General features: G+C 41.0%; 4 protein-coding genes across 4 annotated transcripts; 3 read left to right on the top strand and 1 right to left on the bottom strand.

The window, feature by feature from the left end:
- Positions 1-25350: 25350 nt before the first annotated feature.
- LOC128740889 (uncharacterized) lies at positions 25351-26029 on the bottom strand. The gene is made up of 2 exons (XM_053836464.1): positions 25638-26029; positions 25351-25576 (listed from the first exon to the last, which is right to left on the bottom strand). The coding sequence occupies exons 1-2, from the start codon at positions 26027-26029 to the stop codon at positions 25351-25353; spliced, it is 618 nt and encodes a 205-aa protein (XP_053692439.1).
- Positions 26030-27661: 1632 nt separating this feature from the next.
- LOC128740888 (probable cytochrome P450 12a5, mitochondrial) lies at positions 27662-33236 on the top strand. The gene is made up of 9 exons (XM_053836463.1): positions 27662-27723; positions 31295-31437; positions 31506-31752; positions 31817-31933; positions 31989-32145; positions 32204-32319; positions 32380-32536; positions 32595-32843; positions 32904-33236. Exons 1-9 carry the CDS (start codon positions 27662-27664, stop codon positions 33234-33236), a joined length of 1581 nt encoding a protein of 526 aa, XP_053692438.1.
- An 8166-nt stretch (positions 33237-41402) lies between these two features.
- Positions 41403-43997, top strand: LOC128740887 (cytochrome P450 12b1, mitochondrial-like). Its single transcript, XM_053836461.1, has 8 exons — positions 41403-41638; positions 41746-41957; positions 42251-42497; positions 42553-42669; positions 42729-43001; positions 43053-43209; positions 43267-43515; positions 43584-43997. The coding sequence occupies exons 1-8, from the start codon at positions 41403-41405 to the stop codon at positions 43914-43916; spliced, it is 1824 nt and encodes a 607-aa protein (XP_053692436.1). The 3' UTR covers positions 43917-43997.
- A 786-nt stretch (positions 43998-44783) lies between these two features.
- Positions 44784-51977, top strand: LOC128741218 (cytochrome P450 CYP12A2-like). Its single transcript, XM_053836861.1, has 8 exons — positions 44784-45108; positions 49821-50067; positions 50144-50260; positions 50320-50476; positions 50542-50657; positions 50713-50869; positions 50929-51177; positions 51239-51977. The coding sequence occupies exons 1-8, from the start codon at positions 44889-44891 to the stop codon at positions 51569-51571; spliced, it is 1596 nt and encodes a 531-aa protein (XP_053692836.1). The 5' UTR covers positions 44784-44888; the 3' UTR covers positions 51572-51977.
- Positions 51978-71941: the final 19964 nt, after the last annotated feature.

Below are 71941 nucleotides of genomic sequence, written 5' to 3'. Positions count from 1 at the left end.
GATGAACATCTAATCTGGAATTTTAGTGAGAAAAAATCACAACGAATAAATCAACGCATAAATGACTCCGTCAGAAGTCATCATTTTTTGCTGCATAGTTGTAGATATAATAATAAGCGGTTCCAGCTGAAATTGGAAGGTATGATTTATGATGGCCACACTTCAATCATTTCGGTCTCCATTCGGAGTATATTAACATAACTGCGTCGCAGCTTGCCAGCCATCATAATGTCCTCATTAGTCATATATTTATTGACATCAATTTGTTCTCCGGCCGGGTGCAAACAAATAACAACTCAACTCCCGTGCCAGTACCGTGGAGCCAGTGCAGTGGAAAAATCGAAACATAATTATGCTCGACCGAATGGACAGTTCGGGTTTGTGTTTACCTCTCCGAATAAACACGCTTTCTAGTGGTTGCTTGCTTTGCTGGTGCTACTTGCCAGCACCTAATAAATGCTGCCTGTCAATTTCGATATCAGACCATTTGCTCTGTAACGAGCGAAGGTTTATGATTGATTGGAAGCACCATTGTACCGTAGCAATTCGTGACTTTAGGCTTCGTGGTTAATGGTTGTAGAACTTCGAACGCTCTTCGCTCTACGTCTTATATCAACGCATAACGAGATTCCTACATCTAACTCTGTCCATGGTCGCTAGGGTCCAGATCCGAGGGCACCCAGTCTCCACCAGATATTGCTCCACCTGGTTTTGTCACCACACCACTCGTTGTGTCCTGTTCAACAATTAGATCTTTCAAGTTTCAATTCATAATTGAAACGATCAGGTGCGGTTAAATTTCCAGCATAATCAATCTAACTTTGCCTTCAAGCAGCTTGAAGTTTTTATGGGACTTGTACAGAAATACTTTACATTTGTATCTGGCTCTCAGAGTCTCGGAAGTCATTCTCTGAGTTTATGTGCAATTTTAAATTATTTTTATTACCTAAAGACGAAACTCTTTTTAATATACGTAATTACTACGTTGTATACGATTAGGATACTAAATTTTACGGTTTTCAGATTCGTCATTTGTCCACTTTTTGACAATAGGTGCTTTATCTGTATTACTAAACAGTTTGACCTTATTTAAGAATATTTATGCTTGAATAGATGCAAAAATTACTTTGTGGCAGCTATAGACAGCTTCATTGAAGTATGGTCGGCGATGCACCTAGTCCTTATGCTGCCCCTGCCACAGTTGCTCCAAAATTGTCGTTCATACAAAATCCCCGTGCGTCTTCTGTTCGTCAAATTTCAAGCTGCATATGATACTATCTAGTGCTAAGACCGATCTTCGGCGGCCCATAAGAAAACACAGTATAGAAGCAAAGAATGAAGCATGAACTCACACAGCTCTACGGCGAACCCAGAATTTACTACACGTCCGTTAGGAACAAGACGACCAGGAGTACAGCGAGCGAAATGGGTAGGCCAGGTGAAGCGATATCTGACGGACAGTATATGGTGGCCAGGAAATTGGAGGGAATTAATTACTAAATTAATCAATAACGTTAATTAATAATTAATAACACAATACCTAATTAAAATCAAATCAGCTACTAGATAGAGTCAGTAGATTTTTGCACTAGCCCCGTAACTATCCTGTACACTAACAGCAGGCAGCGAAATCTGTCGAGAAAGAAGGGTGAAATCTTAGAAAGATGTTTTAGCCCAAAACTTTGCTTTTAACTAATTAAGGTGAAGGTCGTCAGAGTCCAGCTGCAATTTTAACTGATTTCAGTACTTTCACGACGAGAACAGAGTTGCTAGTAGTAGGTAATAATCTGTTATGAACAATTATGAAACGTAGAATCGCGTATCTATTTTTGCTGTTGAACGAGGCCCAACAGTAATTCTATCACATAAAATGCTGTTTACGGTGAATTTTATTATCAGTGAATTTTATAAGTATATTTTCGACACTCAATGACCGTTAATTTAATAGCGAAAATTATTGATCAATTTCATGCTCAACGTAAATATGGCATCACTCCACATATACATATAACAGTTTGGGCAAAATCATTATAAAATCTTACCAAATAACTGTTCGGGTGGTAAATTAAAGTTTTCTGTGTCTCAAGTTAAGTTTCGCGAGTGATGTGATGACTATAACGCCCGAAAAAAATTAATGAAAAATCGATGGTGAAAAAGTGAAAATATAGTGGTGAATTTTAATTGGGCAGAAATCTCAGTATTTAGTGTAATTTTTGCCCCAAAAAGTAATAGAACCTATAGAATGCAATTTTAGTACTTCGAGTTTCGAGATCTCATTACGGTTAGCAGGTTACTTGAACTAATTTTATTTTTTTGTGATGGTTTCCCGAGTCTATGGGAGCATGTTGTTACGCTGAAGAAGGGAAGGGAAGGGAAGGGAAGGGAAGAGTGATATTCGGTGCCATACTGACTGCCATAAATGGACTCTGACGACCTTGTCGTTAAAATAAATAGAATAACTAAATACTTACCCTATGGAAATGACCAAATTCTTTTATATATGAGGGGGTTAGAAGGAAAGGGGTGTAAGTGACAAAATTGAAAAAATCGAGATAATGATAGGAAACGATACTTTGAGCATGGTTTTATGCATGCTAGAAAATTCATGTCAAAATTTTACCGTTTAATGACTTTTTTAGAAACATGAAAAAAAAGAGCAAAATAAAAGTTGGGTTTCGCTTGGAAGGAAAGGGGTGTGTAAGTGCAAATAACATTTTCAAAAATGTCTTATATCTCCCAAAAATATAAAATGCTTTTCCAAGATTTCAATAGAAATTAATAAAGTGAAGTTAACAGAACCATACTGCGCCATTAGTTTTGTATTTTAACCTGACGAATTTTCTAGCTGACTTCTAGCTTAACTTTGGATCCGATTTTCTCGAAATATACTTTTTGTCACTTACACCCCTTTCCTTCTGAGCGACTCATATCACCATGAAAATTAAACACTTCATCATCTCAACAGTAACCAGCTCAAGTAACATTTTCAGCTTTAATTTACTTTTATCGTGGTTTAAACGACCGAACTTTGGTCGCGCTCGCGAGAACCATAATAAGCAAGAAAACACTAATACTCAAATGGGGTGAGGGCGCCATTATTAGTCATAGTGCCTATATTGGCCCTATCTTTACTACAATTATCTTTATCTGTAACGATAAACAATTCTTTCGGTGTTTTTCTAAGTGTAAGTTCCATCAATGCTTCAATCAAAATGCGCTAAAGATATGGTTGATACAGTTATTCATTGCAGATATGGATGATTGTAGTGAAAATAGAACCAATATCGGCAATGGGGCTAATAATGACGCCTCCACCCTAAATAACTTACAACTTTCTTTCTCAATTTGTTTTCAACCGGTTTTCAGACAATTCTCAGTCGAATTTCAAACGACCCTCAGATGACTTTTACATTACTTTTATATGCCTTTCAAACAACATACAGATGAATTTTAAACGGTTTTTAGACGAGTTTCGAAGCGCTTTTTCGACAACATTCGAACGATTTCGGGTCCGGGCTTTTTAACGAATTTTCTAAACATTCTACAGAATTTCAAATAGCATTTAAAAGGCTTTTAGACGGCCTTAAAACGACTTTTTGAATCATTCTAAATGACTTTCAGTCGCTTTTCGGATGCCTTTAAATGATATTTGCGTGACACTTAAATGTTTTAGATGGCTTTCATATTATTCTCAGTTGATTTTGTACAGTTTTTAAACAACTTTTGGACGTGCTTCACATTATTTTTGGGTGACTTTTAGACGGCCTTTGAACGGCTCTTAAATAATTTTCAGTCGACTATCAGACGACTTTCTGATGACTTTAAAACGGTTTTCTGAAGATCATCAAATAAGTTCTAATATCCTTTGGATGACTTTTATATGATCTTCAGATTATTTTCAGACGACTTTTAAATGATCTTTCAAAGACCTATCAAACGACTTTTCGGCAACCTTCAGGAGACATTAAGACGAGTTTAGAAGAGCCTGGTTATTTCTCGTCACTATTTCTGCGTGTCGGGATTGGATAATTTACGCGCCTAACTCCTTCAGGGATGTGGTAGCCATTTCTCAGGCTCCTTCTTCGGAATTAACTTTCAGTTAACTTTAGGAAGATTTTCGAAACGTCATCGGACGACATACAGTTGACTTTTAAAAGACTTTCATGCGTCTCGAAAATTACCGCCAGATGATCATGAATTTAATTTAAATGATTTTTCGCTGAGATTTATACCACTTTCAGTACGCTATAAGATGACTTTCAGGCGGCTTTTAGATGACTTTTAAATTAGTTTCATAAAAATTTCTGAATACTTTCGCACGGTTTGTAAATATGTCTCACACGACTTTTAGTTTACTTTCAGATGGTTTTCAGGTGACTTTAGGAGAACTCTCAGAAGATGTTCTAATTGACATTCAGATGATTTTGAAATGATGTTCAAATAAATTTCAGATTACTCTTGAAAGACTTTCAGTCGACTTTCACAGTATTTTTGGCTAACTTTTATTTACTAGATTAGTTGAGTGCCCGGGCTCCTTTGTGTCTAGGCCACTTGCGCATCTGGTATTATGACGGAAATTCTCATAATGCAATCTCGCTCCATGTTGTCCTCCAGCCACTTTCCACCTTTTGGTTCATAGTCATTTATGCATTTCTTTGCTCTTCGAAAATCCTTATAATGTAAGAAAAACAAAGTCTTTTTTCCTTATATCCCGTCTTAGTGCCCTCCCTCTTCTAGATTTTACTTCCTTATTGTCTCCCAGCCGCCTGCGCAACCGCTATCGGTCCCAATGCAAGAGGATCGTAATCCCTTTTACCTTCTTTTGTCAACCTGCTAGGGCTGATTCCCTAATAGCAAGGAACATGTATACCAAGTTTGGTGGAAAACGGTTCAGACATTTCAGAGTTATGGTGGAACACACATACAAACAAATATAGTCAAGTTCACTTTTATATCTTTAGATATTCAGCTTACTCAGTGTTGTGGCAGTCTTAATCAATGTTTACCTAACTATGACCAAGAAATCAGAAACAACACAAATGCAAGTTCCTTAGGTCGATGGTTTAATTTTAGGCCAGACGGTTTCTCGAACTTAGCCGTTGCGCAACTAAAGCGCAATAATGTGAAAAGAAACAGAGTCCAAGTAACAATTTTAAGTTTCATTACGTTTCATTAGTGGTTTTCATGACTAATTCCATAAAACAGCTAATATAACTATGAGCTCCACCAGGACTTTCTGATGACTGCAATAAAACTACCTTCCGCCCAAGTGGCTCACTCTTCAGAAGGTTTTCATAACCTCTAATAAGTATCTGGTCATAAGCTGAAGTAGTCTTATAAAACAGATTATAGTTTTCGCTGCTGGACAGCTACCGCCATAATTTATTAAAGCTTTTCACTTTATTGCTTTAAAGCATACAGCGTGCTGAGAAGCTAAATCCGTCTGCCAATTTGTTAACTTGAAAATATATCCTTGAGCAGAAAAGTTAAAGCTTTACTGCCAGATCATCCTGATCGATTTGGTTTGCAGAGACCATAATAAAATATCCCATAGAATAATTGATAAATTTTAGCAGTTTACATTGGTTGGTAGGACATGCGCATAAAATTTTATCGTGCATATTGACATGATAGGTGGATAAAATCAACGCGCCATCGAAATTATGCAATTTTCGAAAATTGGTCGTTTTAACAAAATAAATATATTCAGTTAGGTAGTCAATCTCAATTTCTACCAAAATCAATTTAGTTGCTTCCTGTGACAGGGAAACCGAGTGATAATAAATTTCTTTCTGCAAAACACTTTGTTTTGATTAATTTTTCTTTGCGAGGTTAAACAGAATACTAGAATATGGCAATATGGCCTCTCATAAAAAATGATTTCGGTGTTGAACTCTAATATTCTTCATAATAGCAGCAATAAATCTGTTTGGTCAGGGTGTTACCGTTTCATTAGCTCTATATAACTAACAGATTTATTGCGGTTTGATAAGCAGCAACCGTAATAAGATCAGTTTCGTTTGGTGCGCCATATTGTATTCATACGCCACACTTATGGTAAGTGTATTAGAGACGTGGTGCAGCTAATTAGTTTTATCGTGGCAATAGAACATGACTTCTTTTCCACTGGTGATTCTCTTCAGCAGCTGAAAAAAGGCAAGTTTTTATAGAACAGCTTTTAATTCATCTTATTTCTTGTCGAAAACACAGTAAATAATGTGAAAGCCGAAAATACTGCATTCGAAACTCATTTATGTTCAACTGGTTAAAATAGGTGACCCCTGATTAATCCGTTCCTTACCCTATTTGATGGATATCTAATGTGAAGTGACGTTCTAACTGTAGTTATAGACGATGTTTTACAACAATATGCATATGTTCCAACAATACCCAGAACACGCCGGTATGTTCTTTTAAATGCCAAAATAGGTAAAAAATGATTCCAAATTTAGTTCAAAATAATCGAGAACGCTTTTTAAAGTCCAGAAAAGCTAAAAATGATCCCAAATTAGACATAAAATCATCGAAAACGAACCACTGGCACTAGCGACGGCACTACACTGGATAATTTCAAGAATTCAGGGGAGAAGAAATCACCGCGGCAACACCGTCTCCAAGATTTTGTCATATCATCTATTCTGAATTACAAGGGATTTCGTAGGGCAGCATCAGTTGGGCTTTATGGAGGTTCGTGCTACTACGGATTAAATTTTCAATCTCTGACAAATACTCCAGAAATGTCGGGGATACACCGTGCCAACGCATTATATTTTCGTGGATTTCACGGCAGTATATGATACAGTCGAGCGCGAACAGCTGTGACAGATAATGGTCAGGAACGGTTTTCCGGACGCAGAGGGTTGCGGCAAGGGGATGGACTGTCCTGTCTGTATGTTATTCAATATCGTTATTGAAGGAGTGAGCAGGCATCGAAACGAGAGGAACGATCTTTGGCAAAAGCAGCCAACTGCTAACCTTCGCAGACGACCTTAACATTATTAGAATCCTTGAGACAATGAAAGCTATCTACGCTAGACCTCCCACGGACAGTGACAGTTGATGGTGATTAACTGGAAGTGGTTGAAAAGTTCAGATATTTGAGCTGTAACCAGAGCTGGCGACAACAATTCGATTTAACGACGCATTTAAGGTAGAAGGCGCGCCTACTTTGTCCTTCGCAAGTCGCTTCAATCAAGGAGAATACGTCGCCGCCCAAGACTGAGGATGTCCAAACCGCTAATCAGACCGGTAGTCCTCTTCGGACTTGACTCTTCGGCCATATTTGAAGGAAAGGTGTTCTGGACTATTTTTAGCGGAGTACGAACGGCTAGCGGAAAGTGGCTGAGGCGTATGAACCACGAGCTGCCGACACTACCTGGAGAAATTCACATCACACACCTGGGAAAACTGGGAGACTATGATGGGCCGACCACGTTGCAAGGATGCCGAACGACTGTGCAGTGAAATCCGTTCTCTTCAAGAACCCCACCGGATTCAGGAATTTTTGTCAACCCGACTCTATGCTGTTAGAAGTAAGAAGTAATCATCAAAACCGGTTTCTCAGAGCAAAAGAGGGTAAAGAAATTACCAAAAATGTTTTCTTAAGGCTAGAAAAAGCAATAATTCTGAGCTCAGAATCACCAAAATTCTAAAAATCACAAACCAGGCAAAGCAAATGATTCCAAGCTTAATATTATCAAACGAGTTGCAATGGTTAGTAAGAGAAAAAATCAATATTCAATAGCAAAAAAGAGAGCACCAATATCTAAAGTTATGAAAAATTAGTTTGATCGTTGATTTTGAAATCACTAACAAATTTAATAACAGGGATAGGCGAGGTGCTATTCAGTAAGGTGCTGATAATAGAAAATAATTGGAAGTCTGTTAACAAACAATAATATATGAGGCAACCAATAATTGAAGGGTAGCCCAGAGAACATTCCCATAAGTGACCTGCTCATTCAGGGAGTAAATCCTAATTGGACGCTCAAAGCAGCTCATGCTGCTGATCAGCCGATGATACTGATAATGCATTCCCATTACCGCAATCACTCTGCCAAATCGGAATCAAACACTCCCCGTTTTACGGTTTCTGCTCGATGCGATGGGCTCCTCCATTCCGATTCCGAATAGGTACCATGAACTCGCGCTGGGCATTGTAGCCGCCATCACCACCACTGAGAGAGCGAGAAGCAATGATAATTATCATTAGTGTAATTACCACTCGAGCAAATAGCGTTACAATGCGAAGGAATGAAACGCGTGACTGACTCGGGGTCTGATAAATGATACTATTTATCACGGCCGCGCCGGCCATCACCAACGCACCCACCAGCCCACCCCACGCAGGCTCATCGCCGCGGAATGGAATCGTCTATGGACGGGCGAATCACTGCTTCTAACACATTGTTGAACATTGTACCTATTTTATGTTTTGTGCAGGAAAACCAATCTTTTTCAAAGACGTACGGAAGCTACATAATTGAATACGCGTATGTAAATAAGTCTCGAGCAGTAATTAATTATTTTTCCAGATGCTAACCAGTAAACAAAACTGCAAGTGGGTGGGATTCCGGTGGTTTATTTGTCTAGTTTAGAATTTCGTTAGTCCGTTAATGTTAACATTTATTTCGAGAACATCGTATTTGGGGTCACGGTTGCTCCCTACTTACTAGAAAGCAGTGAAACAGCGGCGGGCGAAATCACGACTGACGGCTAAATTCATCAAGTGAATGGCACAATTCGTAATGGGTGGTGATTACAACCCGCAGTGGGATGGATGGAAATTGTTGATTAGTTATTCATGAGTGAGTGAGTGGTTTGGTTTGGTGCTTGAGAGTGGACCTTCTAGCAGATTTGAAAAACATCACGTGACCGTGACAAATGGGAACACAGAGATCAGATTCGCTTGATTATGATAATATATTGTTCTGTGGGTAGCGCAGTTAAGCTTGCTAGAAGGGTTATTCGTAGAAAGTAAACATCTGAAAGTTGGTTGAAAGGTGAATAATCAGTTAAACTAGCTCGTCAACTAGTAAGGTTACGACAGCCAAATTCCGAACTCTCTCGGACCACTCACGTTTTTCACCGACTATTCACAAAAGCAATTGTCACAAAAAACTACAAACGAAATCCTTCGACGTCAATATATTGCGTTCAAAAAAGAACCATCAAGTTCGGAACATAACTGAGTGAAATCATTAGTCCGATCATAAATTAACTGACGATTTCTATTCCATTCTTGCGATTTTCCGTTCATTTTATTTTTCATGATCACTACACAAATGTTTACCGGACTAATCTGCTGTCGTGCTTTGTACCGTTCCATTCTGATTTTGCATCTAACCGAAAAGGGCAATGCCTATATTTTAAAGCAAAATATATAGAAGAAGATACAATCAAGACCACGTAATAATTTTGTTGATTGTCCTTTTCGAAGTTATCCTTTTAAAGGTACCCTCCTCGGGACTTGTCCTCACCGCAACGAAACCAAAACGGATATATTACCTACAAATGTTTGATCTCTATGCGGTGAGGCACGGAACGTCTGTGGATGGACAATAACAGCAGCAGCCACAAACGGCAGGACGATCCAAACAGGACAACAAAACACCCATTCGCCCATTCGAAGTGCAGTCAAAATATTGCACTGTTTACGGTGCCGTCTGGTGCTGCTGCTGGCCGGGATGATGGGACAAACAACAGCCGTCGGCGTTTGATTTCTGCTCTTTTTTTGTTGGTTCGAATTTGTTGTGGAACAATACCGGAGGGTTTTTCGGACAATAAATTAAGGTCACCTGAAGAAAATCTCTTTTCTTCGGTTCGGTCGGTGGTGCGCGCTCGTTGGTCGGCATTGCAGAGAAGGATTTTTTCGTCATGGGTGGCAATTTTATGCTCCAGTGATAAATTGTGTCTGCCGACAGTAGAATGGCGAAACGATATGCACCGTTTGAGGGTAGTTAATTTATCTTAATGGATTCGGAGGACATCGTTGGGTTTGGTTCCAAAGGTGGTAAAGTTAATCCCGGTATGGGAGTTTTGGCTGTCAACATTTTGATTGCTTTCGAAAGTTGCAGATATACAGCTAAGGATTACGTAGACTTGTACGTGTAAGATGTACCAATTACACTTAACAAATAGCATGCAATATTCTTCATTTTGAAGTTAAAAAAATGGGTGTACATTTGAAATTGTACAAGGACTTCGAAACCGAAAATCCAGCTGTGCACTCCTTCTGACAACAACCTCTTACATCGGTTGCAATTGTTGCTACTTTGTGCTGAACATATTTCGTAAACAGCTTACCGCAGAGATTCTTTCCTTTAATCTCCTACCTGGTCGAGAAAGTCACTTCAAATTTAATTAGTTTTCTTTTCAGTTTGCTAAATTGTGCAAGCCGGGTGTGGTTCTGCTGTGCAGTGTCTTGTTGCGATGGTCCAGATGCGAGCAACAATGTAGCAAGACAGAGGGACGAGCAGGCTTAAATGGGAACCAGATTGTGTCGGTGTCCTCTGCTATCACTGCCCTGACTGGAGGACCCAACAACCAACCAACAAACGGTAAAAAATAGCAACAGCATAGCCGGAACCTCTACCTGCCGTTGCGTTGGATGGTGTAGGGATCTTATTAAACTCTTTTATGCACGTTCATGGTTTCGATCGAGAAGGACAATAGCGGGAAGGCGGCCCTGCTGCAGCAGGCAGCAGCAGCTGCTGTGAAGGGATTTAATTTGTTGTGCAGTTGTTTGTTCATGATTTTTTTCTACTGATTTAGAGTTTTGTAACTTCACTTTCGAGCAAGATGGTGATAAAAGTGCAGGTGAGTGGAGGGTAAATATTATTAATCTCCACTGCTTTTGCATGGTTATCGAGAAAAAATTAACATATTTTGTTTATTTCAGAATGCAGGCTGCTTTTAAAATAAAATTTGCTTTACATTAGTTAGTGGTTAATTAGCAAAACTAGCTACTGTAGCACAGTTTTTGCCTGCGAAAATTTTTTTTAGCTATTGCATTTTCTTAAAACATTTTTATTTGTCGAGTTTGATGATGATTTGATATTTTATTATAAAAATCTATAATTTATCCGTGCAAAACTTTGGGAAATTGAATGTGGGGTCGGAATGAGTAATTAAACCAAATTTGGTTGAAATCGGAGGTGGTCGATTACAACGGATACGATCACTTGAGAGGGAATGACCCCTATATAAACTTGAAAATTTAATTTTGTAAAAAGCCCAAGATAGAATATTTTAAGACCTTCTCTAAATTAATTGGTTCGACCAATACCAACATTCTGTGAAGAAAAATCTGAGGTGCATGAAAGTTAAATAATAATTGCCTTCGGACATAGCGTGTGGAACACCAAACCAATTTCCGTTCATTTGATCAAAACATCAAGAAATAACCATGTGCCGCAAACAAACACCATGTCGTCAGATTCCTTATCAAAGTAGCTTATTTATCGTGAAAAAAAATCAACTTTATCCCAACGGAATCCGGATGTATAATCTTTTACATTTCTTCATATCGGGAAAACTAGAGTAAAATGGCTTTCTAAACCAGTACTAATGCAAAATATTTGGAAACATACGGTGCGACAGCTAAATGGAAACCATTTTAAAGATTCAACCGCTTTTCTATTACATTACTTACTTTACTCATTCAGCCGGGGTGGCTATTGCTGTATCAAGAATTCCTCTCCATTGTACTCGGTCCTGGGCTACTCGTATCCAATTCGTTGCGCATCTCGACACACGCAAGTTGGCTTCAACCTGGTCGAGCCATCGTGAACGTTGAGCCCCTCTATTCCTGGTGCCGGTGGGGTTCTTGAAGAGAACGGATTTCACTACACAGTCGTCCGGCATCCTTGTGACGTGGCCGGCCCACCGTAATCTCCCAACATTCCCCAGGTGTACGATGGGAATCTCTCCAAGCAATGCTTGTAGCTCGTGATTCATACGTCACCGCCACTCTCCGCATTCCCTTTGTACCCCGCCAAAAATAGTCCGCAACACCTTTCGTTTAAAAACGGCAAGTGCACGTATGTCTTCCGCAAGTAAAGTTGCTGTCTCAAGTCCGCAGAGGACTACCGGTCTGATTAACATTTTGTGCATCGTCAGCTTTGTGCGGCGGCGCATGCTCCTTGATCGAAACGTCTTGCGGAGGGAAAAGTAGGCTTGATTTCCAGCTTGAATGCGTTGGATCTCCTTACTCGTATTATTATCGGCGGTGACCAGAGATCCCACCAGTGGCGACTCGTCCGCATGTTCAACCTGTTCATAGGACAGGCAACAAAATTCAACCCGACAAAAATTTTTTTCATCACTAGTTCATGATTTCGTTTGAACCGACGCACATGCAATACGAATAATTCGGTAAATTATTAGTTTAGTTTACGAAGCTGCTGAGCAAACCGTTCAACACGACGTTTGAACGTTGCTTTGATCTCAATGCACAAGCATATACCAACACATTATTCCTGGTGTTGATTCTGGGTACGAAGGAGATAAAAAGAGAATGTGAAACAGCTTTTACTCGAAAGCGCGGGCGCATTATTGTCTCATTACTCGTTCATCTTCAGCATTGAACAACTTACTACCACATATCCCTATGGCCTGCGCTTTGATTCCATTTTATCTAGTCACGCAGCTAATGAGCAAAACGTTCAATACGACGCTTGAACGTTACTTTAGAGATTAGCACCAGGAACAATGTATTGGTACGAAGGGGATGGCATGCATTATTCGCAAAATTTTCTCATTAACTCGTTCATCTTTAGCATTGAACAACTTACGCATATTGCTTGTGGTGGTTATTCTTGAATTTGGTTCAATAGGTAAATTGAACGGAAAGTCTTAGGTTCGTAGTTAAAATTCAGAGACGGGTTTGCTGGTAAAGTAAACTGCCGTATTCCGTTGTTATTTAAATAATAGGGGTATTCCCGTAGCGCTTGTTATGTTGCGTATACGGAGTATTGCGTATTTATACTGCCGCTACTCTGCCGCTTCCATAGAAACCGGAACTGCTATGCGAATTGCGGCAGCATATACACGAAATACACCGTTTACGCAACATAGCAAGCGCTACGTGCATACACCTAATGTTTGTTTTATGAATAAAATATAGAATTTCGATAATAAAAAAAGCTGCGTATTAATTTGTATTTTTCGCTGGTTGAACAGGTAAGCTAAACCACCACGAGTCGCCACTGGATCCCACATATACGAACTCATCAACCACTTCCAGTTCATCGCCGTCAATAATCACTGTCCGTGGGAGGCAAACGTTACTTTCTCGGGAGCCTCTTCCTACCATATATTTGGTTTTCGACGCATTAATTTGTAACCCTATCCTCCTAGCCACCGTTTTTAGTCTGGCGTAGATTGACTCCGCCGTCCCACGGTTTCTAGTAATGATGTCGAGGTAGTCTGCAAAGGCTAGGAGTTGGCTACTCTTGCTGTAGACTCTTCTTCTCGTTTCGATGCCCGCTCACCGGATCACACCTTCAATAGCGATATTGAATAACATACAAGACAGTCAATCTCCTTGCCTGAACCCTCTGCGCGATTCGAAAGTACTTGAGAGTGTCCCCGAAACGCGCACGTAGCACATCACTCGTTCCAGAGTAGCTTTGATCAGCCGCGTCAGTTTGTCCGGAAAACCGTACTCGTGCATTATCTGCCTTAGCTGTTCGCGTTCAACGGTATCGTATGCTGCTCTGAAATCTACGAAAATATGATGCGTGGGCACGTTGTACTCTCGACATTTCTGAAGGATTTGTCGGAGGGTAAAAATTTGATCCGTAGTAGCACGGGCCCCCATAAACCCCGCCTGGCACTGCCCTACGAATTTTATTGCTATTGGGCGAACCAGCCGCAGGCTGAAAACCTCTCTAATATAGAATTAAAAAAAAAAAAAAAAAAAAAAAATTGCTATTGGGGATAGACGACGCAACAAAATCTGGGAGAACACCTTGTAGGCGGCGTTGACCAGCGTAATGCCGCGGTAGTTACAGCAGTCTAGCCGGTCGCCCTTTTTGTAGATGGGACAGACCAAGCCTTCCATCCACTCCTCCGGTAGTTTCTTTTCTTCCCCAATCCTTGAAATCAGCCAGTGAAGTGCCGTTGTTAGCGGTTTTTCAGCATTATTCTTCAGCAGAACGATTTCTCGCCGGATCTCTTCGAGATCGGGAGCCGGTACGTTGTTGTCGTTTGTAGGTACTTCGAGGTTAACTTCCATTGCGTCTCCTGCTGCTATATCGCCGTTGAGATGCTCATCGAAGAACTGCTTCCACCTGTCGACCACCTCGCGCTCGTTTGTGATTAGATCCCCTCCCTCGTCCCTACACATGTCAGGTTTTGGTGTGTGGGCCTTGAGAGTTTGGTTCACCTTCTCGTAAAACTTGCGGGTGTCATTAGCTACAACAACAGCTCCTCAAGATCTCTGTCCTCCTCAGGATCGTAGTCAACTCATTCCTCGCTCGTCGATACTTGGCCAAATTCTCTCTCGTGGATATGCTCAGATAGTTTTCTCAAGCTCTTTTTTCCTCTGTATCGCTTCTTGGTATTCCCCGTCAAACCAATCATTTCGTGCACTCGAGTTTTCCACACCTAGCACTCTAGCAGCGCACCTAGCACCGTTCACGGCCGAGCGTATCCTACTCCATTCGTTTTCGAGGGTCGAAGCATCTAGCTCCACAGAGGAAGGCAGAGCTTCATCCAGTACGCGCGCATAGTTTCCGGCAGTTCGCGGTTGTCTAGTTGCCGAATGTTTAGCCGAGGAGTGCGACTTTGTCGCGAGGTATAAACCGTCGATAGTTTTGAGCGCACATGTACTGCTACTAAGTAGTGGTCCGAGTCAATGTTCGAGAAAAACCGGCCCTCGATGAGAATATGGTCGATTTGCTTCGAGGTTCGTTGCTTAAGTGATCTCCAGGTGGCCTTTTGGATATCTTTGTAGGGAAAGAAGGTGCTTTTGATCACCAAGTCTGTGAAAGCCGCAAAGTTGATGCAGCGCTGGCCGTTATCGTTCGTGTCGGTGTGTAGGCTATGGGGCCCGATCACCGGTCTATACATTGCTTCCCTGCCGATTTGGGCGTTCATATTCCCGATGACAATCTTGATGTCCCGTCGTAAGCAGCTGTCGTACGTTGCCTCCAGCTGCACATAGAACGCTTCCTTCTCGTCGTCGGGTCTGCCTTCGTGTGGACAATGCAGGATTATGATGGTTAGTTGAAGTAACGGCATTTTATCTTCAACACGCACATCCTCTCGTTGACCGTTTTCCAGTCCATTACGCGATCCTGCATTTTGCCCAACACTACGAAGCCCGTTCCCAGCTCGTTGGTCGCTCCACCACTCTGGAAAAATCGGGCTTTGCCGCCACGAATTCTCCACACCTTCTCGCCTTTGCGACAGATCTCCTGCAGTGCCACGATGCCAAACTTTCGGGGTTCTAGCTGATCGAGCAGCACCCTGTCGCCACCAACGAAATTTAGTGATCTGCAGTTCCAGGTACTAAGTCTACATTCTATGTCCTTATTTCGTCGACTTGGTCCATGCCGAATGTACCGAGAAGATATTTCTTGGCTCTTGTTAGTTTTTGTTAGGTTTAGATAGGTAGCCGTACTGGGGCTTACGCTACCGAGTCTCGTGACGGGGCTGCCATCTTCCAGTGTCGAAACTCACTGTGCCTCCTTTTCTGTTGGTATACGACCTTAGTTTCCACCGGGGTTGGTTACCCGATCTCCGCTAAGGTTGCTCGTATTCCGGCTGGTACCACGCGGAGGTAGGGGTAGGAGTTGCTAGATAAAAGGCTAGGGACCACAATGGGGTCTGCTATACGCACTATCCAACCTAATTCTATTACATAACTTTGGAATTATCTCCAATTCGCTTGTTTCTTGTTAAACAGTAAATTGAATTTTCGACCAGGTATTTTTTTCTGTTTCGTTGTAACTTTAGAAACATTTACTGCGAAAGAGTTGTTGTAAACAGATGCACAGTTTTTGTTTCGTACATTATAAATGACATTATTTAATCATATACTAAGAAAAATGAAACAGCAACTTTTAAATTTTTGTGACAGCTCGATGAATACTCGCAGCGCAACCAACAATTACGACGACCGCAAAGTAGATAATTACAACCGTCATTTGCCGCTTGAGATGAGAATTGCCTCAGCCTATCACCATTCAATTATGACCGCAAACAATACGCTTTCTCCGACTGCGGAACGTAATTTGCGCGGTAGCATTACTGTCAGTACATGATCCTGCATAATATCCACCCAAACATGCGAACCTATGCCATGCCCATTGAGTCTTCTTCAGCTTGTTTACCACTTTTCGCCACTAATTAACACAATCACAGTAGCGGAACTAATCGGCTCCATCCGTTTGCCGTTTTGTGCGGACCCGGGCAACTCGCATTGTATCACTGAAATCAGCACTCCTCCTGCTCTTCCTTCCATACGATAGTAGGTACCTACTGACGGTTCGCTCATTTGTAGATCTAAAATAAAAATCGTGTAAAATTAACTCCGACAAGTGCCTCCGTCCGTCGCACTGGGCAGGGTACCTCCGGTGGAAATCACGTGGTCATGTTCTGATGTTGCGGTCCGTTCGCCAGCCCAAAACAAGCAGCAAACCGACGAAGAAAACGAGGTGTGAAAGAGATAAGACTCGTTAATGTGTTGTCTTGGCTCAAAGCCCCCCAGTGGCCAGCCCTTTGCTCATCCTCCCGTATTCTGGCCGCTTGCCTGCCAAATGCGCATCCTGGCGAGAAGTTCCATTTCATGCTATTTTGCACATCAACTGCAACTGAAACAATTCCGTGTTGAAGCGCACCCAAAGCGTGAAGGCTTCGGATCGGGTAAACAATAGCGAAATTATGCTGTGTCAGTGCGAATAAATTTTGCTGCTAATTGAGTGGGAAACCGAACGAACGAGCGAGCGAGAGGGTGGTCAATTATACAGAAGTCAAACCCATTCGAGAGTTTAATCGACAAAAATGGAAAAGTGCCTAATCGTTAATTCGAATCTGTAAGTTCAACATTCATACAGTGGTCGTCATGTTTTCTTTTATCATATTGCAAACTTCGCATCGCATTTCAGATGATGGAATCAAAACCATCTAATAACTTTTACACAAAATGCTCTCTTACGTGCAAAATAGTTGAAAAAATGTTATTAGTAGAAATGTGCACCACATACGTTGCTAGCTGTGCCAAACAAACACTAAATTTTGCCATTTTTATCACAGCATGACCGAACAATACCACAATCGCACAAAAAGGGCACTTCCCACCATCTGTCGTTCTCACACAGATTTTTCTAATAATGTAATAATGTTATTGGATTAAATTGAATTATGGTTCAAGCGGCTGAGGAAGATGCTGCTGATGGTGCGCTATCTGCTCCTGTTTGTTCGTTCAGCCAACCTAACTTCCAGCTGACGACGACGACAGTTGAGGGGACCTTTGCCTGCCAGGGATTACCCATTTGGACACAAACAGGGCGAACCATTTTATCTTGTCTTTCCTGTTTTTTTTTCGTTTCCCAGCTCGGCAATGGGTTCCGAATAGGGAGGAGAGATGCCTAAATGGGCAAAAACCGAATAACAACATTTCGACAGCGATGATGTTCGTTTGCGTGTTTTTCGTTCTGTTCAAGGCTTATAATGTAGTTTCCTGACGTGCGCGCGTGATGGTTGCGAAAAAACGATATATCAATATTTGATCTGTAATTGATAGCACCGCAGTTTTGTTCCAAGTTGCAAACCGAAGTTGGAAATAGGGGAAGTAGAAGGAAGATTCCCGCAGAATCATCATTATGTTTGAGGTTGAGTTTTTTCTTCCCGATTATTGGAAGCAATTTCGTCACCGCTGTCGATAATGAGGTTGTGTGGATGCTGGTTTGACAGGGACCCCGGATCGAAGCCGGAGGGATGATTTACTATCTTGTTCGGGAAGAAGCAAAGCAACCGTCATCCCGCCCAAATGGTGGTTTTCGGGGATTCAATAACGCAACCGAACTGGATTATATTGGATGACTGTTTTACAACCAATAAAATTGCTGATGGTTGGGATTTATCGTTCTCATGTGGTCCCATAGAAAGTGCTTCCTTTTGCGAAGGGAAACCTTCTGCTATGACATTACGTAACTGATTTGGTTGTAATTTGCTATTTGGCAGACTCATAAACTAGTAAAAGTTCTTCAGTGGGTTATGAGGCAACCAACCCGATTTTTATACGAACGATAATTGAGTTTCGGCACACATTTTACCGACGGTATCGATATAATTAGGAAAAGAAATTACATTTTAACCAAAGCATAACATCTAACCAAAGACAAAATTTTATTTTTTCGATCATCTTTTTTATCATTTTTTTTTGAGGCTATGTTTTGTTTTTCAAAGTCCAAAGTTGTAAAAGCCTTCTTCAAACGTCTACCAGCAAAACCAAAAATAAAATTCAATATGTTGTTTAGTTTTCGAGAAAATGGTACATTCAAGAGGAAATTTTAAAAATGCGATTTTACAGGAATGGCTCCAAATTGCGATTAGTTTGCTTTGCAGTCACTGGAATACAGTGGGATTTTGAATTTGGCATGTTTCGATTTTGGCATGCCTCGATTTTGGCAACAAAAGTATCCGTTTTTGGCAACACAAAATATTTTACCTCCAAAAATATGCTTAAATATCATTTAGTTTCCGCATACATACTTTAGATGACGAAAAAATATTACCCTAAGTGTGTTCATCAAAAAAAAAAAATTTGCGGTTATACAATGTTTCGAACAATGATATTTTTATTGCCGTAGGACTACGTCTTACCACTGGTCGTCAAAAACTTCCTTGCACCGCACGGATAGCTCTTGGTGGATTTTGTGAACATAAAAGGGTTGAAATGGTTGATTAATAACATTCAGCCAATTTCTAACGCATTTACATTCAATTTTTTCATATCAAAAAAGGGTCTTTATTTTGGCAACATAGGCGACACGCATTCGAACAAAAATCATTTTATGCTAGCCGCGGCATATACAATTAAACAACCAAACTAAGACCACGTGTGTGCGTGTCATCATGACTTAAGTCTTACTTGACGTAGTTTCATTTTCGTATTGTGTTTCGCTCGGTATGCACGTATCAGAGTTTGAGTTACGGTCGTTGATAATAAACATCACGGCATAAAAAGAGGATTTGTGTACTATAAATTAAAACGATTTGCCGAGACGGGATCTGTTGAAAACCGTAAAAAACCGGAAGAAAACGAAGCGCTAAAACTGCAGAGGTCAAAAAGGTTATTCGAGAGCAAATTCGTCGCAGTTGCGATCGGTCCGCACGGAGAATGGCAGTTCAACTGAATATCAAGAGGAAAATTCTTCGAAGAATTTTGAAAATGGATCTGGACATGAAAACATTCAAAAAACGTACAATCCATGGATTAATGGAAGCAACAAAACAATAACGGCAGGAAAGATGCAAACTACTGCTCCGTCTGCACGGTGATTCCGAAGTGATCTTTACTTATGAGAAGTTGTTTGTTCGTCAATCCCCGCATCATGCTTAAAATGATCGATTGTGGTCGGTTTCGATCATCGACGTCCCAAAGCACAAACGGTTTAATTTAAGTTAGTCATCAACAATATATGGGACATATTTATTAGTTTATAACTATTTAGCGTAAAATTTGATGAAATTTTGACTGAAATTAGCTAGGAATGGAATATTTACGTTGGAAGAATTGCATCACAATGTGTCAAGTGCTTATTGAGTGGCATCGAAGCAAGCGCAGATCCACCAACAAATCATGTGCGCCGTCGTGGAAAATCCGCAGACACTTGGGAATCCGCCATTCGGCTGTGTCCCGGACGGTGAAGTCATTCAAGGAGATACAGCTGACCTAGAAGATAACAAAAGTGGTCTAGTTGTGTTTAAAAGGCTTCTTAGGCATTGACATTGAGCATTGAGGCAATGACAGGCATTCGGCGAGAGATATTCATTGTCATCGAACGGCTATGGCATACAAGAACGTAAAAAAAGCATGACCACTTTTGCAGTTCAGTACAGCCCGAAAGGTGTGGAGTCTGTTTAAGTGTTGAGCAAAACTTTCGATTTGCGATGCGACGATGAACGTGGATGCTTCCTTCCGGTTTGTCTACAAAACGATGAAATGTGCCGGTATTCACGTATTCAAGGTCTGGAAGGCACCGAACCGGAACGACAAACAAAACTCGGTAACTAAAATCTGCGCTAGAAAGCTGTATCGAGAACAAAACCGAGGTGCGCCGTGTTGAATGATGCGACTTACATCAAAGTGGACAAAAACAGAAGTTTCACCTTCCACATCACGGTTGGCCGTACTTGAGGAGCTAGAGGAAAATAAGGAGGACAAATTCGCCAAAAAGTTCTTGGTTTGGCAGGCCATCTGTGGGTGCGGCAAGCTGAGCCAGACACACATCACGACGGGTACCATCAATGGGCAAATCTATCGGGACGACTGCCTCTAGAAGCACCTGCTGCCCTTCTTGTGGGTTGACGGATTTGGCATCCTGCGGCATCAGTACGCGCGGCCGGTGTTAGACTGATACCTACAGATCAGAGATAACAATGTTGACCAAAAGACGTTAACCTACCGAACTCGCCGGAGCTTCGCCCGATTGATAAGTATAAGATTGAAGAAACAGTAGGTAAAGTATCCACATAAGTCGGTTCCACCATTGCTCAAAAGCTATCGGGTGGTGTAAAGTGCGGAGGAGCGGGCATCCAATAAAACAATGAAGAAGACAACTAGCCGTAGTGTTGTAGCTTATTCCTTAAAAATTTGAAGACAATTCGACTTAAAATGAATGTTGGTGATCAATTTTGGGTCTCATTTTTTTCGAATACAACCTTTATATGTAAGCAAAACCATGGGTATAAACGTCCTTCAGAACTTGACCCTTCTTTATCGACAGACTTCGTAGTCAGTTATTAGAGTACTGAAAAATTACGGGGCTAGTGCAAAGATCCTGTTAACTCTGTAGCGGCACCGCCTAGTCGAGATTCAAACATACGACGACTGGCTTGTTAGGGCGGGTAACCTTAGTATGTGTATCTTTTATTTCTTTGCTTATATATGCTGACAAAAGTGCTCGTCGAAAGGTAAAAGGGGACTTCTCATTGGTGTTCCTTAGGTTTGCTTTAAGAAGTCGTTTTTAAATTGGAAGTGTAAAATAATTTTCCTTTATGCTTATGTTTAGTTAGTAAAAGCTACTTACTGACAGGGTTTTTCGAATATTATTTGAATTATTTTGTTGTCGTCTTCGTCAGCGTAGAGCCGCGGCGGCTTCCTTAAGACATGTACGGCCCTCCGTAGCCTACCCACTTTCGCCTAATGGGAAAGCTCGTGATTCATACGCCTCCGCCGCTCTTCGCTAGTAGTTTGTACTCCATCAAATATTGCCCGCAGCAACTTTTGCTTGAACACGGCAAGGGCAATTATGTCCTCCATAAGCAGCGTCACAGCTTCAAAACCATAAAGAACCGCCGAAGGGCCAACAACGGTTTTGTACATTGTCAGGTAGTGTTCGACATCGGAACGAAAATTGAAGTCCGGGTTCCGGTCCGGCGGTCCGGTTAAAAGGCGGCACGAACTTTGTTATTCCGACTATAAAGAAAAATAATCCGGTCCGATTTGGCTCTGTCCTGGTTCCGGAACCGGAACAGAGCCAATCTGGCATAGATTGCCTTCGCCGTCGCAAAGTTCCTGGCTATGATATTAAAGTCTACGATATCAGCAAAGCCTAAGAGTTAGCTACCTTTGGTGAAAGTAGTACATTTCGTTTCGATGACGACGATGAACGATGTTGAATAGCATGCAAGATAAGCCGTCACGTTGTCTCAACTCTGACCGCGTCTCGAAGGGGCTCGAGAGTGTCCCCAAGCTGAACACGAAACACAGTCCTCGATCCAGTGTAGCTCTAATAAGTCGTGTCAGTTCAGTGTCAGACAAACCACTCCTTCCATCCATTATTTCTCCGGTAGCTTCTCCTCCTCCCAAATCTTGGCCACCGTAGAGCCCACTGAAGAGCTATTGCTAGCATTTCTCGGCCACATTAAAGCAGCTCTGCCGATAGGCAGTCCTTACCAGCGGCTTTGCTTGTCTTCGGAAACCTGATTTCTCGTTTGAATACTAGGAGATCAGGTGCTGGAACATTACTGTCTTGCATGGGCACTCCTTGGCTAACTTCCGCTCCGTGACTTTCTGCAACTTCGTCATTGAGGTGTTTATGGGACAACCTGTATTGGCATTGGCGTGACTTTCTCTAAACTCCAAACTGCGACTTGCTCTAAACCAAGGGAACCAACTTACGACGCAGATGTTTTTAACGCCTATCAACACGTCGCCGCCCCGCAGCAGTTGAGAGGTAGGATTACGGTCCAACCGGTAGATTTTGTAATCGGACGAATGCTCAGAGTTTAACACGTTGATCACAATGCTAAGCTATGTTACAATCAGCTCAATGACGTCATAGTCGCTGGAGGAAAGAATCAAGCGAAGATCTTTGGTTTCCGTTCTTTATCCACGAACATTCTGGTAGAATATTGTTAGCGAACGAACAACTTTATGGATCGGATGAGAGAGTGCTTGAAAACGTTCGGATGAAACGGAACCAGGTAGTTTGGTCGAAAGGCTAAAAGCGGAACAAGGATCAACGCTTTGAAGGTTTGAGGAATAAACATATTTGCTACTCATGGCGGTTTGGAGAACTCCTTCACAGTCACCACAAATATAGGGCTGGGACGACTGATGAACGCAGGTTCGAGTTACGTAACTATGGTGGTGAGTTCCAGGGGCTCTATGGTGCCAACGGCAGTGTTTATACTCATCCATGTGTCCTGAATTTTCCAATATCTGGTTTGTATTTCTGTCAAAACTACTTTCCAGCTCAGTAATCGAATATGAAAAATGTACTGAAAGCAATAATGACCGGTTAACATTGACCAACACTTAAAAAAGGTAAATCATACAAATCGCATCATCTGTATTACAGCACCCTTCAATGCAGACCTCCGTGCATTAATCACAACCTAAAGCACGCGTTGGCTGTGGGTTGATCCTTGTGTTTAGCATATTCCATGCATCCGTGATTTTTCAATTTATCATCAACCCGAAAAAGTTTTGTTGGCATACCTGGCTCGCCTGCATCGCCCGAAACCGAGGTCCCGCCAAATCCGTCTCATTTTCTCCTCTGCTGATTCCCGCTTCTAATGATATGATCTCTCACGTTTTCCATCTACATGTTTATTCATTTCGACGCTCATGACGCTTCGCTGCTTTCCCTATCCTTGGCCGCAAAACACAATACACTCCGTCCGCAGCATCCTTGCCAGCATTATCGCAACAACATCCTACACACGGTAAGCTGCCTGCATCGGGGATCGGGTGGATTGTGGTGGGTATTATTATTTTTTGTGTGTGTACTAAATCACACCAATCTCCTCTGGCTGCCGAAAACAAAAAAAAACAGGAAAAATTAAACATTCAACCTCCGCCGTGTTGGATGTTTGGTTGTTTAAGGGTGCTGGCAGTAAATGGTGATCACGAATGTGCTTCTGCCACAATCCTATTTAAATTATTAGGGTAACGGTTTCGTGATTCACCCAAAAGTTTTCAAGTACCATGCAACCCCATTACGTGTTCAGGTATGGAGTTTGAAAACTAATAGATTGTTCGAAACATGATTTCGAGTGAGTCCCAAAATAGGTGGGCTTATCCAAAACTTCCAAGAAGGGGTGCAAAAAGCTTACCAACTTTAGGCTTTATTATGTTATTATTATAACAGCTCGATCTGGCTATCTCAACTCGTTGTTGTTGTTCATTTTTTTCGGGTTTGTTTCGCTTCCTCGTTCAGGAACATGCGAGCGATAGTTTGTCCCGGCTGGAATCCCGACTTTGGATCATTTTTCCATCCCGTTGCAACACAGTGCACAGTGCAGAACAGAACAAAGGTACACGAACACAAAACGAGAACAATTTAACGAATCGAATCACCGACCAAGGAGGAATTATACAATAAAACAGACAGCCCGCGAATAGCGAAGGGATTGGAAAGTGAAGAAACAATTCCACTGAAAAGCATATCATGCTTTACAATTGTGAAACATAAATTCGAACAAATAAATGTCGAGTGGTTGCGCTTCTCGCTGGGGCTCGCTCGCTCGATCCCGCCGCACCGCCCCGGGGGGACTTGTTCGTCCCAACTCACCGTCACACTACCGTCCGCCGGGCAGTAACCGGGCACAGTCGTGCTTTGCTTACCATTTTCGTCCCGTCTTCCCGGCTGTTGGCTGTGCTTTGAGCAAAAATGGTGGAAACGAATTTCGTGCAGGGGACATTTTAATTTTTTTGCCAAAATGTTTCGAGTTTCATTGTTTACGCTGGAAGTGACAAGGGAGTAGAGTTTTGCTGTATATTTATGAATTGTTTAAAATGAATTTTTTATGTGGAATTGTCCTTCAATTTGAGATTATTTCTATTGCATTTTTTTGACTCCGAGTACTAACGTTTCATTTCCTAACATTCAACACATATTAAACCGTGGACGAGGAAAGCTGTTACCGAACCGTTTCTGTAGCACAGGAAAAGTATGGCACATTAAAACTTTTATCTCATATTTCCTTATACCAATTACATCGCAGCAAAAACAATCCTGTACACATGTTTTCGCACCGCAGAACCATGTTGGCCTATCGCTAACAAGCCGCCATTTTTTGCGCCACGCCAGTTGTTTCACATCAAATATCTAATTTATTTCCCACTTACCGAGCCTAGGAATTTACAAGCTGTTGTTGAAACAATAAACGTCAATTGGCCATGGGCTGTCATAAAGGAAAAACCGCATATAAGAACCATGTGATGGCCGTATTTCGCCACGAAAAACACACTCCATTCACACACAAGACAGTACGGATACCTACAGACGGATAGTCTGCCCGTCGTCCAATAATGTGGATGTTGTTTGCAAACGTCCCTTCGGGGTGACGAGATCGGAGAAAAAACACCGAACAACGCAACTAAAGTTTATGCCATTTTGCACCCCTTCCACACAATCTGCAGACGATATCTTGTCTGCACATATGTCTAAGAACTTACTTTATTGGTTTCGCCGGCATACCGGAGGGGAACGCGGTGCGTTGAAGACGATGAACGGCCAGAAAGCTGGTTCGCCGCGCTAGTCCCGATTAGAAGGAAACAACAAAATCGTTGCTTAACAGCGGTTGTTAAAAACAATGCTGTCCAGTGGTGTTTCAACTACACAGTAGTAAATAAAATTGAATTTTTAGTTCTTTTCACTCTCACATTTATTGTCTTGATATACAACTACAGCACAAACTGCCAATTACTCGATTTTTCTCGGAAGCGCTTCTCGAGCTTAGGTAGCGCTGTCTAACGGATTCGTCGCTGCTGATAGGAATAGGATCCTGTTTGACCTCTTGTTGATCCTTCAAGAAACGGTTCATTAATTCAAATTTTGCCGATATTTCTTCCTGGTAGATCAACCGAGCTGGCACGGGGACAGTAGGAGGCCTTGAAAAAACAATAATCAACATCTTTTTGTATTTGTTATTTTGAGTAAATTAAACATTACCTAATATCGGTACTTCTTCGGCTTACCGGTCGCTGAACAGTCCGAGCTGCGGTAGTGATTTGTTTAATTTTTTCCAATCTTGCCATCAGTTCTTCCTCACTAGATTTCGAGCGTTTAGCTCTGGAAATCGACAGAGCTGAATCCTCGGTAAGTTCCTCGATGGTGTAAATATTATGCCGCACAAAGGTTAGGCCACTCTCGGACGACGAAACTGGTACGTTTGCTACTTTCGTGGTCAATTTTGCACTGAACTCGTCCTGATCTCGAAACGGAATGTGGCACCTGGAGGCGTTCCGTAGTGCCTTTCGGTGCATAGCGATTAACTTCGTGATCGATTCGAAGGATGATGATGGTTCGGATATTTCGATGTTTGTATTAATAATGGTTTCCATATTTGACGTTTGTCAAACAAGCTTCATTTTACCTAAATCATGGCTTACTTGTACTAAGACCTAGTGTATTTATAATTTTAGTTTACCGTTTCTTTTGGTAATACCGAACTAGGACAGGACGTGACACGTTGTATCGTAAAAGAGCCAATTTCCTGTCAAAAAAGAGTCAGCTTCCTGAATGGCTGATTTCTTGCGTGCATCTGAAGACACAAAAATTCACCAGGGAAGCGCAAAAGTGTTGCTTGAAACCACAGCAAACACCGAAACCATAAAGTTTTTCTCGTTACTAGGTTTTTTAAAATTTGTAGCGTGCAATTGTTTTCATCGAAAAACGTCATTTTGTAGAAGTTAAGGCCGTTTGAATTTCGTCAAAATTTTGCCTGTCCCGATTATTTTGTCTAACTCCTGTATCTAGTGGAGAATGAAATTTCCGCGCATTTTTGTTACGCTCTCCCGATCGGGAAAGGATGAGTTATTTACGAGTTTCCCCCCGGGAGGATAATAGACAGGAGTTTGTCTGTAGCACACGTACGGACACACACCCTGTGCGTCCAGTGGCTTGTAATTTTGCTGTGTTTCTGCTTGTTAGCAAAAACATTTTGCCGTACAAACGAGCGAGGATCGTGCTTATATTCCACACACACGTGGTGCAACCGAGCGCTTCAGGGTTCGCTCTTTCTGCCAATAGATTTTGCCGATTTGTTTTGAAGCTGTTATGATACTTGCTCAAATCTGGACTTTGAAAAATCAATTTGTCTCTAGCTATTTGTTATGAGTTTTATATACTTTACAACAATGATTATTGACTTTATTCTGAAGAAACTTAGCATCTTCAAAGACCTTTATGTAACTAAGAATGTTCAGTTGAAATTTTGAAAAATTTAATCAAAATGCTTACTGAAACCTCTGAACTCTATTAGAAAAACTATAATTTGTGCGGGTATCTTACAAAATACTAGTATAAAGTGGTAAGAGATGAAAGAAATTTAATTTTAAAATCTATAATAAAAAAAAATTAGTGTAAAGTCTGGCATCGCTGTCTGAGTTTGACACACTCTAGCCCTAGCCCTAGCCCTAGCCCTAGCCCTAGCCCTAGCCCTAGCCCTAGCCCTAGCCCTAGCCCTAGCCCTAGCCCTAGCCCTAGCCCTAGCCCTAGCCCTAGCCCTAGCCCTAGCATGATGGAAGGGTAAATGAGGGGCCTGAGACTAAACCCATGCTAAAGTCACTTGACATCGAATGGCTTGATTCTACTAAGATTCGAACCCACGACCACTCGCTTGTCACTACTTACTCCACTTACGAAACTATTTAACAGATTATTGCAAGAGAGCAAATTTCCTGAACTGTGGAAAGCCAGTTTATCAGAAAGTGATAAGAGAGACGTTCGGAATTACAGATGCATCACCTACTTATGCTGCTGTTCAAAATTTTTTGAGATCATTATCAATGATGCGCTTTTCGGCTCAAAATAAAAATGACATTTCAACTGCAAAGTATGGATTCTGGGTATGAAATGGGGAAGGCAAACGAGAAAGCGGCTAACATAGCTTTTGCCAGCCCAAGCTCCTACCTAGCACCTCCACGTGGCCATACTCGGTAATGCTATATTGAGTAACTAAGCTAGGAGGTGCGATGCCGCGTGATTCCCAGATGCAGACGACTGGTGTAGCTCAGCAGTGTAGCATTGGTAGCAGGTAAGTATAATATGTTATTTTAATTATTTGTTTCGTTTTAGCTCATCAAGCACCTCCGACTGTACAATTAAGACTCTAGCCGTAACAAGCTTAAATAATGCACGTGGATATCGCAAGGAAAAATTAAATTAATTATTGGATATTAGATACACTATTATTAGATGCAATATTATATTCATATTGTATATTGCTGGGTTCAAGAATACCTATGAAGATTGCGTGAGTTTTTGCGCATCCTCTTAAAGTAGGCGTTCAACTAACGTACCCATTTCTACAATCGTGAGGACATGGCCAGGTGTATGGTGTACTTACGAGTATATCATATCAGCCACCCATGATGTGTACGGTTGTCTATGCTATGCTATGCTATTTCAACTGCAAAGTATGGATTCTATCCCAAGCGGTCGATTGCGACAAATTTGACCGAATTTACGAGCGCGCAATGGACAACGGTGGACAAGTTGATGCTGCCTGCACTGATCTCAATCACTCAAATCCACTGATCAGCGTTTGATCGAGTGGATCACGAAATTCTAGAGAAACTTGGGGTCTACACATTCCTAATTGCCTGGTTCAGATCCTATTTGAAAAACCGATCGGTTAGCGTTAAGATCGGAGCTTCTTTCTTTTAAGTGTTTACGGATGTTTCGAGCATCCCTCAGGGTAGTAATCTTAGGCCCCTTTTGTTTTCGCTACTTATCAACGAACTTTATGTCATACCGCCATTTGGCGTCGCTTGTTTTACGCCGATGACGTCAAAACATATAACATCATCAATAGTACTATTGATTGCGGCTACTTGCAATTAAAAGGGCCCGAATAGATGCGGATATCGAAGCGCGTGGGATAGAGCTTAAAGCGGCCAGGTTGGTGTTCAAAAAAAGGTTAGGCGTAGCAGGAAAACCTGTTTCCACGAGCGATGCTGCGACGCGGGCTTAATCCCCTGGAGTAATGCCTCAATAAACTAATGAAAAAGATGAAGGGCGCATCGACTCCGCAGGAAACCTGCCCACAGAAGCTTGGACATCGTGAGAGCTTTGTTTCTGTAGAACAATCCAGTGACGTGGTCTCCGACCTTGTATGGTTAAACACATAATAACCTCATTCGTGTCATGAAAGCGCCTATTAGGCGGGTTGTGGAATTCCCTTTTTATTCAGACCGCTGTGGTTCAAAAGTTCATCAATATCTGAGATCAACATGGCCTGTAAGGAGAAGTTGAGTTCGGCTACAGTTATAATTGTCTCCCTTTATAGCTTGGTTCGTTCAGAGGATCGATTGTAGTATTCGTACTGCAAGCTTAATAACCGAATGCTTCCATACCGTTTGGGAACTCTAATAGCAATGGTCACACAACCAATCTCGCTGGATCAGATTTCAGACTTTCTAGCAATCAGCGGTTTTCGTTTGATAAAGCCTGGCTAAAAGTAATTTTGAACGGTCCTTTTGCGTCACCGCACGCCCCTTGTGGTAGAATCTGGAACCATTTGACTTCACATAAATTTGTTTACATGTTTATGAAGAACAACTGGTGCAGGTTTCGATAAAATGTTCCTCTACGTTGCGGAGCAATACGGAATGGAACTCGAACGACGTAAAGAAATCTTGCACAAGCACCTGGAAAATCCAGAGTGGTCTGGATCAAAGTTGGCGAAAGTGCTAAAAATGCCAAAATCAACAGTGTGTAATGTTCTAAAAGGTTATAAGGAGAACCTAGGTGTGGAAAGGCGGCAAAGAACTTTGAAGAAAACCGGAACTAGGAACCGAAAGCTGAGCTGGAAGTTATTGAGGTGCGTTAAGGCCAATTCTGGCATCTCCACCCGGGGTATGGTTAGAAGATACGATGCCAACTGTCAAACCACATTGAATATCCTCGCTTGAGAAGACTATAGGTCTTACAGCGCCAGTAAAGATCCGAATCAGCACTTGAGGTAGAATTTGCCAGCTAAGAAGCGTAGTAGCGTTGACGAAATTTAATCGATGTATTTTAATGGACGACGAAACCTACGTGCAACTGGATTTCAAGAAACTTCCCGGTCAAAAAATTTACATTCCGACAGGGCGTGGCGATATGCCTAGGTAGTATAAGTTCGTTCTTGGTGATAAATTCGCAAAGAAGACCATGAGGAATATGTAGCTGTGGACTGAATACTGAGCCATTCATCATTTCCTCAATAACCACATCAAGTTTATACATGGAAGAATGCTTGAAAAAACGCGTTTATAAGGTAACGTTATATTCTGGTCTGATTTAGCTAGCTGTCACTACTCTAAAGTGGTGTTAGAGTGGTATGCAGCTAATGATGTATCCTCCAAATTATCCGGAGTTTAGACTCATTGACAAATTTTGGGTAATTGTCAAACAATTGGTCGTATGAATAAAACAGTTAGAGCAAACTCTCCTATAAGATTTACACGGGAAAAGCAAAGCAAACTGTTTTATTCATACGCCCTAATGACTTCGGTAAATCGGGGCGACAGTCAACAGTGCTAAAAATGCATCTAAAGAAGAAGAAACATGCTGATTCAGTCGCACCTTGAACTGTGCAGGGTATGATTAGTGCTATTAAGAAAAAAGTTCGAGATTTTATTAGAACCAGAGAAATGCAATAAAGTAACATTATGAAACTTAAAGCTGAATAAAAATACTGCAATCCAGACATTTGTGGATTTTTTTGCGACACTCCTGTCCGGAGTTATAGATTGTTCTCTGCATCCAGATTAACTTTTAGTCAGGCTTTAATGCGTAACCGATTTTCCGATTTTAAAAAAGTTGCGAGGAAGAGATATTTTCCAGTTTTAGATTGTGTTTGAAATTATAATGATTCTTCAAATTGCAACCGTTTATTTTTTCAAAGGTGCCTCAATTGAATTAATCTTACAAACATTTTTTCCAAATTTAAGTTGGAGGCAGCTGCAATATATCCCTACGTGCAATGCGAAGATCAGAAAAATATTTTCAATTGTATATTCACTGTTTCAGTGCAATTAAATTGCGCCGACGGTCGGATGGCTTAAATCCGAAAATTCAATTTAGAAGAACGATGCAGCGAACGTATGACAAACACACTTGCAAATGCACTGATATGTAAATGTAGATTTCATTGTGCCTATCGACGTCGCGACGCGCATCGGTTCGATCCGGGTAACGGTGAGTGTTAGAAATTTTCGTATTATCTACGTAACGTACGATTGGTACAATAGAAGCAAAATGATCAGCCTTAGCAAACACACAAAGCTGCCTTTGTATAGATAATGTCATACATTGAAAATATTATTAGTGATCGTAGACGCGAAAATTTAGAGGATCGAAGCGGGCGAATAATTTTGGTGTCCGTTGATCCGAGTGATATTTTGTTATTAATAAGTGAAAGTTTGTTACGGAACTGTTGATTTAATATAATTTATAAAATTGTGTTTCAAACATATGTAACTTATTTGAATTAAATAAAAAGAATAAAAATCTAATTTAGTGACTCGGTTAGTCGAAATTTATCGTCAGAAAGCAACTGCCGTCAGAATGCTGAAAAGTTTAACTAAATTAAACAACTTGTGCTCAATTGTGAACGGTAGGATATCTACAGTTCGTCCATGGAGTGCTCAACCACCGCCGACGTCGGAAACCAGAGAAGGAAAGGAATGGGCTAATGCGCTTCCATTCGAGCGAATTCCCGGGCCAAATATATTTAAAATGGTGGTAAATTTCGCCCCTGGAGGTTAGTTGAGATTCTAGATTGAGTATTTTAAGCACTCAACCATAGTTGTTGTATTCCGATAACAAAAGGTCGCTATTACAAAGCAAATCTTCCCGACCTGCATCGGCTGCTTCGCAAGGACTACGGCGATTTACTGCGCATGCCAGGCCTGTTTGGAAGGAAGGACATACTGCTGAGCTTCAGTCCGGACGATTTCGAAAAAATTTTCCGATCTGAAGGGCAGTGGCCGTTTCGACCGACACTGGACAGCTTTCTGTACTATCGGAAGGAAGTCCGGCCGGTAGTATTCATGGGAATGGGAGGCTTGACAATGGAGTAAATGCTGCTGTACCTACTGCTGTCACTAATAATTGATTCTAATTGTAAAATTTTGCTCTAGTCAAGGTGAGTCCTGGCAAAGGTTTCGCACCATGGTAAATCCTGTGATGATGCAACCCAAGACGGTTAAGCTTTATATTGATAAGGTTGATGGAATCGCAAGAGAGTTCATGGAAATGTGAGTTCTAAGTTTTTGTGCATATTTCATAATTTAACTGTTTGACCGTTTGTAGTATGAAGAATATTCGTGACGAAAAGAACGAGCTTCCGGCAGATTTTGACCAATGGCTGAACCGTTGGGCTTTAGAGACAATTGGAATCCTAGCCATGGACACCAGATTGGGCGTTCTACAGAGGACACCATCCGATGAGGCGGAACATATTGTCAAGGTTACTTGATGCAATCTTGATTCACTTTCAGGCTTCTATTAACTTTCGATTACGATAGAATGTTCGACGGTTTTTCGAGCTAACCTATCAACTGGACTTTCTGCCATCAACGTGGAGATACATTAAGACTCGCAAGTTTAAAGAACTGATGAACATACTGGACGAGCTTAATGAGTAAAGTTAATTGCACGGATTTCCAACAGCCCTTCATACTGTTCCTATCATTTATTTTAGATTGGTCAAGAGTAAGGTCGACGAAGCTGTCTTCAGATTCCATCAGAATCCATCACTTGAGTCCCATCATAAAAGTGTGCTTGAAAAACTTTTAAGCCATAATCGTTTCGTTGCAGTGTTGATGGCATTTGATATGTTGCTAGCAGGTGTCGATACGGTATTGTTTTCAACATACTTTACATGTCTTCTACATTACAAATCCTCATTACATTCAGACTACGTCTGGAACAACCGGGATCCTATACTGCTTAGCTAGAAATCCTGAAAAACAGGAAAAACTTCGCCAAGAGCTGCGCACGATTCTTCCCAAAAAGGATTCCCCACTGACACCGGAAAACATGCGAAACATGCCATATCTGCGAGCCTGCATCAAAGAGGGTCTTCGGCTTTGTCCTCCTATAACCGGTACAGCACGGGGAGTTGGAAGAAACATCGTCCTTCAAGGTTATCAAATTCCAAAAGGGGTAACATTCGAATGTCCGGCTCCTGCACCGAAATTGATATGAACTTGCCTGCAATTTCAGACCAACGTAGCAATGGCGGCAATGACACTACTACAGGAGGATAAATATTACGAACGGGCTAAAGAGTTTCTGCCCGAGCGATGGCTGAATCAGGAAAGCGTTGTTTCTTCGACTCGCAAGAACTCCCACCCGTTTGTGTATATTCCGTTCGGTTTCGGTCCACGAGCGTGCGTTGGCAAACGGATGGCCATGATGGAGATGGAGATTATACTCGCCCGAATTACACGGCTATTTGAGTACCGTTGGAATTACGGCGAGTTGAGAATCCGCGGAGCGGTTGTTAACATTCCGGAGAATGAGCTTAAATTCGAAATGCGAGAGGTTGATGATTGAAGTGTTTGTAGAAATAGTTTTTTTTTGTTTTTATGTATGCATGCCGTGTATTTGTTTGTTTGTTGAGTAATAAAATTGAACAAATATTGCATCACCATCGTGCTGTATAGATTTGTGCTTTTTAGTTTCCTAAAATGGTTATAGCTTGCACTAATCTTTACTTAAATTAACGATTAGATAAGAAATGATATCTGTTCGCTATTGGCGACAAAAATTCAAGTTCAAATGTTCGAAGCCACGAGCCATAAGATTTTCATAACAATAACGTAAAAAGTAGGTGGCTGTCCCAGTAATACTCGTGCAAACAATCCAATGTGGGATGAAATCATAAGTAAGATGACGTCGAAGATCGTCCATCCAGCAAATGATGTCTCGACTTCAATTCCTCGAAGGATCATGTCCGTTTTGTTTGGGCACACCGCACACGAACAAAAACTAATCAAAACAAACATTCAAAAAAAAGAGAAGCTTAAAGAACACGTGTCTCACGGAGGGGATTCTGCCTCTTCGGCCTATTGAAAGGATTTGTTTACCTTTGTCGAACAAATGGAGCGCAGTTCGATGACAATGTCACTGCGGTTACCGAAGAAGCTGCATATCTGCTTGGTCGTGTTGCTCTATTATGCGGTAGGTGATGGACGATCGTTTACGTGAATGCGAACGGGCGAAAGGTGTTGCGTTGCTGCCACCTTTTGTCGATAATGGCTCTCTAGACAGCCGGAATGTCTGTTAGGAGGATGCTTGCGTCCGTCGCTCGCTCGGTGGTGGCAGAGGGCAGATGTTTGCGCCACTTTGTAGTCAATTTGGGCGGAAATTGACTTTAAACAGGGGCTGTTGCTGTTCGGTTTTTATTTAAGCCGAAATGACCGTCACAAATTTTCGGGAACCCACCAGATGTTCGGTCGTGGCAGACACATGAAAACCGGCGGCTGGTTCAAAATTTTATGGTGCAAAGAACTTCACAATTAACGCTTCATATTATGTAAATCATCACTTTTAGTTTTATTCAACCAATCCTTTTCATATGCGACTCTTTTAATAGCGGGTTTTTATAGTAATTTAAATATTCGCTTTTTCCTATTTATATTTTAGGAGTATCTAAAAGAGTATATCATCTAACTTGTTCTAGATTACTTTACTTTGTATTATCTATTTACTATTTACTATTTTGCATTGAAAATAAAAAAAAATGTCGATCTGGATTTTCACAAAATTCGGATTGGATTAAATTGCTGTGAAATCATGACTGAACTGCCATATCGAGCTACGCAAAATCATGAAAAAATCTGAGGCGTTGTGCACAAGACACGATCGCATAGGTGACGTAGGACTACGTAAGTCTCTTTGTAGCGATAGTAGGATGTTTCCATGTATGTTCTTCATTTATATAACCTACATACGCAATGTTTATCAATGTAGTAACATTGTATAAGTTTAATTCTCAACCGATTTTGGAGTTAAATCCATGAATTGATTGAATCTATTTTATTAAAACGAATCGAAGTCACACTAAACCAAACAGTAAATAAATTTTCATGATCTGTTTTTACGTTAAATAGTGCTTTTCCTCTGGTAATCGGTAGACGGTACGCGCGAGTTTTCAAAAAGTTGAAAAATTTGCGCAAAACTTTTCTGCAGTTTACAAAAGAAGAACACTGATTATAAAGCATTTACAAGTTGCAGACGTTTTGGAAGTAGCAGAAAATGTCGCTCATGAGTCATGACCAGTAAACTTAATCCCGCCATTTGTTAGTCGTCCGCAACGGCGAAAAATTCAACTTTTCCCTCGTTGCCTGTGTTATTCTGGTATTAACTAGACAAGAAAATATAATAAACTCTTCAATCGTTGGGTAATCCTTAAAAGGACCGATTGTTTCATTATCATAGCTCTACCTTGCAGTAAACTCGCACTAACGCACCTAACGTAACTCTCTTTTCGGTAAATTGAAGTACCGATAACCGCTAACCAGGAACGGCTTGTTGCAACGGACAAGCCAGAAAGCTTCAGCAGCTATGCGATCGACGAAGCCGTTCGATGAAATAGCAGTTCAGGCCAGGTGGCCAACTGCAAGTGGTATGGCATAATTCTGGTCGTTTTGTTGTCATAAGCAGCATATTTCCTGCCAATTCCAGAACTTCAGCAGCCAGATATTCCATTACGGCAGCGAGACGAGTGCTCCAACTCCAACACGCTCAGCATACTTTCCTTTCCTCAGCAGCCGATGAACACGACCAACTCACGACGATGTGCACCGTAAGGCAATGTTTCAAATACAACCTTTAAAATTATGCCACGGATGTGACTCGACAGCTGCCTGTCCGATGTGTCACAAGCTAGCTGCTTGCCGATGTGTCGCCAACGAAAGCCGCTGACCGACTGACGATGCGCAGTAAAAGGCATAGCAGCCAAAACCATATCGTTCACTGGCGGATGAGTCGTTGGATTCTTCGGTTTGTTGGCGTCTCGCTTGGTGAATTTGTATGTCTTCGTTGCCTTATCCGGGGAAGCAGCAACAGCTGAAGCTCAACAATTTTCGATCGGATTCTATAGAGCGTAAATTAAATACAATCATAAGGAAGGTTAACCCATAGCTCATATCGTATATATTTCTGTCATCCGTGCTAGCGAAGCACTGACGAGGGAAGGCAAAAATATGAAAATAATTCAATTTTTCAACGACGCGTATTGAAAATCAATAGTTTTCTATATTTTCAATATTTTTCAAATCGATTTTCCGATCAATTTTCCAATCGATTGGTGTAAGAATATTGAAAATCGATTGGGAAACCACTAAGCTATTAGCGTTCAAAACCTGACCACTTTTCGAGAAAGATTTTTTGGAATGACACCCTATCCATCCAAACCTTGCCATAAGACGTAGTCCTACGTCAAAATAATTAATTATCTTGTGTTGTATTGTAGTGCAGGAAGTTCATGGTACCATGATTAATATTCATGGTGTATTCTGCCGCTACTCATATAACATTCCCATTTTCTATGCAGTTTTCTATATAAATGGGACTGTTATGCAAGTAGCGGCAGTATTAGTATTATTACTTTATGCATTATGAGCTAGAATCTTAAAACCATAAGTTAGTTTGCTCATTTTGTATCTACTTATTTTTGAAATTAAATTTTATCAAACTTCAACTGGCATAAGGAGTCAGTTTGTGTTAGATGGTGAACCGCAAGATGTCACATTGGCGATCTTTTGACGAAATTGAATCTTCGGTGTGATTTTAGAGGTAAGATATATTGAATATATTTTGTATTTTCTCACGCATATTACTAAAATTGAAAGCATTCAACGTGCGCTCATCCGGTTTGCACTGCGCCGTTTGCCATGGCAGAACCCGATACGGCTCCCAGCTTATGAAAATCGCTGTCAGTTAATAAGGCTTAGTACGCTAGCTGGAAGAAGAGTGGTGACGTGCAGGCTGTTTATTTTCGACTTACTAAAAGGGACTGTGGATTGCAGTTACCTCCTGAAGCAGCTAAACATTCATGCACCTCGTGGGAAATTGTGAAATTATACGTTGCTTTGGACTCCAACGCACCGAACATTGAATGGTCAAAATAACCCGTTGCATGCTCGTTGGAGGCTTTTTGACGAAGTAAATCATGCACTTGACTTCAATATTAGTAAAAGTAGGTTTAGGAAGGCAATTGTTAACTTAAGTTGATAGTAATACTAGCCTGTACAGAACTGAAGACTGTGAACAACAATATATAAATATGTGAAAGTTAAGTCAGCGAGAGTGCCAAGGTCAACCGAGAGGAGGCGGCGAGAGGGCCATGGCCAATCATTGACTTTTCGTCGGAGAGCCCAATTTCGGAAGCAGTTTTTGGGCCCAAAAGCGGTGTTCTGTTTGTAAAAATGTAAAAACTGCATTCTTCTTGCCAATCTGAACACAGCGAATGTATTTTTATAAACAGAATTTTTGTTTCAAACAAAAAAACTGCTTTTGAAATTGGCAGAATCGATGATGGCTAATTTCCCCTTAAAGACGAGTTGGCTATGGCCAACGTATATTCCCGAGCAGGAGCGAAGAGCAAAATAATATAAAAACAATATCAAACTGTGTTATAATGCTATATTTTGTTATTGAATAGATATGGAGATGCATTGATAACACATTTTGTTATTGCGTAGATATTTAAAACAGTGGTTGTAAGATAAGTTTAATAACTGATTTTGTTATCATATCTTATTTTGGCCTTAAAATGATATTCGATATATTTCATACAATTTTTTTTATTGATTAAAGAGATACTAGATTATAAATATTCTATAAAATGATTTATTTATGATTTATAATATCTCATATACTGCTGTATTTGTTATTCAATACCTTAATAATACTAAAATATGTTATTCTAAACTTTGAATACAGTCATTCAAATAGATGTTATTTTGCTCTTCGCTCCTGCTCGGGAAGATCGAGCTTGGAAAAGCCCATAGCAAACATTGGTTAGGGTTGGAAAAAGCACAACGCCAGCACCTATGAAGATAGGGTCCAGATGAGTCTAAGGCCAATGTTATGAAAACACAAAATTCATACGCTTACAATATCAATGACAAGATATGGTAGTTAGAGGGTGTGTATGTCCTATCAAAGATTTTATGACAAGTAGTATTTACTGTTTCAGGTCATCACATTACAAAAGTAAGTGATTTGTCTACAGGCAATGTACAAGGGTTAACAAATTTCAATTTAACAATCAAGAATAATTTGAAGACTGTACCAACAATCTAAATAATCTGTAATGGACCTGGAATAATATCATATATTGGATTGTTCATTTTATGCAGGGGGAGGATGTGGCATCCTGGTATATATAACATATTAGAGGTTGGATGTGTAATGAGTGGTAATCACACATTATTTGGGTAGCCGTCGATAGCGTGTAACTGGCACAGAGAGAAAGTGTGGGGAGTCGGTTGACAGCTTCCCGCGTAAATGGGATGAGGAATCAGTTTGTGTTAGATGGTGGACCGTAAGATATTACAAACAACGCAGCGGAAGCTGCCAGTGGGTTCACTGAAAGTAGTCGAGGGAACGACTGGTTCGACCAAGAAACCCAGTTTTTTTGCGGGAAAAGCAGCGCCACCTGGAAGAAATGCAATGCGATGACATGGAACAGCATAAGCGCTGTCAGGAAACGCGTAAATTCTAAAAGAAACTGATCGTATTCCGCAAAGGCTTTGCGCCGCGGGACTGAGGGATCCTATCGAATGAATGTAGGATGGTCAAAAGGCGTGAATACAGAATACCAAGGCATGACTACCTCAGTATAATAGGTAAAGTGAGCAAAGCCATCAAACGGCAACAACAACAAGGTAGCTGGGGAATATGGCGTCGCAGAGGAGCTTATCAAGATGGACCCGGATAGGTTGGCTTGCTGTCTGCAAACCGGCTGATAGTCAGGATCTGGAAATCACAAGTGGAGTGGAAGCAGGGGGTAATGTGCCCAGCCCAATATACAAGAAGAGCAATAATTTGGAATGTGTGATCTATCGAGTGATCATTATTCTCAATGCCGCCTATAACGTGCTTTCTCCCATCACCTTTCGTCGTCTGTCGCCGCTAGCAAGTGGATTCGTGGAAATTTATCATGCCGGTTTTGTGGACGATCGATTGACAATGGACTAATCCTTTGTGTCGCGGGAGATCCTGCCAAAGTGTCGAGAACACCAAATCTCTTCCTAATTACATTACCAGCCGAGAGCCTGGCTGGCTTTGGCGTGTAAGAGTTCCTCTCCATTGTCCTTGCGCCTGGGCTACTCGTCGCCAATTCGCCGCGCGTCTCTACACACGCAAGTCGGCTTTAACCAGGTCGAGCCATTTAGTACGGTGGGCCCCTCTATTCCTAGTGCCGGTGGTGTTCTTGAATTGAAGAGAACGGATGTCACTGTACCGTCGCCCGGCATTCTTGTGATGTGTTCGACCTACTGTAGTTTCCCAACTTTCACCAGATGTACGATGGGAATCTCTTCAAGTAGTGCCTGTAGCTCGTGGTTCATACGCCTACGCCACTCACCGCTATCCGTTTGTACTCCGCCAAAAATAGTCCACAACACCTTTCGGTCAAATACGCCTAGTGCACGTATGTCTTCCGAAAGCAAAGTTACTATCTCAAGTCCGTAGAGGACTGCCGGTCAAATTAGCGTTTTGTACATCGTCAGCTTTGTGCGGCGTCGTAGGCTCCTTGATCGTAGCGTCTTGCGGAGGGAAAAGTAGGCTCGATTTCCAGCTTGAATACGTCGTTGTATCTCCTTACTCTTGTATTTGTCGGCGGTAACTAGAGATCCCAAATCAGCAACCACTTGCAGTTCTTTGCCCATGTCGTCAATAATCACTGTCCGTGGGAGGCATACGTTGCTTTCTTTGGAGCCTTTTCCTACTATTTATTTGGTTTTCGGCGCATTGATTTGTAACTCAATGCTCCTAGCCTCCGTTTTTAGTCTGGTATAGATTACCTCTGCCGTCGCAAGGTTTCTAGTAATAATGTCGAGCTCGGCTGTGAAGGATATGAGTTGGCTACTCTTGCTGAAGATCGTTCCTCTCGTTACGATGCCCGCTCGCCGGATCACACCTTCAATAGTGATATTCAATAGCATACAGGACAGTTCATCTCTTTTGCCGCAACTCTCTACGCGTTTCGAAAGGACTCGAGAGTGTTCTCGAAACGCGCACGTAGTACATCACTCACTCCAGGGTAGCTCTGATCAGCCGCGTCAGTTTATACGGAAAACCGTGCTTCATTATCTGCCATAGCTGTTCGCGTTAAACTGTATCGTATGCTGCTCTGAAATCCACGAAAATATGATGCGTGGGCACGTTGTACTCCCGACGTTCCTGAAGGGTTTGCTGGAGAGTAAAAGTTTGATCCGTAATTGCACGGGTTGCCATAAAGCAGCCTGATACCACATTACCTTGGGGATAGACGAAGCAACAAAATCTAGGAGAGCACCTTGTAGGCGGTGTTGACCAGCGTAATGCCGCGGTAGCTATTATCTAGCCTACTATCTAGTTACTATCTAGTAATCTAGCCGATCGCCCTTTTTGTAGATGGGACAGACTACACCTTTCATCCACTCCTCCGGTAGTTTCTTTTCCTCCCAAATCCTTGAAATTATCCAGTGAAGTACCATTGCTAGCAGTTCTTGGTCATTTTTGGGGGAGTCGGTCCTTTCCGGTGGTTCTTTTATTCTTCTGCGGACGGATTTCTTGCCGGATTTCTTCGACATCGGAAGCCGGCACTCTGTTGACGTTTGTAGGCACTCCTAGGTTAACATGTCAGGTCAGTTTTAGGTGTGTAGCCCTCTGTTCTCCTTCTGGCACTTTCTCCTCCTCAGGATCATGGTCAACTTATTCCGGGCTCGTCGTTACCTGGCCAAATTCAATCTCGTGGACATGTTTGGACAGTTTTTCCAAACTTTTTTCCTCTCTATCGCTTGTTGACATTCTCCGTCAAACCAAACATTTTGTGTGCTCGAGCGTTCCTCATCTAGTAGCGCGGTTGCGGCCTTATGTTATTATTCTTATATTAATCTTTACGTTGCCAATTTAATCCTGTTAGTCCACCATAATAACCATAATAACCACCATAATTGATCTGATGAATCTTGTAGAGACGCCAGTACTGAAAACATTATCAAACGAGAATGAAAACTGCAGTTTCAAGTGGCAATCGTTTAAAATTGACCTTCACCGTTTCAGCACCAAAAATTAAGTTGTTTATAGTCGCAGTCGCAGGCGCAGACTTAAAACGAGTTGTGATATCAGTCGTTTCATTGTATGCGAGTGTTGCCGGAATGTCAGATACTCAAATTCAACCTACAACAGTAAATATCAACAACAACAAAACATCGGAGTCATAAACTCGCGTTCAACAGTATACTAGTTCATCGGTGTGGAACTAGTAGAGCTGAAACATCGGTGACATTGAGCCGTTTTGCTGGTTTCGCTTGTACGCGTGCATCTTCCACATCCAAAGCGAAGCAACATGTGTGGAGTTTACCAGTATGAGCGCCGCGACGCAATTGTAATGATTCGCCGCGGCGCGGTGTGAACGGTGGCATGTAAACAAAAATAATAACACCGCGCGCACACTTGTTCGCGTGGTCTGCTTACTACTAAACCGTAGTATTGGAATGAAAAATGCCAAAAATCGCCTGCAATGAACGGGTCGACGTCTATATTAGTATACAGTCGCGGTCCATTCAGGCAGATAAGCCGACGAAGTGTGTTTTGTTTGCGCAGTTCATTTGCAAGACACCGACGACGATTCGCTTGAAGACTCCGTTATCAGGTGGAACATTTGGAAAAACTGCGAGTGTACCTAATAATCATATCACGACCTGGGCTTTCTCGGACAGTCGGTTGGTGACCGATAAGTGAGTAGCAGCAGCAGTGCTCAGGTGTCGAATTTTTCGGATCAATAATATACCCAATTAGTGGTGGTTAACCTTCGGTTCGGGGCAACTTCGAACATGCTGCGTAGCATTGTGAAACTGAGCGGCGATGGCTGTTTTTCGATGGCGAATGCGTCGCCGCGGACGGTTTTCGTTCGCCTCCGAAGTGCGCAGGCCGTTCCTGATGCGGTGACCGGCAGCGCAGAACCGACCGTGGATCCCGATTGGGCCGACGCTCTGCCGTACGAAAAGATTCCCGGGCCGGGCAATTTTACCATGATCAGGTATTTTGCTCCTGGAGGTGAGTTTTGCTTTCTCGTTATTGTTTTCTTGGTTGACGGTTTGTTATGAATCGGTTTGTTGCCATGTGAAGAGTAATTAAATTCTTCTTATCTTGGTTATTTTGGTTACAGTGCTCAAACCAAAAATAATTCGAAAAAGGGGTGTATCTTGTTTTGGAGAAAAACTTTACGAAGCTTCACTATCATATTTATGAAGCTTCATTGAATAAATGAAAGAGCAAAAATAAAGAAAAAAGAACAAGGACATAACCATGCATTTAATGAGCAAACTATACAACTTTTACATCCCTAGGCCCCCTTCATAACGTTTCGCTGGTGAACATTCATGAATTTTTCCGTGAAAAATATGGCGATCTGCTGCGTATGCCGGCAGCGTTCGGCCGTAAAGAAATATTGCTTAGCTTCAACCCGGATGATTATCAGAAGCTGTTCCGAGCGGATGGGCAGTGGCCAATCCGCCCGGCCCTGGCCAGCTTCGTGTACTACCGGAAGAAGCTACGGCCGGAAGTTTTTCATGGCTTGGGTGGTCTGGTATCCGAGTAAGTGAAGTCAAAACATTGATTGAACCACACTGAAGTTGATTCCCTTTAACAGACAAGGAGAACCCTGGCAAACGTTCCGTACAGCGGTCAATCCCGTGATGATGCAGCCAAAAGTGATCAAATTGTATGTGAACAAGGTGGATGCGGTTGCTAGAGAGTTTATGGAAATGTTAGTATTCATTAGATTGTATGATTATAAATTTTATTAGGTTTGCTCTGTTGGTTTAGTATGAAGATCATAAGGGACGATAAAAATGAACTTCCTGCCGATTTCAATCAGTGGCTAAATCGTTGGGCTTTGGAATCGATGGGGGTTTTGGCTTTGGATACCAGACTTGGAGTTCTGGGCGAGCAACTTAGCGATGAAGCTGAACATATAGTTACGAGCATCCGTAAATTTTTCGAACTTACGTATCACTTAGACATATTGCCATCAATATGGAAGGTTGTAAAAACACCGAAATTCTATCAGCTGATGAACACTCTCGATGATCTTACGAGGTAAAATCTCACAGTATAAACGGATTCGCTAACTTAAGAGATTAATTTTAGACTGGTTAAGAGTAAAGTTGATGACGCAGTTGTGCGATTAGATCAAAACCCATCAGTTGGTAGTGATAATCAGAGTGTACTGGAGAAACTACTGAAAGTCGATCGAGATATCGCGGTTTTGATGGCGTTTGACATGCTTCTAGCTGGAGTTGACACAGTATGCAACATACACTGGATTTAATCATGCATGATAGATACAATGATCTAATTTCAGACTTCATCTGGAACCGTTGGAATCCTTTATTGCTTAGCCCTGAATCCAGACAAACAAGAAAAACTACGCGAGGAACTTCGCACGATTCTCCCAAACAAGGATTCTCCGCTAACACCGGAAAACATGCGAAACCTCCCATATCTTCGAGCATGTATCAAGGAAGGTATCCGTGTGTGTCCACCAACGGCTGGAAATCTTCGTGCCGCTGGAAAGGATCTGGTTTTGCAAGGTTACAAAGTTCCAAAGGGGGTAAGATTAGTTTTAAAAACGACAACCCATAAATTTAAAACCTTTCACTATTTTCTCCGACGACACAGACTGAAGTTGCGATGGCGGCGATGTTGCTGCAGAAGGACGAAAAATATTATTCACGGGCAAAGGAGTTCATACCGGAGCGCTGGCTGAAGGAAGAAACGGACGGTTGTCCTGCCGGAAAGAACACCCACCCGTTCGTGTATTTGCCGTTTGGTTTCGGCTCTCGGACCTGTATCGGCAAGCGAATGGCCAATCTGGAGATGGAAATTATCGTTGCCCGAATTACGCGCATGTTCGACTACCGTTGGAATTACGGTGAGCTGAAGATTCGCGCAGCCGTGGTGAATATTCCGGATAGCGAGCTGAAGTTCGAAGTGAGGGAAGTCGAAAAGTAATACTTTATAGGTATCGTTTATCATTTGAAAATTAACGATAAATGTTGTTGTATTTATTAACCGGTAACAGATATTTCAAAAACCAACTTTTCATCGAAATATTATTGACGTTCATTTTGAGAAATGCGAGACGTAAAAAATATTTTTTGCAAACAAAAGTCGAAGTCAAACAGATGTAATAAGAAAATTTTTAGGAAAAAAAATTTTCTTTGTTAGAAACAACAAGCGATTTTAAATAATAAGCCGCGATTTTTAAAATATCCTAAATTAAGGTATTATCATAAAAAAAATTATAAAACGAGTTTTTCGGTACCTAAATTATAAATGTTTATAAAGTTTTAAAACAATATTGCAAACACCCGCGAATATTTATCGAAAAAAATTGGTTTTCATGGGTAATTATCAGTGAGGTGCAATAAAGCTTGATAAGCTAAGATTGTTTGCGCTGATTACAAAAAAGCATGCTTGCACTTCTTCCTGTCGTATGTATACCTACGAATGTGCATTTGTTGTTTTTATCAAACAATGACAGTGCAGAGCATTTGCAACGCCACCCGGCTTAGTAATCATTCCGTGAGTTGCACAATTGTCAGCTAGCAGAAGCTAAGTACATCGAATACATCTGACATTGAGGCAAGGCAGTACACGGTTACCACATTTTACTCACATGCTGGTAATCAAATTTGGACTCAGCTTTTTGATGCATTAAAAATTTATTAGGTTTTTTTTATTACTCGAATCCATAACTTAGTATTAGTTCAAAGACATCATTGCACTAACAACGTAATTAGAGTGTAACCGAACTCGTTCACTCAACCACTTTATTAGTTGAACAGCAATTGACGGGTCAGCTATCAGCGACGCGTCCAGTTCTAGTTTGGCTTTGATAACCAACAAGTGAATAACGTGATTACCAAGTTATTAGCATTGGTCAATGTGAATTTGACAACAATTTTTCACAGTTCCATAATCATGTTGCTCGGAGGTATAAAACTGAAAGCCAGATGTCGTCCGTCGTCCGGTAAGCAGGTATTGGCTGCGTTAATTCGTTGCAGCAGCACGCAGACGCAACCCGCCGGGGCAGCTACGTCATCGGAAACGAGGGATGATTTGGAGTGGCGTAATGCAAAGCCGTATGAGGAAATTCCCACCCCAAAATCGTTTGAGGCTATGAGGAACTTTCTTCCTGGAGGTGGGTGTGTATTTTCTTCTTAATATCTAAGAAATAATTGTGAAGAAAAAAAACTATTTTTGCTCTCAAATCAGTACAGTCATCCCTTGAGGAAGACGGTTGTTTGTTGCGTGTTGAAAATCACATAGATATACTTATGGTTAATTGGAAGAAGTCGATAACTAACAACATGGGGAAAATACAAGCTTCCTCTTTATACGGGGGATTACTGTACATTTGATTCAGTGCACATCATTTTTGCTTGTGCTCATCCAACCGTGCGGTTAAATTAAACTTAGAAATCTTGTGGTGTGAGTCACGGTGACTTGAACTAGATGGATGCGCTGTGGAAGAAGACACCTACTACAAATATGATACGTCTAAGTTTTCGCTGATATCGTATGTTGTGATTAAGATTTGTGTTTGGTAATATTGTAAACAAACTATTGGTGATTCATTATAGTAAAGGAATGGAACAAAGGAATGCATGGATAGTGACCGCTTAACCCTTAGGTATCCAACGCCGCCTCTTGGCGAATTAAGTGAGGTATTTGTGAGTGAGTTATAAAGATATATTTAGATGCGATTAGCTGCATTAGACGGAGAAAATTTTCCAGGTTTTCTGAATTATTCGGAAATTTTTGGTAACTTTTTGGTTTGTAGTAGAAACCATTGGCCTACTACAGTTTTTATTGTAGACATCAAAATTTATGGTTAATTTATTGTAAAAGTGTCACGAATTCAATTTTATCCGCATTTTTGTTTCTTATTTTATCCCACCCCACAGGTATCGAAACACGCGTTTTTTTAATTGCACCGAATCGGTTGATTATACTAGTTAAGTACCTTCGGAGAAATTTCTTAGCATTCAAAGCTCTTTCATATGGCATGAACGATTCTTTGATTAATCTCCCTAAAAGTAAGATAAAAAATTTATGTTTTGAACAGTAAGAGATACAGCAAAACAATGTTCTACAAAATTTTTGAGAAGCTTATTATAAAGAACTTTGCGAAAGAAAGTAACCTTCTAGGTATTATAGAGATAAGGAAAAATTTTGTGGAGACTTTTTGAAAATCAATTTTTTGACCACATTTTTTTCTACAGTATTTATACACATTTGACATGTTCGGCAAATATTTTTAAACAGTCAAATTACTTACTTTTTTAGTATATACAAACTTGCTACCGTCAATATTTGAGGAGAAAATTAAAGTTTTCTTTTAAAAATCATACAATTTTCAATAGCAATAACTCCTAAACATTCAAATACATGCAAGAAGTTTATTACCCATGTAACAGCATAATAAAAATACTACAAAATGCAAAACAAATTAGCTTGACCCTGGCTATCCCTCTACCAAAACACTCGCATTGAAAATTGTTACTCGGTTGAAATCAATATGGCGTAGTGTAAAAACCGTGTTACTCCGATCAAATAAGAGCGCAAATAATTAATGAAAATGACTAATCCAAACACCAAGGATTGATTGTAGAGATTTGGAAAAATATTTTCAAAATTCGTTTTTGCATGACATTTAAGTACTGCAGTTCGAGGTGTACAAATTTCGAAATGTATTTGAAGATTCTTCATCCTCACTATCGCTGTTTTACAGTGCATATCATCTGTATTGATCAACAGTTGCAGTGCATCTTCGGAGCATATGACATTTTTGTTTTTTGGTAGTTCTCTCATACCAGAAGTTGGCGGATCAGAAGATTCTAAGACACCGTGCAGAAGATCTGTATTTGTAGCCATTCTGTAGATCTTTCTTGATAAATGAGTTCGGAGCAGCTTCATGCCCTTGTCCATACCTGACCGAAGACGATGAAATTAGAATAAATTACGCTAATTGTTTTGACTATAATGTGACAAGAACTGCTTTTAAACTTAGAATTAGTATATATTAGAACTGTCTGTACGATACCTTCGAAGACTAGTATTAATAAATTTAAATTTAAAATAATTTAAAAAAACATAGGGTACGGGAGGGTATTTCCAGCACATTAAGCGGTAGCCTGAACAACATTCAGGAATTACGTTGAAACTATATTTATTCGAGACAAGATTTTTATACCATTTATACATACCAAATAATATTTACTGAATATCGGCGTGTATTTTGGTCTTAATAAAACGCTGCTGAATTTGAGTTATAGTCGCGAGAAATGATGAAGTTGCTGCGGCTAAATTGAGCCCATTTTATATGGTGGTGTCTGTGTTTTTAAATCCGACCGGCCGAAATAGCCAGCACATGGATTAAATGCTTTTCAAAAACAGAGCAAAAGAGAGACCGATTGATAACGTGTCGGTATAGCCTATATACCGGCTCTTTGAAGATAACTAGTTTTGCAGACCAACCTCGAGTTTTTAATCTTGACTTTGAAATGCGGTCAAACATATTTTATTAAAATTTTTTGAAACGATGGTTCTACAATTGATGAAGGGACGGTAGGGGAAAGTATTGAATTTTTTTTGGAAAATGGAGTCCTACCTGGAGTGGTAGGAGTAGTCACAAGGACGACTTGTTAAGCATAGCTACGTATTCCGCCCCCCTTACCTTTCCACTCTTTCCAATCCATTTTCCAAAACATTAAAAAATTCATTACTTTCCCCCGTTCCCCGTCCCTTCATCAATTGTAGAACCATCGTTTCGAAAATTTTTAATAGTTTTGCAGTGACAACAGCTTGCTGCTGGCGCTAGTGTATCATTGAATCGTCCATATACATTAGCACCAGAAGCAAGTGGTTGTCACTCAAATACTAACTCTGTCAACACGATAGAATAGTTTCAGGAGTAACTGCCTTACACATTGGTAGTAGTGTAAATAGAGCTCCATATGCTGAAATTAAAAACAAAATGCTACAAGTGCTAGTGAATGAAAATTGATTTATATTTTCATATCAGAAGGGAATTTTTGTGTTCTTCCGTGATAAAAAGAAGTAGAATTGTTCTGTGATATCATATTTACAGCAGTTTAGTTTCTAGAATAAGTAAACGTGATCATGATTGTGTGTTTTCCAAACCATCATCAAGAGCGGATACGCGTAAGCGATTGCTGCTGGTTTTTTCAGTCTGATTACGTGCCAGTGGAAAAACAGTGGTTTTGATGTTTATTGAACAAAATTTAGCAAATTACTTACATTTTTATGAAAATAGTTATACCACATTAAAGCTTATGAGTGCTACATTCGTTTTAGTATTGTTATATAGCGGCAAAGTTTTTATTTGGGAAAGCGAAGCAAAAAAAGGTAATGTATGCCGAATTTAGTAGCGTGCTGGGAATACCCTCCCGTACCCTACCTGGTTGAATATGAATGTGGATTTATAAATAAATTCTTTCCATTTGTTACTGCTTTGATGGGAACAATTGATGTGACAAAAAGGCTTGAATCGGACTTCGTGTCATCAATGAATGTTTGCTTACACTTATGCTTATACATGGTACACAAGTAGTGTTACCTATTTAGACATTGCGTCTATGGACGGTTCAAGTAGAACTGTCACATACTGATGAGTCGAAAACGAAACGCACGGACTTCTGTGTTTATACTCGTTAAGATCTGCGGTTCCATCGCAGCCGTACTTTACGAAAAGAGTTACAGTCTTCAGCTCTTCATCAGAGAACGAGTTTAGTGATGCAGCTTTCGAACTGACGATCCTTGACGAGGTTTAATCTTATAAAGCTTGGAATCTAACTGTAATAGTAACACAGCCAAAATAACCAATACAGAGCTGAGGATGTACAAAACCCTTATTAGACCACTAGTTCTTTATGGGTTTGGAGTCGTAATACTGCTCACGCGCCCTTGCCGTGTTCGAGTGAAAGGTACTGCGGATGATAATTGGTGGAGTACAAACTGCAAGCGGAGAGTGGTGGACACGGATGAATCACGAGCTACATGCACTGCTTGGAGAGATTCTCATCATACATCTGGCGAAAGTCGGTAGACCACGATTGACCGGATACGTCATAAGGATGCCGGACGATAGTTCTCTTCATCAACCCCCCCTAGCACCAGGAACAGCGGGGCCCAACGTGCAAGGTGGAATTCACTAAGTTACAAATAAGCTAGTAGCATTGCACCACCGTAAATACAAAAGATACATCAACACTTTATTCATCAAAATTGCAGTATCGCTATAGATACTGTATAGTGAATTGCTTGTTGCTAAATTTTGCTGATATATTGGATGCGTCGTAAAGATTCATTTTCAACTAAATATATTTTTTTGTCAAGAGTTACATTTTAAGAGGACGTATTTATAATATACTTGTTTTTCCAAAAAATTACATATTGAGAACTATTTATTTGATCAAAAATGACGTCAAGAAAAAGTTACAGGAAATTTCGTGTATTTTTGGAAAAAATTATTCTGGAAAAAACTTTGCAAAAACATGATAAAAATCATAAAATATGAATATCTCCTCCGATTTGCCTCATTGTTTAAAGATAGCTTAAATTATGCCTCAAAATCTGGTGAAGGGCTATTTATGAAATAATGAAAAGCTGACAACACTTAACAAAAGCTTTATTATATGACGACCATCATTTCAATAGGGCCTAAGTCCAACTTGTGAACAAACTTAGTGAGGATTCTTTTTTGCTGGGTCAGCATACAAATGTTTTTATTGAAACTTAGCTATCGTGAACCATGTAAAATACAATCAAATAGTGTGAAAAATAATTGTGATTTAAAACATTTTTTTTTTTTTCATTTCTCTACCACAGGACGCTACTACAACGTATCTATACCGGATCTACATCGACGCATACGGGAGGATTACGGTGATTTGATTCGCTTGAAGGGATCGCTCGGACGCAAAGAAGTCCTGCTGACCTTCAACCCGAACGATTTCGAGAAGCTGTTCCGCGCGGAAGGCCCATGGCCAATTCGTAAAGCCCTCGACAGCTTTATCTACTATCGGAAGAAGGTCCGACCGGATGTGTTCCACGACATGGGCGGGTTAGTTTCCGAGTAAGTTTTGATACGACTGTTCTCATCTCGTAGAAGAGAGGAAATTTCTAAATGTTTTGTGCGCTGATATCTCTAGGCAAGGTGAAGCTTGGCATAAGTTTCGTACCATCGTGAATCCAGTTATGATGCAGCCCAAAATTGTAAAGCAGTACGTTGATAAAGTGGACGATGTTGCTCGGGAATTTATGCTAGTGTAGGTCTTAGTGGTTTTTTATTAGGATTTATCATCTACTAGTTGTCTGTGCCTTTTAGTGTGAAAAATATTCGAGATGATAAAAACGAACTTCCAGCTGATTTTGATCAATGGCTTAATCGGTGGGCCTTAGAAACGATGGGGGTTCTAGCTTTGGATACTAGGCTTGGAGTTTTGGCTAAGCAACAATCAGATGAAGCGGAACATATTGTAAAGGTTAGTAGAGTGGATTGTAATCCCATAAGCAAGTTATTTCTATTAGATTCCATGGTTTTTCACAGAGTATTCGTCAGTTCTTCGAATTGACCTACCAGGTGGACGTTATGCCCTCGATATGGATGTACATCAAAACTCCAACATTTCGGAAATTGATGAATACACTTGATGATTTGACCCGGTATAAACTTACAAACCGGAACCGGAAAATTATGAAACTATGTTTGCTTTTGCAGAATTATTATGACCAGAGTAGACGAAGCAGTAATCAGATTGGAGAAGAACCCTTCATCGGACAATGACAATCAGAGTGTTCTCGAGAAGCTGTTGAAAATCGATCGCAATGTGGCCATTCTAATGGCATTTGATATGATGATGGCTGGCGTTGATACGGTATTCTGATTAAAAATTTTCCTCAGGCCATGTTAGTACTGAATAAAATTAATTTTCAGACATCATCGGGATCGATCGGTGTGTTGTACTGTTTGGCAAAGAACCCCGAAAAGCAAAGAAAATTACGGGAAGAACTTCGGACCATTTTGCCGCGCAAGGATTCTCCACTGACACCGGAAAATATGCGAAACCTTCCATATCTGCGGGCGTGCATCAAGGAGGGCATTCGACTTTACCCACCAACCGTTGGTAACATTCGCGCCGCAGGGAGGGATCTAGTGCTACAGGGCTATCAAGTTCCGAAAGGGGTAGGTAACTTCTTAGAAAACAAATGCCTTGTTATGATATTTATTTTTTTTTCGTCCTCAGACGGATGTGGCAATGTCAGCCATGGTGCTGCATACTGACGAACGTCATTTTTCCTGCGCTGAAAGCTTCCTGCCAGAGCGATGGCTAAAGGAACCGATTGATGGTTGTCCCTCGGCAAAAAGCGCTCATCCGTTCGTCTATCTTCCGTTCGGTTTTGGCGCTCGAACCTGTATCGGTAAACGGATGGCTAACCTAGAGATGGAAATATTGGTTGCACGGATTACTCGCCTGTTTGACTATCGGTGGAACTATGACGAGCTGAAGATTCGCGGAGCGATAGTCAATATTCCGGAAAACGAGTTGAGATTCCAAATGACCGAAGTGGAGGACTAATCGTGTGTTTTTTTTTATTTTAAGCAAGAGTGACTAATTTCAAACACGCGACTCGTTCGGAATTGGATCGAAATTTGCATCGGAACGATTGATTATAATTCTTTTGTTGGACTGCAAAATCCACTGTGGCATGATTTACAACTGACAGATTTACGATTTCGATTGATTTTGAAAAAAATAAATGCCCTCCTTCTTGGGATGATTCTACATCAGACGTTGCCGACGACGTTTCGTGTACTGCTTTGAGTAGAGAGTCAATTTATTAAATTACACCATGACATTTTAACGACAGTCGTGTTGGGTTGTTAGTTTATCGGTTTGGTGGCCGGAGGAATACTGGATTGCTAACCCAGCACTTGATTGATTTCGCTTCGCGACCGGACTGCGACTTTGCACAGGAAGCGTTATTTGAAATAGATGGCATATAAAAATCTAAACGACTCGGTTTCTTTTCGGAAGGGTAATAAAGTTTCAACATATCTATCACGCGATTTTTTTTGCTTTTTCCAAACGCTTTCTATTCTGTCGGTTAATGGTTGAAACTTTATTAGCTTCGTGATTGCCGACAGGCCGAGACTTTCGTTTGTCATGGCTTGATTTACGTTCCCCGAATAATGCCGTATGAATTTATGCCGATATGTTTCTAGCTTCAAAGCTATTTGTTTGTTCTATTGAAATAAGCTTATGTTCACGTACCTATTTGAAATACGTTCAGTTTAATTCAATAAGTAACCTTGCTCTGTAGAACCAGTTCCTAGCTAAAACAGAGATTATAATATGTAACATAAAATATTATCTAATATCGCTTGGGCTGGGCACACGACCGCGCAACAAATAGTGTTATAAATTGTAGCATATAATTAATAGTTTAGGTTTCATAATTATTTAATCACATAGCGCATGATGCTTATTGCATCAACACTAGTAGGTAGGTACAGCAGGCGCCACCGCCGGTGTGCTGCGAGGTGTGTAATTATCGTCGCCATCGCCATCACATCACAACCCTACAACTACATATACGACGACAGTCTGGTCCTCCCGGGGAACGGTGACGAACCCTCCGAGTGGAGGGCCATCCTGTTGGCTCTGGTGTGTAGATCAGCGGCATAATAATGAAGTCCGAGGTATCTCCTGCAGACAGTAGGTATAACCTATCGGCATCGAAGGTTCGCCGCTGCCCGGTATCAGGCGTAAGCGATCTTTTGCAATTTATACACGCTTTACTGCGCGCTAACTGGCTGGCTACAAATTTATTTAATTTAATTAAAACGGGAAAAACGCAAACGATCTTGTTAGCAGGTGACCGTCAATCAATTAGACACTTGGAAAGCGCTTTTTTTGTGATTGTTTTCCTGTTCAACTTTATACCTAGTTCAATCTAGCTGACAGTGAGAAAAGGGTAGGTAAAACTTGTCATCGAATTTTGGCCAAAGGGTTTTCGATAGTGCGATAAGTTGCCAATTTTGTTTACATGGTAAGCTGTTTATTATTCATGTGAACATGGTAATACGCATTCACTGTTACATCATCCACTTTCACGCTTATTTTTTTCACCACTTACTTTTTTGTTACATACTTATTTCCAGGTATTTTTACATCGATAATTTCATTCTTCGGAAATGCAGAAATATTTTCTGCTTTCGTTAGGCAGACTTCACGGATAGCTGACTTTAACAATCAACTGTAAAAAAATTTTCACGATATAAAACATAGTTTTTTTTCTTGTTGGGGTAAATATTTTATTACATAAGGTACTTAAGAGTACTTAAGTACTTAACATAAAGTACTATATCATATTGAGTGTTCAATCACAACTTTTGGTGACTTTTCTGCACTATTAATATTGCATTACTTTCTATTATTACGATTTGTTACGACAATTAAGCCTATTTAAGTATTTACTAGTAGGGATTAAACCCTACGTGTCAGGTAAAAAATAAAAAATAAAAAATCTTAACCTAACATCTAACCTACCTTAATCTAAATTATGATCTATAAAGAGACCTAATCATTGCAATAGAGGATTGCAGCAATTTTTGAGGGAAATACCTTGCTGACTTACTTATTTAGCCGAGAGCCGGGGTGGCTCTTGCCGTATCAAGAATTTCTCTCCATTGTACTCGGTCCTGGGCAACTCGTCGCCAATTGGTTGCGCGTCTCGACATACGCAAGTCGGCTTCAACCTGGTCGAGCCATCGTGCACGTTGAGCCCCTTTACTCCTGGTGGGATTCTTGAAGAGAACGTATTTCACTACACAGTCGTCCGGCATCTTTGCGAAGTGGCCGGCCCAGCGTCGTCTTCCAACTTTCGCCAGGTGTACGATGGGAATCTCTCCAAGCAGTGCCTGTAGCTCGTGATTCATACGTCTCTGCCACTCTTCGCTTTCCGTTTGTACTCCGCCAAAAATAGTCCGCAACACCTTTCGTTCAAAAACGGCAAGTGCACGTATGTCTTCCGTAAGCAAAGTTGCCGTAGAGGACTACTGGTCTTATAAGCGTTTTGTACATCGTCAGCTTTGTGCGGTAGCGAATGCTAGATCGAAACGTCTTGCGGAGGGAAAGCAGGCTCGATTTCCAGCTTGAATGCGTCATTGGATCTCCTTACTCGTATTATTGTCGGTGGTGACCAGGGATCCCAAATATACGAACTCATCAACCACTTCCAGTTCATCGCCGTCAATAGTCACTGTCCGTGGGAGGCAAACGTTACTTTCTCGGGAGCCTCTTCCTACCATATATTTGGTTTTCGACGCATTAATTTGTAACCCTATCCTCCTAGCCTCCGTTTTTAGTCTGGCATAGATTGCCTCCGCCGCCTCACGGTTTCTAGTAATGATGTCGCGGTCGTCTGCAAAGGCTAGGAGTTGGATACTCTTGCTGAAGATCGTTCCTCTCGAGCACATCACTCGTTCCAGAGTAGCTTTGATCAGCCACGTCAGTTTGTCCGGAAAACTGTACTCGTGCATTATCTGCCATAGCTGTTAGCATTCAACGGTATCGTATGCTGCTCTGAAATCCACGAAAATATGATGCGTGGGCACGTTGTACTCTCGACATTTCTGGAGGATTTGTCGGAGAGTAAAAATTTGATCCATAGTAGCACGGGTCACCATAAGGCCCGCCTGATACTGCCCTACGAATTCTCTTGCTATTGGGGATAGACGACGCAACAAAATCTAAGGGAGTACCTTGTAGGCGGCGTTGACCAGCGTAATGCTGCGGTAGTTACAGCAGTCCAGTCGGTCGCCCTTTTTGTAGATGGGACAGACTACGCCCTCCATCCACTCCTCCGGTAGATTCCCTTCTTCCCAATTCTTGAAATCAGCCAGTGAAGTGCCGTTGCTAGCGGTTCTTGGCCATTTTTGTAGAGTTCTGCCGGGAGTCGGTCCATTCCGGCGGCACTATTATTCTTCAGCAGACCGGTTTCTCGCCGGATCTCTTCATCGTTGTCATTTGTAGGTACGCCGAGGTTCACTTCCATTGAGTATCCTGCTGCTATTACGCCGTTGAGGTGCTCATCGAAGAAGGGCTTCCACCTGTCGACCACCTTGCGCTCGTTTGTGATAAGATCCCCTCCTTCGTCTCTACACATGTCAGGTTTTGGTGTGTGGGCCTTGCGAGTTTGGTTCACCTTCTCGTAAAACTTGCGGGTGTTATTAGCCCGGAATAGTTGAATCGTTTGTTTGAGAAACCCCACAAACGCCATTTTTATGAAAATTGACTTTTTAACAGTTTTCGAATCCTTGAGGAGATCCACACCTTCCCTCAAAATTCCAGAAAAAGTTAGTTCCACGAACCCTCTTTAATTGGGGTTGCAAATATCCGTTTGTTTGAGAAACCCCAAATATCCATGTTTCCGATAATCACCTAGAGCGGCGCTGCGATAGGTACAAAATTATCATTCAATATTTACGTGCAATGTTGTAAGCAGTAATCGCAACACAATTCAATAGTATAAAAATGTCTTCGGAATCGAAAAATTACGAGTTGGACACAGTCGAAACGAAGAAACATAGTGTTCGGCGGACTACAGAATGCAAGGCGAAAGTTATTAAAAGTAAAAGAACGGCGTATAAAATCGAAAAGAAAAGGATGTTTTAGCTGAAAAAGTTCGAGCTGATTGCAAATGCAGATAAGCTTGGATTAGTTAGTCGACAAGATAAACGTAAATAATCCGTACTTGTAATCTAGATACAGTAAGAACTGTAGCAATCTCATTCCAGAAATCGACAGACTAAACTATCCATGCGTTTCTAACAAAAGCAGTAACTCACCATTTACTATACAATGTTAACCGTTATGTGTGCGATAAAAAAAACACCTTTAGCAGGGCGACAAGGGTACCCGGGTACCCAAAATTGATATTGTTATAACATCAACAATTTTAAACCGATTTCGACGAAATAGGTGTCATTTGATTCGTTTATTTATCTAGTTTTGAATCATTTGGCCATTTGGCCACTAAAAGACATACGGGGCCCGAAAATCCGGAATTCCGACAGAGTGTCCGCTGTGAGGAAGAGAAATGATTGTATTGCAGGAAAATCAGTCATGCGGATATAAAAACTCTAAAAATTCATACAATGTACTATTTCATATAATGAGATGAATCAGGCTGGCCATTCCGGAGTAGGTTCCTGTGGGGTCATGGGTGGCCAGTCCAGGATTCCAGGTAAAACCTAGCAATATGGGTATCAAAGTTCTTGGAATTAGTTCGGTAGGTGATATTTTTTACATTTCAATGTATTTTGATTGGTTATTTCGAAAATGGTTTCTACGGGGTCACAGATGATACCGCAGGATTCAAGATAATGCTTAGCATTATCAGAACCGTTCAAAACGTAGAACCATCCGTTATACATTTGGAACCAGTTCCGAAATTATCAATCAGTACTAAACTGACCATTTCAGTTCAAAATATCTAAAAGATCCGCTAAACCAATTCTAATATTGGATTAGGCACCCAACTCGCCATCTGTATCCCTACAGGAACCAAATTCTGGAGTGGCCAATGCGATCTAAAGTCACCAATTTATATAATTAGATGAAAAAAGGGTCCACAGTGTCAAGTTCAAAGCTAATAGGTTAACTGAAAGCTGATATTCTTTCAAAACATGCGGCTTCCCACGTTTTACCGGATGTTGCTCCGGAATTACTGATTCCCGGGAACTACTTGTCATTTGATGGCCAAACGCTTTATCTAATGAAAACTAGATAAATGTACGAATCAAATGCCACCGGTTTCATCCAAATCGGTTCAACATAACTAAAGTTATGAACATAGCAAATCATGGGTACCCGGGTACCCTTGTCGCCCTCCTACGTAATAAAAAAATTCAAGTGACTCTCATTGCTAAACCCCTTTATGGATATGCACCAAAAAAACCTCAATTACTTAAGATCAACGAGTTTTACGATGTCGCAAAATTTCAATGACGTATGTTTTAAATTGAATGAGTTATAACTATTTTAAAACTGAAAAGGTACCCGGGTACCCTGTCGCACACATAACGGTTAATAATAGCACAATATATAAATAAAAGGCTTAATCTTCTATTTATCTTTTTTGTTAACTCGTTGCTTTTCCTAATGTAAGTAATCCGTCGAGCACTCTCGAGTAACTGTAAAATCAATAGTTTATCATTTCGAAATATTTAAGATGCTGTTCACGTATCTCCATTTACTTTTGGTATAACGTAATTTGAGAACAGGCCCTTATTCTCAGATTCTGTTCCATAATCATAGTACGGTTGTTATCCAAGATTTAAAATGTTTATTTTCTGGTTATAATATCTTTAATTACAACTAGCAAAGTATCAAGGTATCCTATTCGATGTGAATTCGTGTTACTGACAGTAACTTACTGTGGTCCATTTCTGCAGTTCAAAAACCGCCGTTACTCCATTTACCTTTTATTTTTTAATAGGTAAATGCAAACCATGATAAAAATTTGGATTAAAAAAGAACAAAACTTTTTCTAAAACTTGTATTATTCTACTTCAAAATTTTTAATAAATGATATTTAGCGCCCCTCCCCTCTTCTTCTTTTTAGCGGTACGTACTTTTTTAACATCCGCAGTGATATATGGTAGCAAATTACATACTATGAGCATGGAAAGATCACAAGTTTGAATAAAAACGGCCTAAAACTACTTAAGTGTACTGTCAATTTCTCGTTTGTTTGAGAAACCCCAAATATCCATCAACTTTAAAGCCTTGTAATTTCAGCTAGAATCAATATTTTGATCAAAAGATAAGTCTACATAATGTATTTTAGATATTATCATAGAACCTCATACCAAAAAATATAAGGATTGGTTTAAAATTTTGAGAAAATCAGTTTTTTGTTGTTTTCCAACAATAGTGTCGAGTGGACTTGTGGGGTTTCTCAAACAAACGATTCAGTTGTTCTAGCTCCTTACGATCTCTGTCCTCCTTCTGGCGCTTTTTCCTCTTCAGGATCGTGGTCAACTCATTCCTCGCTCGTCGTTACTCGTTTCTCTTTCGTGGATATGCTCAGATAGTTTTCCCAAGCTTTGTTTTTCCTCTCTATCGCTTCTTGGTATTCCCCGTCAAACTAATCATTTCGTGCACTCGAGGTTTCCACACCTAGCAGCGCACCTAGCACCGTTGACGGCTGAACGTATCCTACTCTAGCCGTTTCCGAGGGTCGAAGCATCTAGCTCCACAGAGGAAGGCAGAGCTTCATCCAGTACGCGCGCGTAGTTTTCGGCAGTTCGCGGGTTGTCTAGTTACCGAATGTTTAGCCGAGGAGGGCGACTTTGTTGCGAGGTATAAACCGTCGACAGTTTTGAGCTGCTACTAAATAGTGGTCCGGGTCAATATCCGCACTCCGTAGGTAGCGTACGTTGGTGAAGTTCTAGAGAAACCGGCACTCGATGAGAATATGGTCGATTTGGTTCGAGGTTCGTTGGTCAGGTGATCAGCCTCGGGAAGCCGCAAAGTTGGTGCATCACTGGGCCGTTATCGTTCGTGTCGGTGTGCAGGCTACGGGGCCCGATCAGCGATCTATACATTGTTTCCCTGCCGATTTGGGCGTTCATATCTCCGATGACGATCTTGATGTCCCGTGGTGAGCAGCTGTCGTACGTTGCCTCCAGCTGCGCATAGAACCCTTCCTTCTCGTCGTCGGGTCTACCTTCGTGTGGACAATGCACGTTTATGATGGTGTAGTTGAACGCACATCCTCTCGTTGATCGCTTTCCAGTCCATTACGCGAACCTGCATTTTACCCGTTCCCAGCTCGTTGGTCGCTCCAACACTCTGGAAAAATTGTGCTTTGCCGCCACGGATCCTCAACACCTTCTCGCCCTTGCGACAGATCTCCTGCAGTGCCACGATGCCAAACTTTCGGAGTTCTAGCTGATCGAGCAGCACCCTGTCGCCACCAGCGAAGTTTAGCGATCTGCAGTTTCAGGTACCAAGTCTCCATTCCATGCCCTTATTTCGTCGCTTTGGTCCATGCCGAATATTCCGAGAAGATATTCCTTGACTCTTGTTGGTAGTTTTTTGGGTTTAGATAGGTAGCCGTACTAGCGCTTACACTACCGAGTCTCGTGATGGGGCTGCCATCTTGCAGTGTCGAGACACACTGTGCCTCCTCGCCTGTTGGTATACGACCTTAGTTTCCACCGGGGTTGGTAACCCGATCTCCGCTAAGGTTGCTCGTATTCCGGCTGGTACCACGTGGAGGTAGGGGTAGGAGCTGCTAGATAAGAGGCTAGGGACTACAATGGGGTCTGTTTTACGCATTATCCAACCATTTACCATTTTGTTTTACATAGCATTTAGCGTTTCAACACCAGTAAGTCTACGTAATGCTAATGTACTCTTCCAAGGAGGAGGCTTCAAAATCACTTTCAAAATTTTATTCTGATTTTAACTAGTAGTCAGCTGGCCCAGTAGGTAACTGGAAACCTAGGTTTCCAGTGCTTTACTGGCGATACCAGCGCACCCAGCGGCAACTGACGGAAAAGTAGCTAATTGGTGCAAGAGGATCAATCCGGATAGTTCCCTAGTTCAATTTACTTGCGGGACTTCAGGGTTTTCGACCCTCGTGCAGCACTGATGATTAACTTGATATTTTCGGTGGTTAACCGGATGTTTCTCGAGTTAAATTTACTTACTTGATCATCACGTATCACGTCGCTGGATCTAGTCTTGCCTCAGCGCGATCGGCCAGATTTTCTAGCTTTGGGACAAACCGCTGACCCCCGACTTTAAAGCATCCTATTTGATCGAGGAATAACGCGGTCGACGATCTGTTGAACAGCTTATCATTAACGTCTGCAACCACAGGTTGCAGGGAATGGTTGAACCCTCGTGTGACTTTGCGACTTTCATTTGTACTTGCAGATGTAACACCTGACGCATTACATTAGAGTCATAATTTTCAGGCGTAATTTTATTGTAGTTTAAAAAGTTGACGATAGTGTGAGATAGTGAGTTATAGTGAGATTGAAGCCATTCAATAGTAGACTCGACCTTTATCTCGACTTCTACGGTTGGTTTGCCTGCTTGCTCAGATAGTTTCATCCAATTCGTCGAAATGACAGTAACTGTCGCGTAGTTTCTGATTACGGGCTTCCATACTGGCATAATGTTCTTGATTATTTTTGCCTCTGTATCTCTCAACCTGTCTTTTCTTTGCGCCAACACCCTTACGGCCGAGCTGCTTTGCTTTTGGCTCATCTTCCTCCATAGGAGTCGAAGGTTTCTGCTTAGTAGCAGCTTTCGCTGTTGTATGCCATCTTCATCTTAAATGCAGGAATTGATAACACGAATTCCCGTTGGATCTTGGCTGTATAATATACAATAGAAATACGTATCGAAGTCATGTTTCTAGGTTACATTCTATTAGCGATAGGTAAGAAAACAATACTTATAAATCTAAACACATGATTCTGGGTCACTATGTTGACGGTCGTTCTGACAGTTGGCGTCATCTGACAACTAACATTATGTTAACTCATAGCTGACGTTCTGCTGTGACCGTATAACTGTTGTCCTGTTACACTGAACAACAAATTGAATCGAAAACTTATTTCAACAATCATCAGCTAAGGTTTCTGAATCACGCGAGATGGTAACATCATTTGATGATTTATTATCAACCAATGTGGACAACGAGGGACCAAACATTTAATTGCGAAATATGCAGAAGTTTTGCAATGTCAAGGTAATGAAAACATTGGGGTAACTGTAATCAAACTTTAGCAACGGCTTTTGACGAGCATTTATTCGCAAGATAAAAAAAAATGGAATGCTGTTGATTTGCTGGAGGCAAATTATTTTGATGTAGGACTATGTCTTACGGTAACGTTTGGGATAATGGTGTCATTCCGAAAAATAAAAAAATGCGAGTGTCACGAAAATTTGAAAGATCTAGAACGCTAATAGCTCTGCCAATTATGAACGGATTTTCATGGTGTAGATACCGATCGATTCAAGCTGTAGCAATTGGTGTGATTTCCATTATAACTCTCTTTTTCAATCACGAATGACTGAATGAGTGAAAACTAGTGATGTTTCCCAGGGTCAAATATCCCCATACTTCGTCATCGCCTTGCTTCACAGGCAGGGACGACAGTTAAATACGCTGTCTGTTTACTGTGATTTAGATTACTTTATTTTTAGAAAAACAAAGCAACAAAACTCCCTCATCCCAACAGGTCAAAGATTCTTTACGACATTCAGACTTATACCAATTTCATATCTGAGCTTGGGGAGTACGCCAGATAAAGTGATAAACTCCTCTCGTTCTAACAAGGGTTCTTGGGATCGCGACAAACCTAGTCCAATTTGGTGTCTTGAAAGTGAACAGCTATTAAAAAATGAGCGACACCCCTCGTTTGTTGTAGGCTTTTTAACGAAGTATCTCACGCATTTGACTTCTAACGGGTGGCAACTAAAATTTTGGAATTTTTTTCTCAAGCTGTCAAAAAAGACAAAGATACATGAAGAACCGAAATTAAAGATACATTATCCATTGTTGAAAAGAAATTAGTGTACATTTGAAAACGGTCCATAATCGGCTGTCCGGCGAAGCTTTCGTTTGACGTCGAAACAGGAGCGTTGTACGGCCGTTATGCCAGCTTTGCGGATGCATCTCTTGATTCCACCAATCAACTGTTTGCAATTCGTGGCTCTCCAGTTATGTTTGTACATCAAGGAACTCAAAATCTCGAAGAAATCTTCGATTGGGCGCTTGAGATAGATTTTTCGGGTCGTGGTTTTTGGATAAAAATTGGATCGAATGGGTATTCAGGAACGATTGTGTTTTTTTGGCGTAATGCGATGATGCTCTATCCGGCCAAAACACGTATTGTCCATCTCCATCATGCTTTTGTAGAAACGGGATCAAAATTTTCTTCAAACATTCGTCTGGTGCATCTTAATTGATTGCCAAACCAGATGGCTTGTTGTTGAAGAAACGAGATAGAGGACGATATCTTTCTGCGTCCATTATTTTGGATGGTATTCCACTACATTGCTTGCGAATAGTTGTTGGGCATCTTAGGATATGGTAAACAGTCGAAGCCGCAATATATTTGCTTTTTGAATGTTGTAACGTATATTTTTTGCCGAGGTTTCACTCTCAAAATGCTTCTTGTTTCGACGCCATTTTTAGCAAAACCGAGCAAGCATAAACAAAACAAAAAATATTAACAAAAAGAGGAGAAAGAGAGCTAACACATACATACTCTCATTTCTCTCTGAGCTCGTTTGTTGTTGAGCATAAGGGCCGCGAAAAAATTTCAAAATTTTAGTTGCCACCCGTTATATCAGTAAAAGTAGGTTTAGAAAGGCAATTGTTAATTTAAGTTGATAGTAATACTAGTCTGTACAGAACTGAAGACTGTGAACAACAATAAATATTCACCCGATTGTACCCACATGCAAGAATTTAATCAAATCTGATAGTTTATATGAAAAAAAGGTTGACGAAATGTTCATAGGGGAAATGTGTATAATGTGCCCCCCCTAAGAATAAATGGATATATCTCCGTTATACTTCCCCAAATTAACGTTACAACTTCGTGTATATGTTGGTATTTAAGCTGACAACCAATTGCAATTGTTTATTTCATTTAGTATTGTGGAATAAACATGCTAGGAATTATTTAATAAAAGCACCTAAATGTTGTGTTTCTCGTCTGCGCGGGGTAAAATGCCCCACCCCGGTACAATATGCCCAATGCGGTAATTTGAGTATTTCTACCAGTGACAGACCAACTCTATTTTGTAGAAAGTAAAACTATTTCCTTTGTTTTGCAAAATATCGTTATTTTATGTAAAATAAACCTAGTTTCGGCCTTCTGGTGCACTTTTTCTTTTCTGCATGGGGCACATTATACTGCAGCTGTGGCGTTTTGTACCGGGTAGTTGAATTACCTAGAATTTGGACGTTGGTAATAAATTATTCCCACCACGGTTGCTCTACAATACTAATTGAATTAAATAATGGCAATTGGCTTCAACTTAGATCTGTTTACCTATGTTTATAACCACATTTGCAAGGGGGGCAAATTGCACCACCGCAAGTGGGGCATATTGACCTGCTTTTACTTATTTGAAAAAATATTAAATGTTAAAGCAAATCAAGCGTTTCATACCATTATTTTTGGCAGGGATGTCTTTTTGAAGTTCACTTTACGCAATCGAATCGCAACAACCGGTTATTTACAGATTTTGACAAGAAAATAGCTTATGGAAATGACGCCAAAATTTACATCGGAAGCTGCTCTGAAACAAATTTATTTTTGTTTCGTTTTTACAGCATGTGACAACTGTCATACTTGCATAGTAGGCTAGTTCCATCAAATACTATGGTTTCTGGGTGGTTTTGCATTTTGATTTCACTTGTTTAGCGAAAAACGAAGGGGTGGCTCATTGGCCAGGGGGGGGGGGCACGTTATACACAATTCCCCTACATGTAACGTGATGCCGCGATTTTCAAAGTGAGGCGAAAGTTTGGAGTTTTCAATCTAATCGGCCAGTATTTTTGTGATAAATAATAATAGATCCATTCCATGTTTACTCAGTTTTACCAGCCCAAAACATTTTTTTAAGGGTTATTGGGTGTCCCACCATTTGTAACTATTTGAGCACGCTAGTGGTGATTAATGCGGGGATGATATACCTAGCTGGAGACCAATTTCCAACAAATTAATTCGTAAAGGTAGGAGATGATTCGTCGGGGTAGCCATTTACAGGTGGGTCATTAAGGTCTTTCGATCGAGAAATTTGCAAGACCAGGTATAGAGGACACCACACCACTCGGTGGAAGTAATTTGGAACGTTTAATTTCACTATATTTTGTTACTTACGAGTCGGAAGGACCACGGCAATCGAACTCAGTCCCTGGTCGAACCACTGGGGACTATCCGGGGCTGGGCTCCGAAGGCCTCTTTTTATGGCTAGCTCGAGCGTGAGGTCCGGAGGCTCAAGGTCGGCTCTGGCACACTATGTGACACCAATCAGAAGTCCAAACACGGCCTTCTCCAACTTTTTATCCAACTTTTTATTCTAACTTACTGGATGTGTGTAGTGTAATATGTATGCTGGGCCGGCCGGCTAATGCTGGTTCTGGATCGGTGCTCATTCTCTCGAAGGCGAAGTTCGGTAGTAAGCTTCGCGCTGGGGTTGCTATCCGTTCAGTAGGGTTACGAAATCTGTGGGCCAACTTCCTGGTCTAGCTTCGTCAGCGTTACTCTCGTTGACACTTAGCTCGGTTGGAAAGGACCGTGGCTTGCTAGCCACGCGGTTGGCTTCCAGCCAGACAATAATGGGTCCTGATTCTGTCCAATTTTGCTTATCTTTAACTTATCTTTCTAAGTACTTCACTTCAGCTTTTCTCTCATTTCGATCTCTATAATTTTTATTTTCCAATATACTTTATTAGTTAGTTATTTCACTCTGTTGGCTTAAACGGTTTAATGATGAATGGCATGACATAATTGGCTTCTATAACTCTAACCTTTCCTTCCTCCCTTTTCCGACCCCCTTTCTTCCTCTACCAAACCTCCTTCCAGTGCTCATTTTAGTCAGGTATTTCCGCTTTCCCAGATTCAGCAGTTTTCGTGTTTAGTGTATTAACAATTTGGATATTTATTCTAAATCTACCTTTAGACCATATATTAATTATTTTAGTGCCAAATTTAACCCTATCTCTTAATATACAAATAAAAATTATTATAAATTATTCAAAAAACTAGCAATGATAAATATGACGGGACTTTAGACAAATTATAGCAACATTAAATTGACGCAAATCACACTGAATAGCAGTATACCCGTTCTCTCGCGTTGCTATTCCTACGTGGAATATGGGGTAAAATGTGCAAACGGTAGCAATTTTTTAACGATTTGTGTATCGACGTATTACCTTGGTGAAACAACGGTTCTTTCTTTGCCTTTTGAGACCTCACTTGCTTGATTGGTTCGAACCATTAACGCAATGTAGCAGTTGTGTTTGTGTCTCGAAATACATGGGCCATAATTTTGCGTGCTGGCTGGTTTATTGTTCGGATGCTTTGGTACTCTCTACTATACATTTTTCGATTCCGGTGTAAAAAGATGCACGTTTCATCCACTGCACTGTTGTGACTGATAACAACCAATCTTTAAACTCGTAAGATACACTGTAAGCAAATGCGGCAGCCAAAAGATAAAAGTTTTTACATGCCCAAATTTTAATGCATAATTTTGAACACAACGTCATTTGATATCTTTGGAATGTTCTAGCAGCTTCTTTTTGCGATTGCAACTAATAAATATATGTTCATAGTGTACATTTACATACACATACCTCTTTATACCTCTTAAGATTTGAGAGTAATTATAGCAAATAGGAACCTCTTATTTTCAGTATGATGTGATGGTCAAGTATTTTGTAATAAGTACATAATAGAAAAATAAGTTCGACACAGAACAGAAATAAAATCAGAATATTTTCAATATGCATAAGCTGTTCAATACGCCCCAAAGACAAAGTAACATTTTTTTTCGAACAACTTATACCGTAATTAATAACTAATAGCGTCCTTCAAGTGGCACCCTGCCGATGCTTTGCTCAGTAAGTTCCACCCGCGACCCATCCAGATTCGATACTGTCTTGGAGGCTGCCGTTCATGGTTCTCATCGAATCTGCCTATCTGCCCAGATCTGCCCTACTAGCTGGAGACCAAATCCAGTTACAGGTAAGTAACTTGTTTCCTCCTGGTTTGACTTGTTGTTAAGTAATAGCACAAACATCCTCTTCGGCAACACCGGTCTCGGCTGTGGCTGGCAGTCACTGCTGCAACTGCAACTCGTCACTGGCGCAGAACGCCCCTTGAAGAGCCGAGATGCATCGTAACGATTCGTTAAATTATTTAGACATTACAGAAATGAAAAATAAAGTTGTTAGAACAAGTTTCTTTTTCCACTTCTCTCTCGTCCTACTTCGCAGTTTAGAACCCACCGATTGTCTGCAAATGGCTATAACCATAGGTTCGGTTGGGTTCTCATTGATTTGCGGAAGAAAAAATGAGCATCGGCTGGTACAACCGGCCTATTCTGGTTGCGCCTACGGCTATCAGCTTGGCGTTGCATGCCATTGTGATTGGTTGCCGTTTACGACACAGAATCTACGAGTGAGCGAGAAAAAAACAGCAAAGCCTCGTCTTGTCCGCGTTCGCGCATCCAACCGGGGAGATACAAGACTTCGGAATACCAAGCCTGTTTTTTCCGAACCCAAAAGGTCTGAAGGTTGTAATCATCGCACTCTCGGAGAATTAAGGCTGGTTGGCGAGGTTCGCTTGTTTTTTTCCTGCTCGGCAAATGCGGCCGACTTATAAAGAGATATGTAGAATGGAAATTTTTTCTCGAAAGTTGAGTCAGTTGAGGTCGGTGAAATAAACAATGACTTAATTACAAGCCAAGCGTACCGGATTCCGTTCGCCGTGTGTTCCAAAAAGCGGACTGCGTGGCAATCAACTCGTTCGGCAGATTGCAAATCAGCAAGCAAGCAAAACGAACCCGAACCCGAAGGAACGTGTAAGATGATTATCGAAACAATTTATGAAAGGTAACATGTTGCCAAGATTGACAACTTCAATTGGGTTCGGATATTATTATGTGTTATGATTTATTCATTAGGCTCAGCTGGCATGTAGCACGCAAGTTGTGGAGAGTTGTAAAGAATTAATTTTGTCATCGATGGGTTTTGGTTAGATTATAAGCTGATAACTATAACAATGCCTCACGGCTGCTTTTTCCACTTTTTGGTTGGTGGTTTTCCATATATCTTTCTTTAAATACTTCTTTTTCTCAAACTACTGCGAATGTCTTTAGTAAAAAAATAACAAAAACTTTTCAAAATTAATCTAATTTAAAAATAAGACTTTATTTACCATTGTACTTTACTATCCTTTTCTCACTTGTCTGAGTGGAAATGGGCGCAAATGGCCTTCCCACAGCCATTTGATGGCGACAACAATAGAAAGCATCATCTCATCGCAGCCGCTAAAGAATATGTGAAAGAAAAGAATTGATCGCGCCGTTCGATCCCATCATTGATCCCCCCACCCACCCGGCGGCTTGAGTTCATCATCGGATGTGGGTCGTAAAAAGGCAACCATTGAACGTCGATTGATTGCTTTTTCGCTTATCAATCGTCGGTCGTCTCCGGGTCCTGGGATAGGGTGATGATTTGGGGTTTTCAATCTAGCAAAGTAATTCCACAACTAGCAGCGTAGATCTGACCGAAAGCTCATTTCATGGTGCTGTAAAATGTAATTCGCTTCTTAAACCAACAATGAACAAACCTCTCGATGCCTCTCATGAGGTGAAACAACCCAGCCGAGGACTTCTTTGGTCATTCATTTGACCTTTTATTACGTGGCAAAGCAAAGCGAGAAAGCGATCGGCGGACTCGATTTAACCACACAGACTTAGGCCATTCGATTGTGCCCTCATCATTAAGATATGAAAATCAAGAGCCTCCGACGACGACGACGACGAACCCTTGATTTAGCTAAATTACAAATTTATTCCCTCCGTAACCGTTCGCCATCTCTAATAACACTAATTCGCACTTTTATCCGCCGGCCGTCCACTGTACCGGGCAAGTTTAAGTTCCGAACCTACGAACCTAGCAATCAGAGGCCATAACACCTCCCTTTTGCGTTCCCGCAGCGGCTGTAATGGAAATTTCAACCCACCTTCGGGTCCGCGACACACCACGGCCGGGTATCGAGTTTCAGTCCCTCTAGCACCCAGCATGCCAATTATTAGCTGCGGGCTATTACCCGGCCAGATCTATACATAACCTTACAGTGATTTTATCCGCCTTCTGGTACTCATTGGTCGGTCGTTTGGGTATCGAGAGCCTCATCATGAAGCCATATTTTTGCGCTATTACTCTTTCGCATTTATTTTCATAATTTTTATTGTTCAATTAAATGTGCCGAGCCTTTGCGTGCAGAATAATGGATCCTCGCTTTCGGAGTGGAGAATGATGTAAGAATAATTGGCGGCTTGGTCGTTTCCTTTGGCCATCCCATAAATGGGTGGCATTCCTACCGGCCGGCCCCGAGCCGCGGCACCTCGTTCGTCCGAACGCTGCGCGCTGGCAAACTGGCAGACCAAAATGGCTAAATTTGAATTTCGGACGCACATTCCCCGGTCCACACGGGGGAAGTTCGTGCGTAGATGAAATTACGAATTTATGACTCTCTGGCTGGGGCGATTGTTGGCATACTGGTGAACTTTCAGGTACGGGAAGTCAAAAAAGGAGGTTGATTTCGTTTTAATTATAGGCTCGGAAATGGCGCAAATACGCAGCAAATGGGAAAAACGCAAATCTCGCAAGTTTGGCCGTTCGAAGCCGAACCAAAAGGTATCTGCTATACCTAGGTATCATTCCGGTAGATAGTGTCAATAGATAGAAAATCTACGCTGAGTAACACACCGAAGCTGACGGGCGGTGGAAGAAATATCTAGCCGCAGCACGCGATTTTCTAATGGATTCTTTTTCTTGCTTCCCCTCGCTTGTACGCGAGTGCAAATGAAACGTTTAAAGTAAATATAAATTATCACCTTCTTTCACGTAATGTCGGTTGTTCTATTTGTGGAATTTGTTGCAGCTGGAAACTAAAGAGCAGCAAACATGTGTGTATTTCCCTTGGTCGTAGTTAATCTGTCAATGCAATTAAGAATTAGAATTTCATTGGATGTAGCAAATCGACAGCTTACATAAAACTTTTGTCAGACAAAAGTAGCCAACTAGACAAGTAGTTGATAGAGTTATAGGAGTTAAAGTATAGAAAAGTTTCTCTGCATGACTCATTGTGTCAGTAAGATTGGTTTTGCCGTCAATCAATATTTGATGTTCGATTTTGAATCCAAGTAAGAGGTAATACTAGTCATTTTTATATAGACACTGAGCGATAACATTAGGAACAAAATATAATGTATATCGAAGAAAATTAGAACAATTAACGTCTAGCAACTTCGATTATTTAAGTTGGCATGCTGTAATTGAGCTAGTTATTATTAAATAGTAAACACAGCGTTTCCATTGATTCCATTCAAACGGCAGGGATGATATGGGGCGATAATCTAAAGGTTCTTACTGGAAACAACATGTGAATTAGGGTATGTTGCTGCTTCGTCGTAATTGCCTATTCCCGTCCTATCCAACACAAATTATGGAAAATATCAGTATTTTTATGACACACAATGCAAAACTGGTTATTCCCTAATATTTTAGTTTGTTGTCTATCATACGCGATCAATCAAAGTGAGCTGAGATCTATTTAAATGATTTTTTATCATTAAAGAAGTACTACCAGCCTAATTTCCTACTTTTTTTCGGGCGACGAAAAAGAAAATGTCGACTAATCGTTTTAATTTCCGTCATTCATAAATGAAAATAACTCATGCCAGGCATTGTCGTTATTCTACAACCAGTAAAACCTGCCTGACCTGCAGAAATTGTTGCGTAATTTCAATAATATGCTTTAATAATCGTTTTTCAGTGATTTAAAAGTTCACGGATCGGAAGGTACGTGTGTTTTAGTCGAATCAGCACAAGAACTTTTGGAGTATTCATTAAATCCATCCAACAAATGATGAAAATTAGAATGGCTTTACTTACTATGACGGGAATTAGAAATGAATCTTATAAAAAAAATTGTCGGAAAAGTAAATAAAGGTGAACAAGAAGTTTTATACAAGTTTGGTGATCTCGAGTTAAAACAGAGAAAGCACTTTTTTATAGACGTAGTATTGTGGTATTACACAATGTCGAATACGGCTGCTTTATAGGTTAGTCGTAACTGTTGATAAATGTCAGAAAAATTGAAAACGAAACTTCACAAATCTCCGAAAAAAAAGCTCTTATCACAAAATGTGATAAGAGCTCCACGGAGGCAATTAGAGCCTTTCTCCAGTAGGTGCATGTAGTTCTCGGCAGCTTGCGGGCTGTGTTTTATCGAAGTAGTAGACGCAGTGGATCCACATAGCCCAGCAAAAAATAGTACAACGGAGTGAAATTGTAAATTGGAGATCAATTTATAGTACCATTACTCGAAATAAATCACTTCCCGAATGTTTCATTCAATTAACCAATTTTATGGCATGCATGGTTTGGCATATTGCGCCGCTTAGGTGAAACCACAGGTCCTCCACACTTCTTCCTTGAGAGTATTTTTAGCTTTATTCGAAAGTTTTGTTCCGAGTGTTGAGATTGTAGCTAAAACATTCACAGTTAGTGTTTCTGAAGCTGCTGAGGCCGTTGGTAGACTGAAACAGTGCTGTTGCCCTGGACCAGATGACATCCCTGCTGTGAAGTTAAAGGAATACTGTGAGATTTTAAAATCTCCAGTCGCTTCATTATTCAATCTCTTCCTGAATTGTCAGGAGGATTTCCTCGTATTTGGAAGTCTCCTTTAATATTACTTGTGTTCAAGAAAAGTGATAAACGAAATGCTGAATACTACCGAGGAATTACTTCTTTATATCCTTGCTCAATAAATTAACTTCCATTTAATATAACCACTAGAAAATAAACTATAAGGGAATTGATTCGGCTAAATAGAGGTTTTAAAATTGTGTTGATCTATAACTGTTGAGTGACAGAGAATAAAGCTAGTGCATAAACCATTCATGGTTGCTCCAATTGGGTGCATACTGACATTAGGTATAAAGGACGATGTGCACTAGGCATAAAATAGACCCTACAGTGGTTTATAGCCTCTTATCCAGCAATTCATATCTCGACCTTATAAGTGTTGGTTCTCACACTCAACCCAGCTAGCTCAGTTTTACTTTATCTCAGGGTCGGTAACCGACCTTCGGAGGACTCGTGCAACCCGAAACTTACTCGAAACGAAGCAGAACCAGAACCAGAAGCGTCAAAGAAAGAAATGGAAAGGACTAGTGGCTCTTACTTATATAAAAGAATAGTAAATTCCATGCATGAAAACTTTATAACCGTTCTATTGGTGCAGCGCTGGAAGTCACAAGTTGGGGCCCAAAGCTGATGATGAAGAACGAAGAGAGAGACGAGAAGAACATGCTTCGATGACTGTGCTGTTTGACTGGTTCTAATTTACGGGGAATTTCCAAGACGCCGGGTTACCGGGATAGACTTTCCATGATGACCGTGTGGTAGTGCAGCGACAAATCTTGCCGTTATAGCGATATGCGCCGTCCACGTGATAGGGTCGTCGCGCCTCTTCGTTGATCGGTAAATTCCTGCAGCTTTCGGAATGGTCCATCCCAGGAATCTTGGGGAATCACCGCACGTTACCGTAACGCTTGACAGCCGAAGAGTTCCAGATCGTAGTGGGTATCACAGGGTTCTTCGGAAGCCGGAACTCCGTATCGGCTTCACTAACCATTCAGCCTGATATATTTTTCGGCTCTTCGAACTTTTCTTTTTGACCGGAATCACTTGACGACGCAAAACACGCGGTTTTTCGAACTGCACGATGGGGACCCTTCTAGCACAGTTGTTACAAACCAGTTGTGGCAACCGATTTATGACTAATTTCAGTCATGAATAAGTTTTTACAACCAAAAATACGAAAAGTGTGCTGCTTGGCCAAATTTAACTTTTCCCTCCGTACTCGACAACAACTGTCGATCAACTGTTCCCTATTTATCTCTCCATCCTGCGATCATCTCCCACCAATTCTCCTCTTCCCCTCCGGTATCCTCTCTCCCTCTCCCTCTCCTGATACCTCCGGATATCGAACTTCCGTGCAGTCAACGCAACCAAGGTATACTTTTTGCTACATGATCGGGAACTATTAGGGTTTGTGTAATTAATGCGGACATTTTGCCGTCTTTTATCGTTGT

The sequence above is a fragment of the Sabethes cyaneus genome, chromosome 3, assembly GCF_943734655.1.
Source record: "Sabethes cyaneus chromosome 3, idSabCyanKW18_F2, whole genome shotgun sequence".
In the NCBI taxonomy this organism is placed as follows: Eukaryota; Metazoa; Arthropoda; class Insecta; order Diptera; family Culicidae; genus Sabethes; species Sabethes cyaneus.
The sequence above is the reverse complement of the archived record's forward strand: the minus strand, read 5'-3'. Positions and strand labels throughout refer to the sequence as shown.

Excerpts from the sequence above, each read along its gene's own strand:
- LOC128740887 (XM_053836461.1), top strand. The coding sequence starts at position 41,403 with ATGCCAAAAATCGCCTGCAATGAACGGGTCGACGTCTATATTAGTATA. Across the intron at positions 42,498-42,552 it reads TTGGGTGGTCTGGTATCCGA|ACAAGGAGAACCCTGGCAAA; the intron begins GTAAGTGAAGTC and ends TCCCTTTAACAG. Across the intron at positions 43,516-43,583 it reads GTTACAAAGTTCCAAAGGGG|ACTGAAGTTGCGATGGCGGC; the intron begins GTAAGATTAGTT and ends CCGACGACACAG.
- LOC128741218 (XM_053836861.1), top strand. The coding sequence starts at position 44,889 with ATGTTGCTCGGAGGTATAAAACTGAAAGCCAGATGTCGTCCGTCGTCC. Across the intron at positions 50,658-50,712 it reads ACACTTGATGATTTGACCCG|AATTATTATGACCAGAGTAG; the intron begins GTATAAACTTAC and ends TTGCTTTTGCAG. Across the intron at positions 51,178-51,238 it reads GCTATCAAGTTCCGAAAGGG|ACGGATGTGGCAATGTCAGC; the intron begins GTAGGTAACTTC and ends TTTCGTCCTCAG.
- LOC128740889 (XM_053836464.1), bottom strand. The coding sequence starts at position 26,029 with ATGGAAACCATTATTAATACAAACATCGAAATATCCGAACCATCATCA. Across the intron at positions 25,577-25,637 it reads CGAAGAAGTACCGATATTAG|GCCTCCTACTGTCCCCGTGC; the intron begins GTAATGTTTAAT and ends TGTTTTTTCAAG.
- LOC128740888 (XM_053836463.1), top strand. The coding sequence starts at position 27,662 with ATGCCGCGTGATTCCCAGATGCAGACGACTGGTGTAGCTCAGCAGTGT. Across the intron at positions 31,934-31,988 it reads GCAAGAGAGTTCATGGAAAT|TATGAAGAATATTCGTGACG; the intron begins GTGAGTTCTAAG and ends GACCGTTTGTAG. Across the intron at positions 32,320-32,379 it reads ATACTGGACGAGCTTAATGA|ATTGGTCAAGAGTAAGGTCG; the intron begins GTAAAGTTAATT and ends CATTTATTTTAG.